Below are 62,190 nucleotides of genomic sequence, written 5' to 3'. Positions count from 1 at the left end.
AAAGAGAAGGCATCAACTTTTCTTTTCTCTGACAAACACTTCCAGGCTGAATGGTGTTTCCACGGTGACCACTGTTGGATGCCAAATTGGTTGCTGGGAGAGGAAGAGGCAGAGGAAGAAGAGAAGCAGGAGGAGGGGGAAGAAGGAGGTCGAGAACAGAGAATTTTTTTTCACAGCTTTCCATAGTGGTGAAGTGTGTGGGTGGGCTTTCTCTCTCTTCCTCTTATGGCACCAGTCATCGTGGGGGTGGCTGTATTATCCCATGCTGTACTTGCAGTAGGTTTTGCAGTGAACAATACACAGTGTGAGCAGTGGTGCTGGAAGTGGAGAGTCTCTTAAGGGCTTTGTATTTGGGTGCCTTTATTGACAACAAGCATCAAGGGAAAGTGTTTGACATGTCAGGCCTACAATGATCTCATTGCAAATGGGAATTTTGGTTCTGTTGACACTGTTCCAATTCTTCTTAATTAAAAATTATTCCAATGAAATGTCCCAGGCGCGAGTTCTGTCATGTTATCATGTCATAGCTTGTGGTTACTGTTGATGTTTTATTAATCATGCAGGAGTGAAACCTATGATCATGATCCAAGAGTGAAGGTCTGTCGATCTTTTCAGGGTGGGAATGAGGCATCTCACTTTTATGTAAGAAAGCGCCGTTGTTTTTACCACCTGTAGGCTTGGGAGTGGCCATGACACCAGGTTAACGTGTAAAAGGCAGAGCAGACACAGTGGCACAGATGGTGACATCATTCATCTAATTGGCACCAATGTGCTTTCTAAAATCACACGCTGACGCTCTATCAGTCACTGTCAACTTGGCTAAAAATGAGCTGGTCTAGGCTGCTGATGATGTCCTTTTTATCCTTTGAGTCCAAGGACCACGTCATACATCCATGATAGTGATTCATCTCTCATTACTCTTGAGATAACTGGAGGCATGAAAATATATAATTTATTCCAGTTTATTGGAGGCGGGCTACACACACGATAGTGCTCACACCATAAACCAAATAATGAATGCCATTATATATATATATATATATATATATATATATATATATAATGGCATTCAACCCTCCAGACCACTTGAATAAAACCATGACTAGACAGAAGCTACAGTAGGCGGAGAACTACCGTGTTATTTTTTCATTACACCGTGGTCTGACTTCAGTCGCCTTTCGTGTGAATGTCTCTTTGACACTTTTAGCCAGTCAAACCTCCTGTGTTTCACTATCTGCCATGTCCTCTGGTGGTTCTGTTTGCAGCCGTATTATTTCCACCTTTGTTGCAGAGGAAATGACATAAAGGACATTTCAATGCATCTGAAAGAATCATTGAAATGGTGCAGCCTTGCCACAGTGACTTCAAATGCAGCCTTCAAAGGATGAATAACCTGAGTTAAGACGCAGCTTCTGGGGCAACTTTGGTTGGTCCAGTGCAAACAAGCATAGTCAGAGTAATAATGGGTCATAATGAGATAGCTTGTTCAACTAAAGCCCACCACTTGGCACGAAACAGCTTTTTATAGAGCTCTTGACGGAAACAAACAAATCCTCCACTCAGAGTTAAATGAACAAAGGCCTTTTCATAGTGATACTTCACTTATGCTCTGTTCTAAGGGTTGATGCACACAGCCTCACTAACATACGTGGCTGTGACCCAGATGTGTTTCCAAAAACTGAAGTGATATAATAAACTTAGAAAGTTTAGAGCTTTTGTCATATTTGCCTTCAGTCTCTGACTGGACAGGTAAATTCATGGATCTGTGTGATTGAGGTAATACACGGTTTAAGAGCTCAACAGCTCCACAAACTGCAGCCTCCAGTGTTTGAGTGTGTTTGACTTTGTTATGTAAGAATGTCATTAAATTACAGTCCTCTTCAAACACGCACTAACAGCCAACACCTCCTACTCACTTCCATGATTGTATGACAATGTCTGTGTGTGTGTGTGTGTGTGTATGTGCACGTTTGAGTAATGTATAGAGGCGAGTTGGCACCGCGACAAGGCATCAATTTCTAACAAGCACTGATATGCACACACGCACACATGCATGTGTACAAACACACTTACTCACACACACACACTGCAGCAAGCAGGAGCTCTGTTCCTGCTGTGTCAGGGTTTCTGTTGTTGTCGTGGCAGCCAATCAGGGATTCTCTGGATGTGATTTAATTGGATCAGATGGCAGGTAATCAGGGATGGGACTTATAGAACAACATCATCGCCAAGGCATGTTTGTGTAAATCATGTGGTGACACATATGGACTCACAAAAAAAAAAAAACATACTGAACAACTATAGACATTATTATTACAAGGAAGAGTTACAATGATGAAGGATAAGAATGACAGATATAGCCAGATACCCAGTTTCAGCCTTAGTCATTTTGTCAAGGACTTTGTAAAGAACTGGTTAAATTGAATTGATTCAAGTTGAACTATTTAAAGTTAATCATGCATTTTACTTTTTTTTTTTGGTCTTTAGAACATGAGTAAAAGGTCTCAGTTCTTCTCTTGTGTAGGTGGATTTCAGTCTATTTAACTGAGTGAGGAAAGACAGGACTCTATCTCCAGTCTTAATGGTAAACTAAAAGGGTGCTACCTGGGGATAGAAAGGAAAGTGGCTAAGATCTGTGCATCTAAAGGATGAGCAGCTGATGAGCAGCTGATGAGCATTCTCATTAAGGAACAGACAGAGCACAGCGACATTAACCAGTTTAATTTAACTTAAATTAACTTCAACACAACTTATTATAAAATAAAACATTACCATATATTTATTTATATGGCTCAACACTGTCAACTTAGCTTCTACTTATCCAGAGAGACTGGACTCCTCCTCTAAACAGACTACTCATCAGTCTGGACAAGAAATCTAGTCTGAGTGTTTGTAGAGACAGGATGTCCTCAGGGTGAGCTTGATTAACCTCTCAGAAGCGGGTGTTGAATCCAGAGAGCTCCAGTTTGTTGATGCTCCTCTGGTTGGTGAAGGAGGCTCTGGTGATCCTACTGGATGGACTTCCTTCTTTACTCAGCCACACCTTCCTGTGGAGGACACACAAACACACACACAGAGAGACACACAGGAGTAGGAGAAGAAGAAGAAGAAAGCTTAGAAAGAGCTTTCTTCTAAGAAGAGGAAGAAGAAGAAGTTTCTGGTTTAACCATGTTTTCATTTTGTATATTTACTTTATTAATTGTCTTTATTTTTCTGTTGTGGAAATGGGCATGTTCAATTTCATGTAATTATTCCAATTATATTTTTGCTTGTTCAGAGTTGTTTTTTTATTCAACAAAATATATTTATTCTTTTCATTTTAGAAGCTTCCATATGTCCACTGGCAGCCACACTGACCCCCCCCCCAAAAAAAAAAAACAAAAAAAAAAAACATAACCAGGCAACTCAAAACAGCATCTAGACAAAGGGCATGATGGGAAAACATAAACATTATTTTAGCTATATTTAACCCAAGAATGTGAGTCTGGTTTACTGGTTGTTACTGCTGAGTGACTGTGTGTGGATGTGTGGAGACTACAGAGGATCACGGTCACATCCATGTTGCTGTACTGACTGAAGCTCAGCCAGAAAGACAGAGCAGCCACAAGAGAGAGAGAGAGAGAGAGAGAGAGATGAACTGTCATACTTTTTCTTTTTTGGTCAAAAACCTCTGCAACTAAAGTCAACTGATCTGATCTGCTCCATGACCTCCTGCTCTCCTGTCCACACGCACACACAAACACAGCTTAGTGTTAAATCTCCAGCAGTTGGATGTTTATTGGTCTGTAATCGCCATCCATTTCCACTGTACACACACACACACACACACACCATATATTACATTAACACATTTCCTTGGCCACAGCACCAGAGAAAATGTGTGGTTTTTCAAGTTATTGATCTTGCTTCAGTATCTGGGCCATTCACAGCTTCAATGCTCAGATCTTTATTTCATGTATTATGATTCCTCAGGTATAGATTGTTATAAATTCTTCTCCTGCTTTGTATAACCCCTCACCATTGAGGATGGAACAATGATCATGATTATCATAATTATATATGATTAAATTATGATATATTTTTATTATTATATATATATATATATATATATATATATATATAATATATATAATTACACTGTTGATAAAATAACCATTATTACAATGTTAACTTTTTTATTAGTTATTATTATTGTAATTATTATTAATAATGTTGCTTATTCGTGCTTAATCTTACCTGCACAACTGTCAACCCTTGACGTAACACATCAGTTTGTGAGCTGCGGTTTTCAAGCCTCCGTCTTCTAATTTGCAGGCCAGCTTGGTTTTTGGAAACCAGTGGAAGCCATATTCTGTCCTGAGCTACTGTTTCAGTCGACTCAAGATTCCTGGTTAAGATGCCTCATATTTGTGTATGTGCAGTTAAGGCCTGTTTACTGATGGGAAGCTTAGCTGTGGGATTTAAATTCACTGCTTCACTTCGAGCAGTTTCCCATGAAAGGTCAACTGTTTCTGTAATGTTTCTGGATCACTCTATTCCAATTCGTGTGACACCTGTTATAGCTCCTTTTCTCTCCAGAGACGATTCTTTCACTTCCTCCTTACTTTTTTCCGTTCTGTCTTTTCCATCCTCCAGTTTTTTTATTTAAAGCTGCTCCACTCTCTGGGATGTTTTTTTTTTTCTCTGAGAAAAAAGTAGAAATCATCCACAAATTCACCTCCCACCACCACCAGCTCTCTTCCCTTACAACCATTCAGTTCTTTCCCTTCCTCGCCTGTTATTGTAGCCTTCTCTTCTATCCCTTTCCTCGTCATCCTCTTTCCTCACCTCTCCTGACCCACAAGAACAGCTGCTTGCTGTTTCCCAGGCCCAACAGGAAGTGAGGTTGTGGTGAAAGTAGAGTTGAGAGGAAGGACATAAGAGTTTGAGTGCTAACACGGAAAAGATTTCTGATATAATAGGCGGAAATAGTAGAGATTGTGTGTATGTGTGTGTGTGCCAGGTCCACTTTTAAACTTTTATTTTCTGTCTTGACCCAAACATTAGTTATTAGATTTCTCCTCCTGCTGGAGCTGAAGCAAAGGAGTGCTGGTTTGGCTCCCTACCAGTGTGAGGTGAGAGGAGTGTGTCTTATTGGAAGGTTTAAGGGCATTTATGCACATTCCCCTTGCCTGATGATGCAACTCTGCACATCATTGCAAAACACTACAACATATACAGACAGACTCACTTAAAAAAATGCCTTGAACCAGCCCAGTTTCATTGCCATCAAAGAAGTCAAATACAACATTCTCTTTCATCAGCAGTTATTCACACCAACCACATGTTTGAATGTGATGGACTGTCATTGTAGATTTTAACACAAACCAACTGCTTCTCCGTGTCGCTGTTGTGTACAACTATGGGAGGTGTAGGTAAATATGCTCCTTTCAACAGTAAAAATAATAAATACATTCAGAATTATCCTGGTAAATAATGTTCTCCTTGTGAGGGTTCACTACAGGTTCCCTGGCTTCCTCCCATAGTCCAAAGACATGCAGGTTTAGGTTCACTGGTGAATGGTTGCAGCTCTGCTTCATTAAACCCCACCCAAAGCAAACATCACTGGGAATTATGATTGTACGGAGGACCAAAAGGGACAGAATGAAATATATAAATAAATCTTTAAATAATTACTTGAATGTATCTTGATTTCATTAAAATACTAGTTCATTTAATTTAAATATAAATATAATTATTTCACTAATATTGTATCTGTCAAACTCGCCCATCAAAGTCAGTGGGCGTGGCTAACGCAAATCTAGAGTTGGCGATATACATTTTAGACCTTGCAGACGTCCTCACCACTCACAGCTGAATACAGGTCTGTCTTTCTGCTCAAAAAAACAAGCAAACAAACAAAAATTTTGTGTCTGAAGCGGTGGAGTACTTTGTGGTCATTATCTTGGTCAGAAAGTGCAAAAATAACGGCACAACTTCAGTAAATTCCTTTGCTTTACACACTACATGCTCTGGGTCAGCAGGCCCCACTTCCACATACTCTGCAAGGTCTAAAATGTCTTTCACCAACTCCAGAGAAGGAAGGAGTGAAAGTGGAAGAGCAGAGTGAGAGGTTTTTTTTGTTTCCTATTCTTTGTGGGCTTATGTGCATGGTTAGTTATTTTCATATAGGTGTTTTGGTTTTTGCTGGTATCTGAGTTTGGTGGGGTTATTGCATGTCTGGTCTACTGAAGGACTACTGAAGCCACCATGGCGTCTGGTGACTTCTCCGGGCGGTCACAGATGCATGGGATCAAGGTTGGTGCCCGCTCCCTGTGCACAGTTGAGGAGGTAGCACTGGCAGCCGGAGAGGTAATCGGGCAAAGTTCGGTTAAATCTGCTGCTCGCATGATTAAAGCTGTGGTGTTATTTGTAGAAAAAGTCAAGCAGGCAAACCAGTTGGTGGAAAATGGGATAACGGTGAGTGGGCTGTTCGAACAGGTGCTGCCGCTGACACAGCCAGCAACTAAAATAATGCTGTCAAACGTGTCACCGTTCATCAGTGGTGATGGTGCTGACTGGCCATCACTGCAGTATGTTTCTGTCACGCACTCGTGTTCTTGTATTCCCCTACTTACGTCTTGTCTTGTCCCAGTCCTCTAGATGTTCTACTGGTCAACTCATGCAGTGTCCTCACCTCACAGCTGTCTCCACTCATGTCATCACCAGGTGTCCTCTGGTTCCCCAGGTGTCTCCTGTTGTGTGATTAGTCCACCATGTAGTTAGACAGTCCTGTGTTTGTCTCTCACTGTTGAGTTGTCTGTTAGCCTGAGCACGCTGTTTCAATCACTTTGAAATAAATACCTAAGTTTGGATTCTGCACCATGTCTCTGTCTCAGGTCTTTTTCTGCCTTCTTTTTCTGGGTCCGTCTAGTAAACCCTGGCAGAACAACTCAACCCCCTCCAATATGGACCCAGCAGAAGGCGCAGAATGCAGTAATGCTCCTGCTAAGCTTGTGCACCTTCCGGCTGTTCTGGCTACCCAAGAAGCCCAGGTAGGACAGAACACCCATGAACTTCAGGCTATTGGAGCAGTAGTGCAGTAGCTAACTCTCTAAGGAAGAGAGGGAGCACCGCTTCAGAATGGACTGCTATCTTTACTGCCACCAACCTGGTCACAGGGCATCTTTCTGCCAAGTAAAAGAGCAGGCTCATCAGTAGTAGGGGAACCACTGCTGAGCCAATCCCATATTGTTCCCCAACTCTGCCCTGGTGCATCGGCTGAACATTGCCACAGTCTCCACCAAGTCTGCGCCCTGGACGGGAGACCGCTTGGCACTGTTACCCACCTCACAGTTCCCCTGACCATGTGTGTCTCAGGTAATCACCATAAGACCCTCCAGTTCTGCTTGATGGCCTCTCCTGTCACAGCCCTTGTGATGGGCCTGCCCTGGCTGGAGAAACACAATCCAGTTATCAACTGGGTCTCTGGGGCTATCATGCACAGGAGTCATTGGTACCATCAGAACTGCCTGAGAGCGGCAGTTACTCCTCCTCCTGTCCACTTGGTCCCCAGCACCCCTGACAATACTCTGGATCTGTCCTCTGTCCCCCCAGTCTACCTGGAGTTGAAGGAGTTCTTCAGCAAACAGTGTGCCTCTGCCCTCCCACCGCATCGCGTTTATGACTGCATCATTGATTTGCTCCCTGGAACTATTCCTCCTTGTGGCCGTCTCTTCTCCCTCACTGCCTCTGAGCATCTAGTCATGGAGAGATACATATCGGAGTCTCTGGCAGCTGGCTTATCCAGCCTACATCATCACAGCCAAGAGACTCAACCCACATCAGGCCAGGTGGACTCTGTTCTTTACAAGATTCAATTTCATCCTGTCATACTGTCCTGGTTCAAAAAATATCATGCTCTGTCTCGTCCATTTTGTGTTGAGGAGAATGCGGCATCCCAGAAACCATATTACCTTTCTCCCAGGTGGTGGCCGCAGTCTCCTGGTCGGTGGAAAACATGGTTCGGGAGGCGCAGCGCACTCAGCTTGACCCTGGAACAGGACCACACGGACGGCTGTTCGTCCCCAATCCTACTTGCTCAGCGGTCCTCCAGTAGGGCCATTCGTCTTGCTTCACCCGCCATCCCAGGGTGAGACGAACTCTGTCTCTCCTACGCCAACGCTTCTGGTGGCCCTCCATTGTCAAAGACACCCACTCATTTGTCTCTGCCTGCCCGGTCTGTGCCCAGAACAAAACTTCCTGCCAGCCTCCTGGACTCCTTCAGCCGTTACCCGTCCCCTGTCGTCCCTAGTCCCACATTGCACTAATGTTTGTCACTGGTCTGCCCCCCTCTGACGGTCATACAGTCATCCTCATGGTTAGTTGAGGATGTTTTTTCTAAGATGGCTCACTTCATTCCCCTGCCGAATATGCCCTCGGCCAAGGAGACTGCTCAACTCATGGTTCAACATGTTTTCTTCATGGTCTGCCCCTTGACATGGTCTCTGATCGGGACCCACAATTCTCCTCTTAGTTCTGGAAGACATTCTGATCTCTCCTTGGGGCCACCACCAGCCTCTCGTCTGGGTTTCACCCTCAGACTAACGGCCAGTCGGAGAGGGTCAACCAGGATCTGGAGACCACTCTGAGCTGTCTAGCATGGTCCAACCCCTCCACCTGGAGTCAGCAATTGGAATGGGTGGAATACTCCCACAACATCCTCCCCTGCTCCACTACTGGTCTGTCACCCTGTGCACATATGGATATCAGTCCCTTTCTTTCCTGACCAGGAACCTGAAGCCAGTGTCCCATTGGCCCAGCAATTCGTGCGATGCTGTCGCAGGGCCTGGAGGAAGGCTTGCTCTGATCTGCTCCACACGGCCTCCAGGTATCAATGTTTAGCAAACCGCCATTGTGTTCCTGCACCCCACTACCACCCAGGTTAGAAGGTGTGGCTCTCCAACCGAGACCTCCCCCTGCAGGTGCAGTCCAAGAAGCTGGCCACTAATTTCATCTGCCCCTTTTCCATTGCCAAAGTCATCAGCCGCTGTGCGGTCTGACTCAAGCTTCTCCTGTCTCTCCGGGTTCACCCCACATTCCTTGAATCCCAAGTCAAACCTGTGATCTCATGTCTCCTGTTTTTTTTGTTTGTTTTTTTTGGAATAAATACCAGTTTGGATTCTGCACCATCCCTGTCTCAGATCTTTTTCTGCCTTCTGCACTCCTGGGTCCATCTAGTAAACCCTGGCATCAGCGATTAATTCCTAAGTTGTCCCGGAATTTCAAGATGATATCACCAATCAAAAGTGCAAATCACGGCTGTTGAGACATGTTTTAATTTAATTATAAGTTTATTGTGCGGGTGGATGGGTCTGACTTGACTTGTTGCGGTGCTTCGGCTGTGGTGAGGTGGGGCATTTGATCAAGGCCTGTCCAAAACGAGCTAGTCCAACTCTGCTGGGCTTGGGTGGAAGAGACGTGGCCACCACTGAATGGGTCGCACAAGCAGTATAGGAGGCGGGGGGTGGCACAGGATGGCTCAGGTTGCTTGGATGAAGCTGTAGCCAGGCCTCTGGTCGAGGAGGAACGGAGCCAGAATGGCAAGCAACCTGAGGAGAGTGGTGAAGGTCTGGGGAGGGTAATGGAGGCAGTGGGTGAGGTGGGGGAGACTAGGGAGGCAGGCGGGGCTGGTACGGTCGGTGAAACTGGTGAGAATAGTGAGGTGGGTGAAACTGATGACAATGGTGAAAGTGGTGAGAATGGTGAGGTGGGTAAGATTAGAGAGGCAGGTGAGTCTGGTGAGGGGACAGGGGCAGTGAATGAGACAGGTGAAGTTGAAGCAGCTGCTGAGGCTGGAGCCTGGGGGACTGTTCTGTCCAGTTGGAAATCTGTCCCTGCGAGATGTTGCAGTAAATGAAAGACAATTTCAAGAAGTGGAGGTGGGCTGCAAACCTGGGCAGCTGGAGGCTGAGACAGTAAGGACAGTGAGGACCGGGTGTGTGACTGCAGTGAAATGTCCTGTACACAGACTCCTGCCAGTCAAGAGAGGAATAGTGTGACAGCTGCATCAAACCGCCACACAGCTGAACGAAATCAGCGCATCATCAGTAAACCCGTTCCATTTGCACACATTCTACATTCACAACACGCACGCAGTCAATCACATAATGACAACACATAGTCTTTTGTTTCATACAAACATAATCCGATCTTTATTAATTCATTCATCATTGTTACTTTACATGTTTAGGTTTAATGATATCATGATATGATATGATGAAATGTTTAGTTATATGTTAATTGCTTCTGTTAAAAGTACTTTAATTAAGATCATGATTCTTTATTATTCTTTGTTAATTGATTTCAGATAATTACCTTTATTATTTTGTGGTCCTGGCCAGGGCTACATATACCCCCTCCTTTATTCAGTTACCTGTGTTAGTTTGCATGATTTGGGCCCAGTTTATAGTTTATATTATTATTTATATTTTTGTTATATTTTGTAAAGTAAAGTTTAATTCATATCTTTTGGATAATATATATTGTTTTTGCTTAAATTCTGTACTATGTTCCTGGCAGGTCCATGGTAGACAATGTCTACCTAATTCGTGATGTTTTGGAGGGCTCTAGCTCATTGGCATTGATACTGGCCTCACTTTGCTAGACCAGGAAAAGGCTTTCGACTCTGTGAACACAGCTTTCTCTGGAAAACCATGGAGAGGTTTGGGTTCAGTGCTGGTTTCACTGCCAAGATCCAGATGTTATACAGAGGCATTGAGAGTCTACTGAAGTTCAATGGCAGTCTGTGTGCCTCCTTTAGGCGCTCCTCTGTAAACACTGTACAGATGCTGTGTTAAAATAATAAACAAAAGAGGGCTGTGTAACAGGGCAGTGTTTGGGCTGGCAGGTTAGGAGGAGACGGGCTGGGGCCGCAGTGGAGAGCCTTATACAGGCCTCCTATATAAAAAAACAACTGGTGACCTGCAGTGGAGGATTCTGCATGGTGCCAATGCCTCCAACACCTTCATCGCTGTTCTTAATCCAACCGTGTCAAAAGAGTACCCATTCTGTTGTCTTCCTGAGACAGTGTTTAATTTTTTTAGAGATTGCGAAAGACTGAAAGTGTTATTCATGCTTTTAACAGATGTTTTTAGTCTGTTTAATGTGAAATTCTGCACTGCAACGTTCATTTTTGGGGCGGGGTACAGGAAGCAGAACCAGAAAAAGTGGTGGCTGCGAAACTGTGTTACCGGTGAAGCTAAGATGGCAATTTATGTGTCCAGAGAAAACAAGATGGAGGTGAAAGGGGGTCAGGAGGCAGCCTCAGTGTGGCACTGCAACATTAGATGCAGACTAAGGCTGGAGTTCAGTTTTGACAAAATGATGAACAGCCTGGGCAGCTTTGAAGACGTGGCGTCATGAAAATATCCTTTGCAAAATCATGAAAGATGAACTGCAGCTTGCACAGTTTTTAAAGAGTGACTGACCCACTGATCTACGTACTTACTTACTCATTCATCCATCCTAACCAATCAGTCATTTAGTAATGTTCATATATTTTATTTTCTATTCACTTATTGTATTTAATCATCTATAATAACCCAGTATCTGCCTCATAAGGCTCAACTGAAGGTGCCTCAAGGGTCCATAAAGGAACAGCAGGGTAGGATACTGTAAGACACACAGTTAAATGATCTGATCCATTTCTCTTGCCTTTTCTTTAATGATCCATCCAAAGCTTTTAACTTGGGTATTTTCTCTGTGATGGACCTGTGTGACCATCCTGATGACCCTTAAGATTGGCCCCATACACAAGAGATAATTGGTCTCGCCTGAGATGCAAAGGCCTCTCTCCCAGCTCCACTTGTAGATCTGCCAAGTGTAATTTTCATAGCTCCTTTTTTATTAAGATTATTAATCCTGTGTAAATGGATTTCAAGGCAGGCCTGTTAGCACCCCACTGCACACCTCGCAGACACTGCATTACATTCAATACTTTTTTAAATTTTTCGCAGTCCAGGTTAACCACTTGTCAAACCAAATACCAAGATACTGGTCTGTCCTTCCTCTTTTCCACATAGCCTCATCATCCGCAAATAACGCTATACCAATGGAGTTATCTATGTTCCTGAAAATGTCATTTATCATAGCAATAGACTTAGCAATACTACCTTGAGGGGTACCATTATCAACATTGTACTCATTGCTAAAAACTAAATTTATCTTAACTTTAATTTTGCTTTCTGGAAAAAAATTTTAAACACCGTTGTGATGTGCCCATATCTTTGACATTTGTAACATCTAATCGGAGGCGGGACATATTGCTCTTTGAAATCCAAGAGGACTGAAGTGCTATCCACTTTGTCACCATTTTGCTTGAAGTCTTTACACATTCACTACTGTTCCTTCCTAAATGATTTTTTTAAGGTCACCCAACTTTTCCCCCAGAGGTATTCCTGATATCGATCCCCAATCTCCAAACATCCTAACCTCACTAACTTCTTTCTTATAAGATGTTTGAAGCTTCAGCGCCTTTCCCTTTGCCCAACGTTATTACAGTTAATCAGCAGTCTACCATCCCGCAGTACCTTTGCTATATGTACCTCTCTTAACGTTTTCTTTAATCCATTTGTTAATACATACAAACCAACCTTGTTTATGCCATTCCCTTCCTTGAATTTAACTATCCCTCAGATCATCTTCCTGACATACTTTCCTTTGTGCAACTCTGCCTCTTATATTTAATTCATCTTCCTCCATAGACCTTTTCCCTCTCCCATCTCTATATTTTTGATAACTCCAAGTCTCAAGATTATTAAACCTTCAGTCATCCTCACCAACACCATCACTATCTTATTCAACTTGATCATCCAGAGTCAGTCACAAATCAGATTATGTCAAAACCATCAAATTTAATAGGAACAAAAGAGAGACACCTCAGAGATTCAAACTAATTGCTGTTTCCTCACTCCAGGAGCATCGTCTCCATCCACTGCTTTCACATGCTCAATCTTCCTGACCCCGTTACACACTCTTACACCGCTGACCTGAGGCACATCCTGTGTAGCTGCATTGTTCTTAAAGACTTCCAGGCCTCACTTCAAAGCCATAGATTAGATTCAATTTGCATTAGCCCCGCCCACTGACTTTGATGGGTGAGTTTGACAGATAAAATAAATTCACAAGGTACTGCAACACAGGACCATCCATCCATCCGTTCATCTGCTATTGCTTTGTCCGTTTCTGGATTGTGGGGGAGTGCCGGAGCCAATCCCAGCCAATTTTCCGGGCAGGGGAGTGGGGTACACCCTGGACAGGTCGCCAGTCCACCACAGAGACAAACAGAGACAAACAACCACTCACACTCACACCTACGGACAATTTAGAGTCACCACTTAACCCAAACATGATGTCTTTGGATGGTGGGAGTAAACCAGAGTACCTGGAGGAAACCTGCAGAGGCGCAGAGAGAACATGCAAACTTATACATATTTTTACATTAAATGAACTGGTATTTAAATTAAGTAATGACACATTTAAGTAATTATTTAAAGATTTATTTTATTTACTTTAGTAAATATACTATTATAATACACTATTTACGTATTACGAAATATATTTCATTCTGTCCTCTTGATCCTCCATATATTTGTGTTTGAATGTTACTATGTGTTTGTGTGTGTGTGGGAAATGAGAAAGCGGCAGTCCCTGGAGGCAGTGATGTCATCTATGGGAGACATCCACACCCAGGTGACATCACTCCCACTGGACAGAGAGGATATCAAAACAGACTGAGCTCCAGCTGCAGTTTCAGGATTGACGGTTCTTACTGGTGGAGGTTGGAATCAGATAATAAACAAAACAAGATGCAGTGTTAATGAACTGGTTCAATCAGATTCCTAATCAAAGATATTTTCTCTACTATTTGGATTGAATATAATAAGATAAATGATAAATCCAAAAGATCATTAGACGAATGAATAAATAAGAAAGAAGAAAACATATTTCTTGTGCTAATTGTGTCAATTCATTCATTCATTCATTCATCTTCTACCTCTTACCCCTTTCTGGGTCGCAGGGGCAGCTGGAACTAATCTCAGCTCACATTGGGTGAGGGGCGGGGTACATCTTGGACCAGTTGCCTTTCCATCAAAGGGCAATTGTGTTTATATATTGTATTATATATATATATATATATATATATATATATATATATGATATATATATATGACTTGCGAACGTCACTTCTATGCAAATGTTGTGATCAATAAAAAGGTGCGCACCCTTTTGGAGGAAAAGGGGAATTGGCGACACAGACGATGCGGTGGTGAACTGTCAGATTGAAGAGATGGAGAGCAGGAAAAACAATTATTTTGTTATTATTGCCCTACACACATTTAATTTCAACCCGTATCATGCATTTTTTTGCATTGGACTGAATTGTCTCAGAAACATCTTTGTAGACTCTAACAGAAAATTCGATATCAAAATCCCTTCTCTATATTTAATCACTGCCATCTCTCCGTCATATTGTCCACTCAGCAGGAGCAGAAGGAGGGCAGGACATAATGTTTTCCTGTGATACTGTGAACACATCATCAAATGCCAATGAAATCTTAAGTGTGGAAAACTAAGCCATTAACAATCGTAATACTTTTACTTTCCTGTTCTCATTTCGTCAGCTCTACGTAATGCTTTTCGGAACAAACCTGGCATAAAGAAAAGGGTAACGTTCACACACACAGTCTGAAGAATATCTTTCGTGGTGAGGGTTAGTATGAACTGATTAAAGCTGTAAATACAGCAGTGAGCCCTGTGCGTAATGCTGCACCATGAGTCTGCTGGCACTGCTGAAGGACTATGTCAAAGGGAGAAGGTCTTCAGGGACCATAACAACTTATTGGTCCATGATGATGACTGTCTAATGAGCCGTTTTAGATTCCCTGGAGCTGCTCTTGGATCTATGTGCTGAACTGGGTCCAGCATTAGAGAGGGCAACGCACTGGAACCACGCCACCCCGGTGCAGACGCAGGTCCTCTCTCTGTTTTCAAATGAGCAAAGCGCAGAGAAAGCTGTCTTCAATGAGGTCCATGCCCGTGGGCGGCCATCGGCCTCCTGGAGTGCCAGTGGCACGCTTTAGATGAGTCAGAGGGCAGGCTTCTTTACCATCCTGCCAAAGTGTGCCGCATTATAAGAGTGTGTGGTGTGTTACACAATGTGGCACAGAGGAATGGTACCCCCCCAGCATTATGACTTGGAGGCAGAGCCACTTTTAAGACAGGGTGTAAGACTCCATCAGGAAGTCATGTGGCGTTCATAAAGACAATTTAAGGTTACATTTTTGTACATTGCCTCTTAATATTTCTGCAATTTCAACCATTACATTTCTCCTCTGTCAGGTTGTCGATTGCTTGTATTGTCTCCCTTCGTAGCTGCAGCAACCTGTTGCCACTCACTTTGCTTCCTTTGGTTGGTGCTTCTGGTGCTGTGACCTCCAAACAGGATGGTTTTTTGGGCCTCCACCTCACCAACAAGCGTCTCCATTTCCACCCCAGAAAACGTTTTCTTTTTCCTTTTCTTCCTGCATCCGCCATCAGTTCCAACAAGACTTAACACTTGTATCTGAGTCTTATTTTATTTTCTATGCAGGCCGCATTCATGAGGAGCTTTGCATTGAACATTTATGGTTAAAATGGGTGTGTACAGGGCGTGACATGAAGCTGACAGAGCTGCACACACTTCTAGTCAATCTGTGATTTAAAATGTTTGCTTTAAGTGTGTACGCAGGGTTTTATAAATCTGAATATTTTCTGGTGCACGCAGACTTTGGCTTTTGGGCGTATGTGCACTTTTAGTAACGATCATCATCAGCGCTTTGTTTTAATAGCTGTACTGTAGCCACTGTAGACTTGAGTCAAAATGAGACAGATTAGAAGGACACATTATTCAGCCACATATGAAGGAGACTACCAAATCAAGTTGCCTGTGAAAAATTCAACCTCTGAAGGATGTGGAACCTGAACTGGGATACAGCTTCTAATGTTCCTTGGAGAAGCAGCTTCTCAGAGCAGCTGCTCAGATGTAGTATATTATTTATTCTGTTGCCCTGATTTCACCTGATTGGATAATAAGCAGTAATTGTGAGCACAGTGAAAACCTGAACAAACTTCAGATTATTGTGGGAAAACTAAACTCAAACAGCTGACTCTGGTGCTGTGAAGGTAAAGGTTGCCATCTAGTGGCAAAATTACAGTGACACCACAACACAGTTAAATGGTGCATCAGTCTGCAGTCAGTTAAACTGAGGTTCTGAACAACATAATTTATTTTTTTAAACCTTAAACACATTGTGTGTTACATATCTTTCTTGAAACAGATGTTAACAAATTAACCATCAGTGAGTGCACCTATGTGAGAGTTTTCCGAGCCAGGACACAGACAGGTCTGTAGAGATCTTGTTTATTTAATTCAAAAATTTGTAACTGTATTCAATGTGTTTGTTTGCAAAGTAAAAGTTTGTACTCACATCTCCTCCACCATGTCTGCAGGGCCTTGGACCTGTCCCACCACTGTACCACTGCGGGTGTTCTTCACCCAGCCAACTAGCCCAAGACGCAGACCCTCCTTCTCTGTATACTGTAGGGAGGGAGGGGTTTAATATTAAACCACTGGTATTAATAAAGTTTAAAGTCCACTAAGCATACAGTTAATGTCCTTAGTGTCAAACCCAGACAGCAAAATTAAATTCTGCCCCAGTACAGATCCTGGGCCAACATGGGCCAAGTCTAGCCCATATACTTCTACATCTGGGTATATTCCAATTGTTTTCCACCAGTGTTGACTGGCAGCTAGAAGATCTGAGTGTGCACCAGAATTGGAGATCTGGAAGTAGAATCTTAGAGCCACACCTGGGCTGTGAAACCAGCGTACGTATGAGAAACACAAGCATGTGGATCAAAGTGTTAGGCGTTATGTGGACATTAGAGCTGCTCCTGAAAGAGATTTTTAAAATCCCAAATTTTTTTGGTCTTATTCAGAGTAAACACAAGAAACACAAGACTTAGTGTCTAACTCCGTAACAACAAACTTTGGCCCTGCCCTATGTGCCCTGAAGATAAAATCTAACTAGGCCAGTGAGCAGTGAAAGCTAAGCTTTGGGGTCATCAGGTGGGAACCTCCTTTCACCAGTGTTTCATCTAGTTTGGCCCACAACACCTCCAGGAAGGTAGACAGTGATCACTGGTGTCCCAGAGTCACCCCGTAATGCCAGCCATCACTGCTCCCCACATCAAGACTATCTATCTATATCAACTATCTTAAACAGCACTAAATGCTTTAGATCTATATCTATAAATAATGTACTTACTGTTGTACATTCCTGTAAACAACCCACTATTGATTTATTGAGATTTTATGAACTAATGTTGATTAATATAAAAATGTCATGCAAATGTATCTGTGGATCCATATTTAAATTTGTAAATGAATTCATATTTGATTATATATATAATTACGAATTGAATTTTACACTGTTATTCCTATACTGCAGGTTGTCACAGCACATAAAGTGTAGGTGCAGCAGAGCCAGCTGCACTCCTGAACAGAGGCACAGGACCTACATACAGGAAACATATCACCTAATGACGTCACAACATGTGGAGGTGGGTCTAGAGAGCAAAAGCTGCAGCTCACTGCTGATGACCTCAAATGTTTTTTAGGAAGTTCAGCCTTGACTGAAGTGAACTGACTGATTGGCTGCCACTGTCATCCAAAGGCTCTGCAAGGTCACTCAGCTCATACAGTCTGATGCAGCTTCAGCTTACAAATAAACAAATTCCTCATCATCAGACCTCCAGTTTTCTGTAGCTCCTGCCAACAAAACCTCCACTACTGATGTGTCACCATCAGTGTGTTTGCGTTTACTCATTCTAACACTGACACAAGAGCACTGCCACGAGTTTATAAAAACCTCATCTGCTAGGACTCAGACCCACTGTTGCATAGAAAAGAAATCCAACACACACATCTCCTGTCTCCCGTGAGAAACGTAGAAATAAAAGTAAAGGCTTCTGTAGATGTTGACATGAAGAACATTTTGATACCAATGCTATGGAGTTTAACTAGAAAAAATAAATAAATCAGTCAGTGTAATAGTCTTGAGTGTCTATATTCACATGGTATGTTCAGTGAATATCATCCGCGTTTGCAGGGGAAGAGTACAAAGACAATTTAAGAACTATAGTATTTGTCAGTTCTTAAAGGTTCAGGCTGCGTGTTAATTCAGTGGAAATATGCTGAGAGTGAAATGAACTGTATTTTTCAACAGAAGTGAACAAAAAAGGACTCACCATTCTGAAACAAACCCCTGTCAAAATAACAGAAATACAATGATTAAAAATGTCACAAGGAACAACAGAGATCCATGAAAATATCTTGTTTTGAACTCTGAATTTTGAATTTTTGCTTTATGTATTTCAACTGACACAATAAACAGCTTTCTATTTTCACATGAATCAGGTGAAGCTGCAGAAAGTTAAAGTGCAGTGGGCTCCTGCCACAGCAGAGCTTGTTCCTAAATTAAGCAACAGCAGCAGATCAGTTTACAGCAGATAGGAACAGAGAGAGCAGAGAACAACATACAGACCCTGAACGTGTCCGAAGATTTCAAAGTCCACTGACACCAGTTTGTTTCCTGCTGATTCACCTTGAGACATCCTGAGAGAGAAACAAACACTGAGCCTTAAGAAGAGCAGGAGGAGGAGGGTGTAAAATGACTGAAACCGCCTCTGCCCTTTCCGTCTCTCTTGCCCACTGTGCACCAACATGGGGGCGTCTTCCTTTGGATTTAAAGGAAAATCTCACCATTTAAAGAAGACTTCCATTATGTGTTGATGGTCTCTGTAGTCCATATAAACTACATTTACATTAATTTAATTGTTGGCTTAATCGTTTAAGCCAACTTACATCGACCAGCATGCACAACAGGTTTCCAGCAAAATCAGTTCGATTGAGGGATGTTGCAAGGCCTGTGTGTGGCCAGTTTAGCTGCTTTTGGGTTAGCTCTCCAATTAGTTCTTGGTTCATGTTTGTGAGTTTATCAGTGTAATCATGTCCACAGGTGTACCATGTAAGAAGTGAGTTTAGCGTTGTGGATGTAAAAGTTGCAAAAAAAAAAAAGGGGGGGGGGGAGATAGTAATTTCACAAACTGTTGATCATTCATTGTGAAGAGTGAGGATGGACAAATCCTCAGATCTAGCATCCCTCTGTTAGACTCCTCCAGAGCCCACTGACAAGGTCAGTGTAACCCACAGCAAATGTCAGCCCATCACCACACCTTCTAAGGACTCTGACTTGACTCCAACACACAAAGAAATAAGAAACCCTGATAAACTGAATTTATGAATTACAAATGATGCAACATAAACGTTCAACATGTTAAAAAATGCCTAAAAAATTGTATACTGGTCAATAATGTTAATGTGTTCCAACAGACCTTTGAGTTGGCTTACATTTATTATAGTGTGTATGCACTTTAAGGTCATTTTGCATCACAGGTGTTTTGATTAGGCGTTGTTACGTATTCTGTCCACTAGGCAGCAATAACGGTAAATCATTAACTGCACTGAAACTGCCCTGCTGAGAGTTCTTAATGATTTAATTTTAGTTCCTGTCTCAGGAAGTCCTGCTGTCTGGATAATAATAATAATAATAAATTTTATTTGTATTGCACTAAACAATCTCAAAGTGCTACAGAGCAATAATTAAGAAGATTAACAATGTCAATAAATGGATAAAAGAACAGGCTGCAAAATGGAATTAACCCAAAGCTCTTTTAAAAAGATAGATTTTTAAGTTTTGTTCATAAACATCTGTAGCCTGAGGGGCCCTCAAGTGGTCAGGGAGGGCGTTCCACAGCAGACGAAAAGGCCTGATCACCCAGCTTGGTTGTGGGGGCTTGGAGGGTGTTTGTGGTTGCAGAACAGAGGCTGCGTGAGGAGTTCCTGTAGGTAGAGGGGGGCGTGTCCGGGAATGCATCTGAATGCAGACCACAACATGTCACTTAACTGTCAGAAGGCTGTTTTACTTACACAATGATCTATCTTCTACCTTCCAGGGAACCAAGGTCTAATGGATAACCTGGACATGCCTAACACCAGCAATTACTCCTTTGAAGGGTGAGAAAATGGCTCCATATACCACACTGTGTTGTTCTACATGTCCCGCTTTCACAAAACATCCTTTCCACATCTGGAAAACAAGATTTTCTATGAATTCAAGAATGACACATTTTCTATATTCAATATAAAGTACCATCAAGAAATGGTTTCAAAGTTTGGGGAATATAATTATATAATTATAATTATATAAGACAACCAATGAAGACTCCAGGAAATCATAACAGCAAATATTTATGAAACATTCATTCACCATAAAATCACAAAACATTTTTCTTACATTTCCTTTTTGTCCAGATTCACCAAACAAGGTATAACAAATTTATTCTCTTAATCTATGTGAGAGCTAAGATCTGATGGCTTTAACTACAGGTGTGGTGGGAGTGGTATCATATTTGTTGCGGTGAGAAAATGCTGTGCATTGATTGTTGACTGTTGTCGACAGTTTTTTGTTTCCATAAACTTGCTCTATCAATATACTTGAACTTGAACTTACCGGTCAAAAATTACCAAACAGTAATTAAGTGAACATAAAGTGAGACATAAAGTAAGAGAAGGCGAATGGATGTATGAATTAACACCAGTTACTTCTACCTGCCGGCCTGTTTTTTTGGGACGGATTAAAGCCTGTTGGACTCACTACTGTCTCTGTGTTCGTGTTTTTGGGTTCCTCTGTTCTGAGACCTGATACATACAGTATATCCACCAAACTGTTGCTCACTGCTGTGTCTACATCAGCTGTGATGTTATGGTACAACTAGGGATGCAAGAGAGGTACCCAAATGTAGACACCAAAACCAGCTGATACAATACAACAACACACAATGTAAATTGGAGCAGACAGGACCAACAAATCCAGTGTTGAGCAGTGATGGAAATCAAATATACAACTCAAAACTCACAGGTAGACAGAAACAGGCGCGCAAGGAACCGCAGCAGGCCTGACCAAACTTAGAGTGGGTGAGGGGAGAGAGATTGAAGACAAAAGAGGAGGAAGACATGAGACTATTTGTCTCTGGAGACAGAGAAGTAAGTCCTGTTGTAATACAAATGGGAGCACAGCCAGGGGAGAGTGTGTGACTAACAAGCTTGGTTAATAAAAGGCTTGTGTTTGGTCAGTTTGGTTAGATGTTGGCTGCTGGATCTGGACCTTCAGACCCGGATCTATGTCCTTGGATTTGAATCCTCAGATCAGTGAAGTATTCTTATAATGGAAAAACTGGTAAGACACATCAGTTAAATCAGAGACTTGTCCACTAGATGTCAGTCTCATGTCACTGAATCCAGCAGTCAGCTCAGCTAACACATACTCACTCACTAAACTATCCTACAGAGTTTGAGTATTTGATATTTGGACTGAGGACATTTTGCGGACATTTATTATATTGACAGCCGCAGTTTTCACACAGAGCTCATATACCACCTGCTTTAAAATTGTATGTACAACATATTGCATTTTCCACTTTGACAGTCACATGACAGCACATTCCCAGAGCAGCCTTCCGCCTCCACCAGGCTCCACCAACGCTGTCTGAATGAAATAAACAAGTGAATAATTGAGTCTGCTGGACCTACTAGTATGTTTAGCAGGGCCCTCCTGGCCCATATATTTGATATATTTGGAACAGATGTGTGATGATCAGCGTTTCCAGCTCCACAGTAAGGAAAATCAATCAATCACCATTAATCAATTTGCATAATTTATTGACCAGAGGCGTGTAATGGTAATAGACACTGTATGAGAGTCTAATGTCGTGGAAAATACAAAAAGTGAGTAAAAAACATGTTAAATGTGTTTAGAACTATAAATGAACTTTCTTCTGTTGATTCTTCTTTGTTGCCATTGAAACAGGCCATCGCTTCTCTGAATAACTTCATGACATTTATTAATGCTTTGTCGAGAGCAACATTACATCAGAAAAATACATTTTGTGCTGCATCATTTAATATTAGAATATAGGGCCTTCTGCCCCGAGGCACAGCCTCTGCAGCTATTCGAGCTGTAGAGGTAGTGCCTCAGAGCTTCAGCCCGTGGCACTAAATAATATTTATAATTCTATATAAAACCACCTGAGACCGACAACAAGTTTTGTATGAGACCCAGAGAAACAGCAGGTGAGACGGTGATGGTGATGATGATGATGATCATGATCATTGTAAGCATTTCTTTTGAGCTAATTGTGCTCTCTCCCCCCTCCTCCACCTCCTGGGTCTGCTGGTGAGCTCTGGATGCAAAGCCCACAGCTGTGGAGATTTGGTGATGAGCACACCAATCCATGTTTCCATAAAAGACTGCTCTGCCTGCCGGTCAAACACCCGTTCCGACAGCGACCAAGGCAGACGTGGCCAGACAGCTGCGGTCTTTAATGGAGAAAAAAAACCCACACAACTGAGATCAGACTGTGTGCACTATGGTGTAGTTTGGTTGGTGGGCCTCTCCTCAGCACATAAATACTGAGTGTGACGTCAGCACAGTGCCAGTAAGAAGATTGTTCCCACGGTAGGCTACACGATCCACAGCGTTACATTAAATCTGGCAAAATAACATAATTCAATGACACAGCTATCATAATACTACGTCTGACTAGATGCATTGCGCTCACTTTAATGTGCCAAATTGGTTACATTTTGTCAGTGTGAAAGTTAGCTTCCTTAGCTCTTCAGCTAAGCTAACATTTAGTAACTTTTCTATGAAAGCTGTGCAGCATTGCTGTGCCTACGTGATTGACCAGTGAATTTTCATGCTGCACACTGGAACATATTTTGGTTACATTATGTCACATGTTGCATTTATTATCACTCTTTACGGCCAGTAAGACAGGATTGTTCCCCCGAGCTGTGCCGCCTTACTGTGCCTAAGGGATTGACTGGTGCGTTTTCATGCTGCACACAGAGGCAATAAAGTCTAAAGCTGAAGAGAGTGTCGGTCCATAATTCACACAACACAACGCAGAAAGAGATTCCAGGAGATTTACAGTTACACTGTCATTTTGTGGATCCAAACTTAAGTCAGCAGAGAGACTTCTCCTGCATTTGGGATCAGATTGTTGTATTCCAGTCTCTGCTGCTTTGTCATTGTGTTTGTATATATTGTACCTGTTGTAGCCTGTTTTTATATACTACGGGCCGTTCACTGTATATTAACCTTTTTCTATTTATTTATTATAGATTTATTCTTCCACTTGGCCTAAAGTACAGCTGTTCATTCCTCTGACTGGCGAATGTAAATCATTAGGCTGAACTGGTTTGAATTGTTGAATTATTATTATTGTTGTTGTTGTTTGCAGTTACAGCTACAGCCTACAATCACTGTGCGACACTGTGTTTAAATGAGGAGAAATAAATGTCACTATTCCTGGTCTAGTTGTGCTGTCTTGCTCTACCTCACTGAGATGTTCTGCCCAAAGTATACAATTACTGGTTTTTAAGAAAGGGTCTTTGCTCTGTTATAATTATGATACGGATGATTAAGATGATAATGATGATGATAATGAGGTTGATTTATAATGATGATGATTAAGATGCCGAGCAAAGTTGAGTCATGGTTTGTTTGTTTCCTGCACCATCCTGACAGCTTTAACCTTGACTCCTTAGTGAGCATTTATAACTTGTCTTCAGGCAAAAGCCATTGAGCTGCAGTTGAGGTCGGAGAGCCAGAGGCGGTCTTCTCAGTTCACACAGACTTTCTCCTATGCACCTGCCTTCAGTGGTGGTCTCTTGACGGCAGCCCCAATGATTCTATACAGAGCTGCACTCAGCGGGGTGGACTTCTCCTTTTCCCTCTCCTGCTTTCCATAAACTTACACTAACTATCAGTAGATACCATTTTATGCTCCCTTTCCACCATCTACCCGCACTAGTTTTACTACTTTTACTTATTTTACTTTCGCCTGGCCAGTGCACAAGCATGATGCTCCCCATACCGCATAATGCTGTTACTATCACTGTCTTTTTGGGTCACTTTGTTGAGAATATTTGGGAAGTTTGACAACTTCTAGAGTCGCTTACTCCAACTTTTAACTTCCACCCGTTTGACACCAAATAATTTACTCACTTTAGTTTAAATTGTTGCCTCTGTGGTGTTAACAGGTAATTCACCAATACAGAGTGAACACAACCAAAGTAGAACTTGATTTTAGTTGTCATGGTTACCATAATGAATATGCTTACTGTACCAGTTGCTGTGTAGCTTTCTTCTGCTCTACTTCCAGGTATGTGACCTCGTATCGTTCCAAACATCACCTCCACGGCATTGGACCTCTTTTGAATTGTCAACTCACTATATTATATCAGAGGCCCTTTATGATGCATATACTATACATATCTATATCTCTCTCAATAATAATAATAATAATAATAATAATAATAATAATAATAATAATAATAATAACTATTATTACTGTTGTTATTATTATTATCATCTTCATTATTATTATAACCACGACACAATTGAACATCATCTGTTCTCACTTATTTTGCTTCATCTGCTTTTTAGTGTCCAGGACACAGAGGAAGAGGATGTCTCTACATGCACACTTGCTCTTGATGTTTTCACTCATTGTTTAATAAAAAAAAAACAAAACAAACTATTTTATTCATCCAAGTGTAATCAATTGTTGTTCTGTCAAATATTTGATATATATTTTCTGTATGGCTTAGTCTTAAAATTATAATGGTTGTGTGGTCAGCTCCTGCCTCATCAGAAGTGGGATGGACACTAAATGCTGAATGGACTGTTGCTACTCTGCTTTCTCCATCACTATCAGACCACGGGGAAGTTGATAGGAATTGCAAGCAAAATAAAGGAAATCCAATAATCCAGTTATCCAAAAAAGAACATTTGAATCATCAAAATATTTCCCATGCTAACATGAACGTGATGCTTTCCCTCCAAGTGATACTTATACAGAGCTTTCAGTTGTCACCCTACCACTCCAAATGTAAAACTGACTTTTACAAATATAGAATAATGTAATAACAGCCAAACAAGTACTTGGGTATGTGATTTTATTTATATTTGCTATGCAATCATTGTCGGTTTAGGCAAAGTATGGTGAGCTGGGTTGAAATGATTCTTTTCTGTAGACGATTTTTGTTGCCATAGTTACAGTAATAGTATGGTTAACATTTTTAAACAGTTGTCGCCTCCAGAAACACAAACTTCCACTTTCATGTGAGAATCGAGCTCAGTGTGGGAATAATGGAATTGAAATAAGGAGGATTACTTTTTTCAGTAGTGGGTAAGCTAATGATTTGTTAGCTTTACTGTTACAGTTACATGAGGCGGTTCGCTGTGAATGAACTTCTTAAAAAATCCTGTAATGAGCAGTGCTGTCAGACGACGAGAAGCTGCAAAATTTTTCCTGTTTTGTCAGTTATTATTAGCAACAGTAATTGCGTAGGGGATTGGCTAAGGCAGTCAAATTTCATGGTGAGCCATTCAGTGATATTATTATTATTCAGTGGATTTGTGGGTTTTTTTTGGAATTTTTTTTTTCATCAATAAAAAAATGTAAAGCCATAGTTATGCTCTGTGGTAACTGGTTACTTTTTTTAACGATGTGACTCAATTACTAACTCAGTTACTTTTTGAGAGAAGTAACTAAGTAACCACTAATTTTTTTTAAAGTAGCATACCCAACACCGGTCATATTCTTGTGTTTTGTTGACCCATCATCCACCCCAACATCTTCCTCGTGGAATTTGTCGCTCTATAATGTAAACTACATCACTGTACTTTCCCCTCTGCTCCTTTCATCATTACCACAGGCTGTTCTCGAGCAACAAAAGCTAACTATGAGGTCATAACAACCTGCTGACAGGGAAGGATTTGCTTCTTACAGGACTTAGAGGTCTCTGATCAACTGTCTGTAAAAATGTAAAGAGCTCAATTCAACAGCTGGTCTGTGGTTTTGCCATATCTACAGATGCTGTTCATAAATCCATGGAATTTCAATAATTGTCAGACTCTGATGTTTACTTCAGAAATTACTACTGTTGTGAGCAGCAGAGGAAATGTTTTGTTCAGTACAACAGTTCAGACATTTAGCCTGAAGGACACCAATCCCAACAGGAACAAGGAGGTCAGTACGCACTGGAACATCAAGTCCATGTTTCAATACACACACAGAGGTGTGAGAGCCTATGTGTGCCAAAGAGGAAACGGAAAAAAAAAACAAAAAACGCTGAAAATGAAACTGGATGAAGAAACACGTTTCTTTCTTCAGGACACCTGAAGTAACCTGAAGATACATTTTTTTTGGTGTGGAAGCTGATGGATAAATACACCAGCGTCCATGAAACTGACATGATTAATAATATCAGTAACTAGAATGGCTGGTAGAGGGACAGCCCACACCGCTCATTACCTTTATCAGCTTCACCGTTATATTTGTGCACATGCTTCCCTAACTCACTACAGAGACAGTGGAGGTTTTTCTCGCTTGAGTTCTCCCTGGTCTGGTCTCTGGCTCTCTCTCTGCCAGGGGCCAGTGTTATTCTTTCAAATAGGACTCTGACACGAAGTAATAGTGATTGTTCCTGTGGAAATATTTACTGTACACATATATACTGATGCGTGAACCAGCAGGCACACACACTCTAGATTATTAATTAGGTGGGGTGTGCTCTGCTCTCTCCCAATGTGAACTGGGATCATCTCCAGCTGCCCCCATAACCTGGAAACGGGAAAGAATGAATGAGTGCAAAGGTACTCAGGATTGAACCACATTGAACCACTATCCCTTTTGCTGTGTTCTCTGCCACTGAATGTGTTTTCTTGCTGGTGGTGGTGATTGTTTTGTAATTTCGACCGTTGAGCATGGGTTAGGGTTATCACCCAGGGCAGACTGGGTGATACAGACGAGACAGACTAAAGCTAGCTGGTAAGCATGCTAACATCAGTTGAAGATCCATAAATCCATCCTACCACTTTTCCATTTCGTTCCGGGGTGCACCCTGGACCGGTCGCCAGTCCATCACAGGGCCAACACACAAAGACAAACAGAGACGAATAACCACTCATGTTCGCACTCAGACCTACTGACAATGTAGAGTCACCAGTTAACCCAAACATGATGTCTTTGGACGGTGGGAGGAAACCCACACAGACACAGAGAGAACATGCAAACTCCACACAGAAAGGACCCAAGCTGGGAAGCCAACCCATGACCTTCTAATTGTGGGGCAACAGCACTAACCACTATGCCGCCGTGCTGCCCATCAGTTGAAGAATAGGTACAAAATTCGACACAAGATTGACAGCAACTAAAGGAATACTTTAGCAATGTGGCAATAGAAAAATTCACATGTAGCACCTTTAAGTAGCTGTATGCCTGTAAAACACTAGCTGACAGCAAAACAAATTGCAATAATGAATCATTTTCTGGAGCCTTCTGCCTCATGTCATGAACTTCCTCTGTAGAGTTGAGGGGTTTTTGAGTTGTCAGAGAGATGGTACAAGTTGTCAGATAATCTCAGCTTCCGCAGCAGAAAAAGATCTTTAAATCAGACTGTTTTTATGTTGCGCTCACAGCACAGTTAATGTTCAGGTTCATTAACAGGTTCAGGTTTTCCAAGCTTCTCCAGCGCTGGTACTGATATCCAAAAGAAAATAGAATCAGAGCAGGCTATCAGACATGGTTTTCTGACTGACTGATTAGTCCAATAAAATTATACCAGATTTCAGGTAAGCTTGGGGGTTCAAGCAGTAACTGTATGTTGTGACATCACAAAGTTCCAGAAGTGCTGAGAGACGGTTTTAATACTCATAATTTCAGGCAATGAGCCTGTCACTTTCGACTGAGACCTTTCATACTTTAACTGTATTAATGTGGAACCTTGACCTGACCTGTGAAGACCCCATGGAGGTTTACCTCTACTCAACATTGACCTTTGTGATGGAAATGTCATCACTGTGGAGTGTGCCATGAGAAAGTGGATCAGGGAATCGTGTGAGACAAAGACAAGGAGCATGACAACAGAAAGTTACAGATCAGAGGTCACTAAGTTCCTCAAGTGTTTTTTACATAAAAAGCATCAACTATCCTTCTTATATCCAGCAAAAGCAGTAAAAATTTGTAGCCTCTGAATCCTTTTGGAGGGTTCAGAGACGTTCCTGGAAGAAGCTGTATGAGGATATACAGTCATCTTCCAGAGTCTGCATCAGGTTGGTCAATTAATTTTACCATCACTTTCACTTAAAGACACTGATCACAGATCACTGATGATTCCTGTCCATCACCTGTGAAAGGAGTCATCATGAAAAAGTGTGAACAAGTACATTGTGTTTATGTTCTTTTATTTTTTATTTTCAAGTATGTGAATTTGTGTGTCATACAACTTTATATGTGTGTGTGTCTCAAAATGAATGTGTGACTCAGTGCACGTGTCCACATGACTTATTTGTATGTTTGTCTGTTCACACTTGTCCCTGTGTGCTCCACTGTGTGTGTGTGTGTGTGTGTGTATGTGTGTTTACACTTGGATGAGCCTTCTGTTCGGCGTGCAGTCGCTCCCAGTGAGCTGGGTTTTTAGGTCGCAGTGTTCTTTCTGCCACAGCCACACAGCCCCACACATACACACACACAGACGGAGTGAGGACAGAGTGAGAGAGACAAAGAGAGGGAGAGGGAGAGAGCACAACACAGCACACAGAGGGGAACATGTTGGGTGCTATTAGACGCCAAGCTGCCCAGTTTGGGTATGTGGGGGTGGTGGTGGTGGTGTGTGTGTGTGTGTGTGTGTTTAGGGGGTCCCAGAGGTCTTGTCATGCATACATGCACAGAACCAAACTGAGAGGTTGTGCGTGTGTGTTTGAGTGTCTGTGTGTTTGTGTGTATGTGATGCTGGAGGGTTTAAAGCTTCCACTGCTGTGTAACATGTCGACTCTTTTTAGTAATGTCATCCAACAAACACAGATAAGATGCAGGGCTCTATCATTATAAACACACACATACACACACTGGGGTAACAGACAGACACACACAGTAAGTGAAACAATAAGTGAGGGTTGTGTGATTGGATGTGACTGGACAGCAGCAGCACACAGCCTCAGATGCTTTAAGGCTAAAGGACGTATATTAGATACATTACAGTCACTGGGTTCATATTCATCCCTGTCATGTACTTCATATTACAGTCTATGCATTCCCATGGATGTTCTTCGTAGGCATTACAGTCCTCATATGTAATCATGTAACCTGCTCTGTGGTGGCCAGGTTGGAGGTCCTGAGCTCTGTGTGTTTGAGTTTGTCCCTGTAAAGAGTCTCATATGTCTGAGCAGGAGCTAAGGTAGAGAAGGAACACTTCACTAGTTCTGCTGTTTTCTCCACACAGGATGAAGAGAAGGAGCAGGATAGCAGCAGGAACCTTGATTCTACTTTTTCTTTGTGTTTTTATCGGAGGAACCGAAGTTTCAATAAAATTGGACGAGTGGAAAAAAAGTGGAAAAAAAAACTGCATCATATTCAGATTTTTTGAGATACACACATTTCTGACTGCTTGATCAAAAAAAGTTGGCTAATATTTTCTTCAGTTTCTCGTTGCTCTCATGTTAAAATCTAATTAAATCAGATCAGATTTATTTAATACAGCCCCAAATCATAACAAAGTTACATCAAGGTACTTTACATATAGAGCAGATCTAGACCAAACTCTTTATAAATTGATTTAAAGAGACCCAACAGATCCTCACATGAACTAGCAGAAGAAGAAGAGCGGGAGAGGGAGAGAGACACTCAGTCTTTCCCCCAGGAGCCTCGGCCTACAGCCGCAAAGCTAAAGAGTAGAGGACTTTAACTTTTTAACTATAAGCTCTGTCATACAGGAAAGTTTTAAGCCTGATCTTGAAAATGACTAAAGAGTCCGCCCCCCGGACCGATGCTGGAAGTTGGTTACATAGAAGAGGAGCCTGATAACTGAATGATCTGCCTCCAGATTTACTCTTGGAGACTCTAGGAACCACAAGTAAACCTCCATCTAGAGAGCAGACTGGCCTACTAGGACAGTAAGGAACTATGAGCTCTCTGAGATATGATGGAGCTTGGCCATTATGAGCTTTATATGTTAAAAGAAGGATTTTGAATTCTACTCTATATTTTACTGGGAGCCAATGAAGAGCAGCTAACAGGAGAGATAGAGATATCATCCTGAGAAAGGATGTTTCTGATTTTCCTAATGTTTCTCAGGTGGAAGAAAGCTGCCCTACTGACTTGTTTTATGTGAGGGACAAAGGACATGTCCTGGTCAAAGGTTACTCCAAGGTTTCTTACAGTGGAGCTGGAAGCCAAATTTTCAAATGCAATCTCTCACCTGTAACTTTGTACTCTATCTGGACTATAAATATACACATGTATATCTTATTTCAGAGACTTAGAGGTTCAGATTGACAGCACTCTCGTTACTGCACAGTCAATATTAAAGATTTGCTTCTAAACCACCCCTGCTTAAAAAAAACTGTGGAGGTCCAAGTCAAGATGGGGTTTTTTTTTATTCACATAGAAAATTTTGAAGCTAGCATGTGCTATGTTTTCATCATGTGATTTAATTATATGTCATCTAGAAAAAATGCATTTAAAACCAATATCAAGGGCAGACTTCCGGTGCAGACATGCGAGCGGGAAGCTTAGGCCAAATTAACAGTTCTTTTCCTCAGGCTGACTCGCGCATCACTGATATTTTACGTGAGAAAGAATATTGCGACGTAATAATCAGCTCAAAATAAAAAAAAAATCAACCGAAAGCAACAACTTGAGCAGCAAACATCCCAGCTAAGATACCTAGCAGTGGAGCCGGCAATGGGGGCCACTCTGACCCAGTCAAGGAGATCGAGCTTGAGGCTCTATTCAACAAACAAGCTGGCATGGCCCTCCTGATACAACAGTCAACTGAATCCCTGAAGTCAATTCATTAGGACACCAGGTGATGTCATTTAACAACAATCTCACGATAACTGAAGTTTTAGTGGGTGAAACGTTCGAGAAACTGTGGTTTAGTCCTTCCAGTCCCAAGCCATGGTACTCCTCAAACAAGTGGATGACCTTGAGAATTGGTCTAGGCGCTCTAACTTGAGGATTATCAACATACCCGAAGGGAGCAAAAAGGACCAAGACCCGACAAAGTTTGTTTCTGAACTACTAATGGCAGTTTTCAGCAGCCCTCCGGAAATTGAGAGAGCTCACTGCTCCCTCGGCCCCAGACCAGGTGGTGCTAGTGTGGGAAAACCGAGGACCTTTATGTCAGGACGGTAGGGGTGAGGTCTCAGATGCAGGAGATAGAGAGCAGGGTGAAGGTGGAAAATAAAAGTTTTTAACAAGAAAAACCAAAAACATCACTGAAGCTGTTGGTGTGGAACAAGGTGAAGCAGACAACAACAGCAAACAACAAACTAACAAGGAGTAGACAGAGAACAAGACTTAAATACACAGTGACTAGACAAGACACAGGTGAACCACATTAGGGCAGGGAAGGCAATCAACATGAGAGAAAGAGAACAAGAACAAGCCTTTCAAAATAAAACAAGACGTGAACACAAACTCAATACCTGACACTTTATCGCTAAATTCCTCTGTTCTCAAGAGAACGAGAAAGTCCTCAGATGGGCTGGACAACACGAGATGGATTATCGTGGCTCCTAGCATTTGTAAGCACAAATGAAACAAAATCCCTTTGCAGAGGAAGGGTGCCCTTTGAGCCCGCCATTGTTCAATTTCACGATGTAATTTCATCGTTTATTTGGAAAGGCAAGACTCCCAGGATAAGGAGAGTTTTTGCAAAGGCATAGGGCCATAGGTAGGTTGTCACTCCCTAACTTAAGACTTTATTATTGAGCAGCTAACATACACAAAGTGACTCTCTGGATCAGTGATCCTCAGAATTTTCTTTCACGAGAGCCACATTGGCAGAGCAAAGTCAAGGGGAGAGCCACACGGTTTTTACTCGGAACACCTGATGTTTGACTACTCATCCCCTTTTACGGCGTCTTCATGTTGATTTTCGTTTGCTGCTTCCTATTCGTTACAATGCTGTGCGCCTGTCCACCCGGTTTTTGCCCTTTTTAAAATTAGGAATCGAGCAATTTTGTGCCTGTATCTCACGCTGGCTAGCAGAGCTACAGTAACATCACTAAGTATGCTGTAAACAATGCCGTAAGCGTGCTGCGTTGCCAGGTTTGACAGTGAAAAAAGTGCAATGCAGATGTTTGCAGTGCAGTGTTCATTGAATATTTATGTAGCACATTTAAAACAAATTTATTGGCTGGGTTACCATATTGTTATAGGCTACCACATGAGCCACCAATTAAAGCTTAACGAGAGGCATGTGGCTCGCGAGCCGTGCAATGAGTATCTCTGCTCTGGAGCCAACAAACTGGTGTAAAATGGAAGCTAAATCCTGTTCTACCTCACTCTTAGCTCTGTTTACATTAAAATTGCCCTCCCAGTTTACATTTAACTCAATTGTTGTGTCCACCCTTAAAGTTTGGTTTCAATTTAGATGTACTTTTCAAACTCCAAAGATTGTCTAATCACAGCCCCATCCATAATAATCATCTCTTCCTTCCTCCCAGCACAGTTAATGCTTTTTTTCTCTATGGCAGAGTTCAGGCCTCATCAGGCAAAGGGACCTCTATACTAATAATGTCTTCGCTAGCTTCAGTGAACTACATGAAAAATGTAACCTTCCAAAATCTCACCTATTCAAATACTTCCAATATTCCACCTAACTCAGTAATTAGCTCCATTTTGGACATTGAATCAGAAAGGACGTATCTCCAAAATTTACACCTTAATCTCCAATCTTGAATAATTTGGCAGAGTTATAGATGACAGAAACTGGGACTCTGCATTAACTCAAGTAAATAACCGTAAACCTTGCTCCAGGCTTAATTTGGTGCAATTTAAGGTTGTCCACTGTATTTATTTTACCAATTCCAAACTCTCCAAAATTCAATTCATTATTGCAGATACATGCAATAGATGTCGCATGAAACATGACACACATGTTTTTGGTCCTGCCCCTGTCTGCAAGGTTACTGGACAGCTATTTTTAAACATCTTGCAGAAGCACTAAATATTAAATTGAATGAAATTGAAATTTTAGGAAGAAATTTAAGGATACTGTCATCTTTGCATTCTTAGCACATAAGGAGAATTTGTTGCAATGGAAGTCACCGTTTGCCCCCAAAGCTTCCCTGTGGCTTAAGGACATCATGCTGTACTTAGACCTGGAGTAAATGAAATATCATCTCAGGGGGACACCTGGAAAATTAGATTCAGTTTGGGGCTGTATGATTAGTTACATAGCTAAGTTAAAGACACTACAGGACAAATGAAATGCTCACCTCTGACAATCAACTTCTCACCATATTTCATTTCCCTCTCTGCCTCATTTCAACCCACCGACAATGCTGATCTAAAATAAGATTATGTAGAACTGAAGGGAGGCGGGTAAAAATTATCTTTAAATCCCTCCATTATTCCATTTGTCCAAGATAAAAAATTTGCTCCCTGTAAACCACTATGATGCAGTCATGGTCCACATTAATTTGGAGGGGCAGATAAATGAGGCAGTATAGAATGGTTGATTTGGCTCAGTTTGCGTAAATGTGAGTGTTAGTATGATGAGTTTGTGTGAGTGTGTGTGTGTGTGTATTTGAGGATGAGTTGCCAACACTAGTTACCAAATTGACCTTAATCAAAGGACACAGCAGCAGTGGGTCTCCATAATAAACACAGACCTGGAGGGTGGGAGAACCGACACGCACATGCATAATAGACACAAACTCACACAACACACACAAAGCTGAGTGTAAGCTGGGGGCAGTGTTTGAGAGGAGAAGCAAAAGAACATTTGTCCGGTCAGTTGGTGTCTGACTCCTCAGGATGCCTGTGTGTGTGTAAGTATGACTGTGCATGACTGATGGCCATCATTTGAATACAAACAAATATTCAACCAGGTCAGATCCAGTTATTCTCTGTAGGTGCTCAGGTTGACAGGAATAGAAACTTCTCAGTAAATATATTTAAACCTGAAAGAAAAAACATGGGTGTCTCCGTGCAGCTCTGGTTGATATGTAATGCTCTGCTGATAAACGTCACGTTAGCTGTGGTTTCCATCAGCTTGTTCCTTTCTAATTTCCTATCCTGTGCTGTCTGTTCAGAGGCCAGAGCAGGTTCCATCATGTTGTTGTTCCACTTCCTCAAATTTCGTTTTGACACTGTCTGAGGTCTTTGTTCTAGAGAATCTAGAACAGAGGAACCCAAAAGCATGAATGCAGAGACAGTAGTGAACAACAGGCTTTAATCAGTCTCAAAACACAGGCAGGGGTCAGTAAGCCACCAATACTTTGCCTTTCATACTGCCAACATGCTCAACCCTTTTATGAACATGAGTCGAAAGGCAATAGTTGACAATAAAGTCGGAAGGTAACCCCTTTATGCCAATGGTGCAAATTGACCTCAAATTCAGAATGCAGCTGTGAGTGTATTTATGCCCCCAATGCTCTTTTGTGTGTATTCCATACATACATATCTAGGAACATTTTTAAAGCACTGGTTTCTCATAGGACTGGTCAGAGTCGGGACAACTAGGAATAGAGGTTTTAGTGACAGTGCTGCATCAGGTGAAGCTTTGCCTCAAGTTAGTGACTCTTGACTGCTCTTCCTCTTCCTCTTCACACCATGAGCCTTAATTATGGTGGCAGCTTAGAAGGTTGAAGCTATCTCAATTTCCGATGATGGATCAGCCTCCATACTTCTCCTTCTAGATCTCAGTGCTGCATTCGACACCATAGATCATAATATTTTACTACAGAGACTGGAACATGAAATTGGAATTAAAGGAACTGCACTAAGGTGGTTCAAATCCTACTTATCAGATAGACATCAGTTTGTTCATGTTAACAACAGCTCCTCCTCATGTACTGTAGTCAATTATGGAGTCCCACAGGGTTCGTTACTTGGACCAATCCTCTTTACTCTTTATCTGCTTCCTTTAGGCAACATTATGAGGAAACACAGCATCAACTTCCACTGTTATGCAGATGACACTCAGCTGTATTTATCAATGAAGCCAAATGAAGTCACTCAGATAGTCTGTAGACTGCAGACATGTCTTGAAGACATAAAAGTCTGGATGATCCAAAATTTTTTACTCCTAAATTCAGACAAAACTGAAGTTATTGTACTCGGCCCTAAGCACCTCAGAGAAATGTTATCTAATCATCTAATCAGTCTGGACGGCATCACTTTGGCTTCCAGTTCCACTGTAAGAAACCTTGGAGTAACCTTTGACCAGGACATGTCCTTTGTCCCTCACATAAAACAAGTCAGTAGGGCAGCTTTCTTCCACCTGAGAAACATTAGGAAAATCAGAAACATCCTTTCTCAGGATGATGCAGAAAAACTAGTCCGTGCATTCAGCATTATTCTGGGAGCGGACTCTTTAGCAATTTTCAAGGCTTAAAACTTTCCTGTATGACAGAGCTTATAGTTAAAAAGTTAAAGTCCTCTACTCTTTAGCTATGCTACTATAGGCCTAGACTGCTGGGGGAAGGACTGAGCACCTCTGTCTCTCTCTCCCTCTCCCCTTTTTCCCTTGCATGTGCTGACATACCAACAACCATGCTTCTCCTAAATCCCTGTCTCTCCCAGTTCTAAGCATGTGTACTGTATTTACTTACTACTTTCTCTCCCAACTCCTCTCCTCTCTCCCTGTCCTCATCCTGCAGGTGGTGAATCATCACTATCACATGTTCCTGCTGCCTGCTGCTCTCATATCTTCATGAATTCCATACTACAGCATCATTTCTATGAACATGCAGCATCATGTTCCTGCCTACACCTGTATTGATTATCCCCTCCTCCTGCTCTCATTCTCTCCCTACTCTACCCAACTTTGCCTCCACCCGTGTCTGTCTCTCTCTCGCTCTCTCTCTCCCACTCTCAACCCAATTGGTCGAGGCAGATGCCCCCCCGGCCTGGTTCTACCTCTGAAAGGAAGTTTTTCTTTGCCACTGTTGCCAAGTGCTTGCTCATCGGGGGATCTGTTGGGTCTCTTTAAATACATTTTTAAAGAGTTTGGTCTAGACATGCTCTATATGTAAAGTGCCTTGATGTAACTTTGTTATGATTTGGCACTATACAAATAAATCTGATTTCATTTGTTTTGATTCAAAATTGTTATTTTGGTTGTTTTCATCCAGATTACTACTAATCTGTTTTTAAACCATCGCATATTTGGAAACTTAAGTGTTAAAGTCGTAAACCTGCATTCTATGAAATGACCATGAGGGAGAGAAACCACTGGATGTAAAGAGAAGTCTGATTCTGTTGAAGTCTAAGTGAAAATGAACCTACTTTTCACTTCATTTATTAGCTCAGTAAATGCTTTCCAAATGAGTTTATGGTCCCATTCTAGGGTTTTAAGTTTTCAATGCAACATGAAATTCACTTTTTAAATGATGGCCCCATGAAAGAATGTGTATTTCTGTTTTGGTGTACAGATATATTTTTGGAGCTGAACTTGAACAGTTTTTCCCCTGGAGTTCCCCCTGGTCAATGCTGAGCCAGCAGCAAGTGGAGTACCAACTCTGTACAAGCTGGTTTGCCTGGCAACTCATTTACCATGCATGTATTTTTTCTCCTACAGAAATAAACCAAGATTCTGCCACTTTTCCAAAACTCACTCTTGCTGTAGAATCTCTTCTTCATTGCTCCTCCTTTTCCTTCACAGCCACTATCATACAGAAAATAAAAACGGTTCATTCACCAGCCTATTCCATCTTTTTCCCAGTACCCAGAGCACATTATGTCACTATTCACATCTCTGACCTCACTGTGACCCAGGCCTTACAACCTGAATTAAACCATGTGGCTAAATGCTGAGCCACGAGGTTATGGTTATTAAACGGCTGTGAGCTGCAGCATGTCAGGAGCTCCAGCTGCTAATGAATAAGTCAGATACTGTACCCGCCACGCACAATAACATGTCCCAGCAGTGGCGTTACAAACGCTCACACTGTGATGCATAATTTACCTGACCCATAATCCATATTTCAGAGGAGGCAACAGTCTTTGAGATGACTGTTTCTTTTTAAGAAATTCTTTTTTTTGCCTTGTTACTAAAGAAATAGTAGTGTGTGAAAAAGTCACATAGGGCTGTCAAACCCTTACCCTTTAACGGGTTCATCCAGATGAATTCATTTGTATGATTAATTTGGATGAAAATTTGAATGCAATTAACTCGTCTCAAAATCCTGAAAAATAACCCCTGTCTCTGGCGAGAAGTTGGTGGAGTTGCCGTAAGTTGGTGGCCGGCAGGACAGAGCAAAGCCAAGCATTAGTATACGGGACTGTCCCTTGGAGAGGTGGTCAGTTGTGATGGGTGGTCACCAGCGGACCACTCATTCAGGAGTCATCTAACACTGTTGGTTTGCAAATATCTCTCCCCTCGGTGTCACATTGTACATAGGAGCAGTCAGTTCTCCTCTTAGATAAGAAGTAAACAAGTCTTTCTCAGCTGGGTAAAACATTAATTAATGTGGAGATTTCTTCGTCTATAAAAAATAAATAAATAAAAAGAAAGAAAGAAAAAGAGTGGTTTCCTAAAATCAGTAAAAAGAGTAAAATATGTTCATTATTGACTATCTTTTCTTTCCTTCAATGAAAGTGAAACATGCCAAATACATTGATTTACACATGAGACGGACACAACAAGGGTTAAGTCTCTTTTTCTCACCAGAGCTCGATCTATTCGGTTTTCTAGCCAGCTCCTGCGTCCTACAGCCGAGCCGAGCAGGCGTGTAGAAACTTTTCTATCGGTAAGATGGAAAAATAGCTTCTGAGCAGATGAAATCCCACCCAAACTGATGTTGCTCACTGAGGACAGAGGGAAAACGGAGTGTTTACTGAGCTGAGGTGTCAAATGAGAGCTGAGCACCCCACTCAACAGCGGTAAGCTAAATGTGGCTACTTAGTCACGTGATGTACAGAGCTGCTAGCTACAGGACGGTTGTTTTGCTGATTAGACTGTCAGCCAAAAGCTGTAGATGGTTAAAGCAGCAGAGAATATGTTAAGGTGACCATATTTTGATTTCTAAAAAAGAGGACACTCAGCCAGATAGCCTGCTTAAATCATATTCGAATATTCCTTATAATTTTAATATATTTAAAGTTTATATGTATGGACAGAATATTTTGTTATATTACAAAATAATATCTCTCAAAGACAGAAATTCAGATAGGTGTCTCAGAGGTTACTGAACATTCTTTATTATGCCTCATTTGTAAATATAAATATATATATAAATGTAAAATCTCTGGAATAAAATAATGATAGAAATAATGTCTCTTCTGTGCACCTTTATTAGACACATTCAGCCTCCCATATGTCTGCTTCCGGTGGGGCACACATACACACAGAAGGAACACCGGACATTATCATCAATGAATAAATGGGAGATAATTTAAGTTGTTAGTTTATTTTCCTATGCTCGGTTGATTTTAGTGCATTTCCAGGTGAGCCGTGCAGTAATGTGCAGTAACATCACTTTGGTCCATAAGTTCTGACAATGGCTGGTACAGCTGACCTCAGGACCATACTGACGACTCCCTCACTCAGTATCAAACATTTTTACTGTATCATTTTTGAGAGACAGAGAGCCACTCTGCAATGAGTCTGTTACGCACACATGCTTCTCATTTCATTGCTGTGGTGTTTGTTAGTGTTGTCGTCAGTGTACACTTCTGATCTTTGTCACAGGGTTTAAATATGGGTTTTTAAATGGGTTTTTCACTGAAAAAGACTCAAAAACTAAATTTTTACTGTACAACAACACTTTGGCCCATAAGTTCTGACAATGGTTGGTACAGTTGACCTCAGGACCATGACTACTGCCTCACTCACTATCAAACATTTTTACTGTATCGTTTTGGAGAAGTTGCCTTTTTAAAAAGGTTTTGCATTGGAAAATCTTCATGCTCCATTTTTACTGTACTATAACAATACTTTGGCCCCTAAGTTCTGACAGTGGTACTGTAAAACATAGGCTAATAAACACCCCTCCATGTCCCAGCTAAACATTTGGAATATAAATCACATCACTCACACAAGTAAAATGTGGATGTGTGTGCAGAAAGTGAGCAGTCAACAGTGTTTTGAGGGACATTGTTCAGGCTCTTTGGGTACTGCAGGTGCCCTCTAAGATGATCCCCTCTCTTGTGGGGTTTAGTCGTGGCAGTGCTGACGTCCTCATAGAAAAGGATTCCAAGGGAAATGTCCAGCGAGTCTCCGTCATTAAGAGCCTGTAGTGAGAGAAACAAGACAATAAGAGAATATACAGGTTAACAGCAAGTTGTCTACAATCAGCTGTATGGTTTTCAACAAACATTTTTATTCACAGTGGTTTTATTCTAGATAATGTTGTATCAACAAGTTGTGAGAGGCATTTTGTGTGTTCGTGTATAGGTGTCTGTTGTAGCTCACCTTGACTTTCACTGGCTGCTTCATCACAAACATCATTGTGCTGACAATTATTTCAGACTTGAAATTCTTCCAAGTGTGCGCTCTATGTCTTTTACTTTTGTGTGCATTGAAAGTGGAGTATACACTGCTCTGAAATTTACAGTCTTTATAAGGACAATCAACTTTGTGATTTACTTTTAAGTGAGTACTCAGATGAACAGTCGTCAGTTTCAGTACAGGGTTAAAAAAATTTGCATGACAAACAGTAAAATCTAATTTGAGGGACTGCAGTTTGTGATTGATCCACACTTCTGCGGTGAAAACAGGATAAATGGCTATGGAGTGCACTGAGAGACCTGAACGTACACAAACATTCCTGATGCAAGCAAGGTAAGGGCTCATAAGTCCCATGTTTCAGCCTACAGTGTTTCACAGATGGCAGGGCAGTACTTGCATTTACAAGGCATTTTAATTTTAGTTCCAGTTTCTAATTTTGAGCATAGAAAACTCACCTCATTCAGGCAGGAAATGTCAAATCAAAAATCAAATCAGATTTATTTGTATAGCGCCAAATCATAACAAAGTTACATCAAGGCACTTTACATATAGAGCAGGTCTAGACCAAACTCTTTCTAAATGTATTTAAAGAGACCCAACAGATCCCCCGATGAGCAAGCACTTGGCAACAGTGGCAAGGAAAAACTTCCTTTAAGAGGCAGAAACCTCGAGCAGAACCAGGCTCAGGGGGGGCGGCCATTTGCCTCGACCGGTTGGGTTGAGAGTGGGAGAGAGAGAGAGAGAGAGAGAGAGAGAGAGAGAGAGAGAGAGGACACAGGACACATGTCCTGTTCAAACTTGGAAAAAACTAAAGAAAGCAGGCAGAATTCGTGTTGTCACAGGAGCATGCAGAGTGCAGACTTGTTTTGAGCTTTGGGCCAACCACAACAGGGCAGCACTGCCACCTGAGGTAAAACCTGATAGTTAAAGTTTGTTAAACTTACAAAAATTAGTACACTCAATGACTGTCTCAAACTGTCTTCATATACCCATACCATTTAAGTAATGCAATAAAACTCATTTTAAAAACTGGTATTAACTTAAACTTTGCATAGAAAAAACTTTTGGGAAAAACCAGTATACCGGTTTTTCTCCTGGAAGCACAAAAATTTATTTGCCTGCCCATCTTTCATGAAACAGTCTTCCACCAGCAAAATGTTTCTCTTCCTGGACATTTTGGGATCATTTGTATTTCTCAATTCCATCCATCTTCTACCGCTTTTTCCGTTTCCATGTTGCGGGGCTGCTTTAGCCAATCCCAGCTCACATTGGGCGAGGGGCAGGGTTCACCCTGGACAGGTCGCCAATCCATCACAGAGCCAACACACAGAGACAGACAGAGACCAACAACCACTCACACTCAGGCATTTTAGAGTGCAAGCAATTTACCCAGACATGCATGTCTTTGGATGGTGGGAGGAAACCCACACAGACATGGGGAGAACATGCAAACTCTGCAAAGAAAGGACCCAGGCCTGGAGCTGAACCCCTTCTTATTGTGGGGCAACAGTGCTAACCACTGTGCTGCTGCTGTGCTGGCCCTATTTCTCAATTCCAATTGTTGAAAATCAGATTGATCAGGATACACTGCAATCTGGTGACGGGATGCCGTCACTTTGTGGGTAACATAATTGGCATGCATTGTCAGAAAGGTAGTTTATGGTCAATGCACGCTTTTGACTTCTTTATTTTCGGACAATCAGACCTTTTAAGCTCTCGCAGGCCACATCTGGCCTGTGTGCCTTGAGTTTGACATATATGATCTACATTAGTGTCTCTCACACACTACTATACTCACTCATGAACACTGTTAAACACACATGAGAGAAGCAGGGGTAAGACATGTATACATGTGAGAGCGAGATTTTTTCTCATAGTGGAAGATCTTACTTTGATTAATCACACACAAACACACACACATACACGCTAACTTGTATAAATTGTAAACAAGTCTCAGTCATGCTGTTACTGACAAAAACATCACCTTAGAACAGGGGTCCCCAAACTTTTTTCGGTGGGGGCCACATCAACTTTCCTTTCTGTGGTGGGGGGCCAGGGTCAATCTACAGAAGGAAACGATACGGGCCAAAGTGACAGCCAGCATTACTGATGAGATTATAATGATCATTTGTTGCAGCTGCCCTTTGCTTGGCCTTGGCACCACCTGTTGGTTTGCAAAAAGGTAATAGCAAGTCTTCACGCGTTTATTGAAGTGCCACAGATACTCCTTTTATAAAAGATAAAAACACAAGCTGATGCCAGGTAACAATTAGGTGATGTGACTTTGTCACAGATACAAAGAGTTAACAATTGGTAGGTATTTTGTCTTTACAGGTAGTGAACTAATGGTAGAATACAGAATAATAGTAAAAAGGTGAAGTAATCTTATCTACAGTAGATGAGCTGACTTTGTATGTACAGAATTAAGTAAATGTGAGTTAACAACAGGCAAATATTTCATATTTACAGGTTTGTTTGTTCTTAAGGCCACACTGAAATAATATTAATACAGAATAATTGTCAGAAACAGGTATATAAATGTAATCTGACTTTGTATTTACATGACTCTTAGATAAGGTTTTTGTACAGTGATGATGAAGATCCTGGCTCCAGAGTGGGAGTGGTCAAACACAATCTCTCCTCTTCACTTCAGGGTGGTCCTGGAAACATGCAGGCACTTCAGGAATGGCAGATAAAAAAACATAAGCAGCAGACATACTGATATTTTTTCATATTCATCATTATTCATCTCATTTGGGAGGGAAGCATAGTACTCTACGAGACAGTTGGGGTTGAATGTGCCTTTCACCACATCGCAGGTCTGCAACTCAGCCAGTTCAAATTGAAGATAAGGCAGGCAGTCATTAATGTTGGCAGCAAAAGGGTTCTGGAATGTGCAAATTACTTTAACGTGGGCATGAAGCTCATGGAACCGCACACTGAACCCCGCTCTCAGCCTTTCCAGTGCGTCCTTGCACTTCTTAGTTGGAAAGTTGGTTTCTCAGCTGAGAAGTTTTGAGTAGCAGGGAGATGGGTGAAGTCCTGTTTTTGCACTTGTCGAACAAGCAGCACCAGTTTAACCTCGAATGCTTTGACGTGGGAATACATGTCACAGATTAATTTTCCCTTGCCTTGGAGCTGTAAGTTGAGGCTGTTTACAATTTTTGTCTGTTTAGAAGGCGAGGTCCCATTTCCATTCTGCATCGATCAACTCTGGGACAGTTTTTCCCTTTTTCAGGAGAAAGGTGTTAATTTTGGGTAACAGCTTGTAAAAGCGCTTCCATCTCTGCCCCAGCTTAGCCATCAGACTTCGGTGTGGTAAAGCACGTCTCCATGGGCAGCCTCCAGCTTGGAACTGCCTGTGTTTTAATCCATTTGCTCTAATGAAGTTTATGCAAGATACAACCACCCTCATGACAGATTCCCACTTCAGAACTTTACAGCACAGTGGACTTGTAGTGGGAGCGTGAGACCTTGTTCCTCCATTTGCCCCACCAGACCAATCATACTCTGTCTGTTGTGATGCTAGCCAGCCTAGACCAGTCTAAATCCAATTCTTCCATTGTTTGACATACTTTACAAAAAGTATCCTCTCCTGTCATAGCATCTATGAGACTTTGTAGAGCCACCAGCTCCTCGAACACTTAACTCCCTGAGTAAAAATCAGCAGTTGTGCAGTGTCCTGCACATCATTGCTCTCATCCACTGCCAATGCAAAACACTCAAAATCTTTAGCTTTCTCTTTCAGCTAGATATGTACATCCCCCATTTCTTCAATTCACCTGGTGATTGTAGATCAAATCAAATCAGATTTATTTGTATAGCGCCAAATCATAAAGTTATATCAAGGTACTTTACATATAGAGCAGGTCGAGACCAAACTCTTTATAAAATGATTTAAAGAGACCCAACAGATCCCCCGATGAGCAAGCTCTTGACAACAGTGGCAAAGAAAAACTTCCTTTAAGAGGCAGAAACCTCGAGCAGAACCAGGCTCAGGGGGGGCAGCGAAAGAGAGAGAGAGAGAGAGAGAGGCATTGGGGGGTGTGTAGTGTAGGGTGAGAATGAGAGCAGGAGAGGGGGATATTCAAAACAGGTGAAGGCAGGAACCCTAACCCTGCATGGAGTTCATGGAGATGATGCTGTAGTACGGAATTCATGAGGATAAGGGAGCAACAGGCGTTGCAGGAACATGGGATGGCGATGAGTCACCACCTGCAGGATGAGGACAGGGAGAGAGAGGAGAGGAACTGGGAGAGACAGAGACTTTGGAGAAACATGGTTAGTAAATGCAGTACACATGCTTAGAGCTGAGAGAGACAGGGATTTAGGAGAAGCATGGTTGTTGTCAGCGCATGCAGGGGGGAGGGAGAGAGACGCTCAGTCCTTCCCCAAGCAGTCTAGGCCTATAGCAGCAAAGCTAAAGAGTAGAGGACTTTTTAACTATAAGCTCTGTCATACAGAAAGGTTTTAAGCCTGATTTTGAAAAGTGCTAAAGAGCCCGCCCCCCGGACCGATGCTGGAAGTTGGTTCCATAGAAGAGGAGCCTGATAACTGAACGATCTGCCTCCAGATTTACTCTTGGAGACTCCATGAGCCACAAGTAAACCTCCATCTAGAGAGCGGAGTGGCCTGCTAGGACAGTAAGGAACTATGAGCTCTCTGAGATATGATGGAGCTTGGCCATTAAGAGCTTTATATGTTAAAAGAAGGATTTTGAATTTTACTCTGTATTTTACTGGCAGCCAATGAAGAGCAGCTAACAGGAGAGATGTGATCTCTTTTCCTAGTTCCTGTTCATATTCGTGCAGCAGCGTTCTGAATTAACTGAAGGCCTTTCAGAGATTTGTTTGGACATCCAGATAGTAATGAGTTACAGTAGTCCAGCCTAGAAGTTACAAATGCATGGACTAGTTTTTCTGCATCATCCTGAGAGAGGATGTTTCTGATTTTCCTAATGTTTCTCAGGTGGAAGAAAGCTGCCCTACTGACTTGATTTATGTGAGGGACAAAGGACATGTCCTGGTCAAAGGTTACTCCAAGGTTTCTTACAGTGGAGGTGGAAGCCAAAGTGATGCCGTCCAGACTGACGAGATGATTACATTAGTATTTTTCTGAGGTGCTTAGGACCGAGTACAATAACTTCTGTTTTGTCAGAGTTGAGAAGTAAAAAAATTTTATGTCTTCAAGACATGCCTGCAGTCTGACTATCTGAGTGACTTCATTTGGCTTCATTGATAAATACAGCTGCGTGTCGTCTGCATAACAGTGGAAACAGTGATGCTGTGTTTCCTGATAATGTTGCCTAAAGGAAGCAGATAAAGCGTAAAGAGGATTGGTGAGGTACATAACCCAAAGATAAGGTCAAATTAATCAGATATAAGATGAACGGCTTAATTTCATAGAAAATCTCTTTACAGAGGCTAGTTAGTACTGGGTCTAATAGACAGGTTGACAGTCTGGATGATGAAACTATAGAAGGTAGCTCTGAGAGATTCAGAGGTGAGAATGACTCCAGATGTAAAAGAGGCGTTGCAGTTGATTCAGGAGTTGCTGTATTCAGTAGGAGATTATTGTCTAATGTAAGTAAGAGCTGATGGATTTCTTCTCTGATTATGAGAATTTTATCTGAAAAATGTTAATAAAATCATCACTGCTTAGAGCTGAGGATCACTGGTTCAACTGAGCTATGGCTCTCTGTCAGCCTGGCTACAGTGCTGAAGAGAAACCTGGGGTTGTTCTTGTTTTCTTCTATCAGTGCTGAGTAATATGAACTTCTAGCACTGCAAAGAGCTTCTTTATATGTTTTTTCTTTCCAGGCTCTGTGAGACTCTTCTGACTTACTGGAACGCCAATTTCTTTCTAATTTCCTTGATGTCTGCTTTCAGGCACGAATTTGGTAATTATACCAGGGCGCCAGTTTCCTCTGTTTGATTACTTTCTTTTTGAGAGATCAAGATTTGAACGCAGTGTGGCCATAGTGCTAGTCACAAGGTCATCAACCTGCGTATGGGAGAAATCCTCATTTGAATTTAGATATGGCATTGTTGGGAATGATGACCAAATGTTCTTTTTAAATTTAGCCACAGCAGCTTCAGATAAACATCTTCTATAGCTGAATTTATTCCTCAATGCTGTGGAGCCCATTAAAGTAAACTCAAATGTAATAAGGTAATGGTCAGACAGGAGAGAGTTTTGGGGAAGAATTGTTAGCTTGTCAATTTTCATGCCATATGTTAGAACAAGATCAAGGATATGATTGTAGCAGTGAGTGGGTTCATTCACATACTGGGAAAAGATAATTGAGTCTAGTAGGGAAAGAAACCCAGAACTAAGGCTGTCGCTTTCTACATCAAAACTCAGGCAAGGGGAAAGCAGGCACAGGAAACACAGGTTCTCTTATCTGAATTATCAACACATTAAACTACAATCAGCGCGACTCATGGCACATGTCACTGCACTGGTGGGTAGTACTACAGGAGGATTTTTGTGAGACTCAAAAACTTCTATCTGAGAAGTCAGGCTGTCCACCATTACAGGTGTAACAGGCCATACTCAATCGTCAGCCAGGTCATTCCCTAAGATGACCTGTACTCCCCCCATAGGCATAGAAGGGTGTACTCCCATGGTCACATCACCTTGCACCAGATCTGAAAACAGTCTCAGTTTATGTTGAGGAACTGAAAAGAAAAGTCAAACCCATTCCCCAGACAGGACCCAGTGTCAGTCTCTGGGGAGAAAGGCAACACAGAGTTCACAATAAGAGTCCAGTGCCCCTGGAAAACAAAACCATCTGACACAAATGCAGTATAAACAGGATCAATCTCATTAGCTGAAAAATTTGTCTGTTCTAGCTCCAGAGCCCTAAACTCGAACGCCAACTCTGAGGAAGACAGTTTTGTATGCACCTGCACTCAACCCTAAACTTCATGCAGAGTTGTGGCAGGATGAATTAAGCATGATTCCCAGCAACTGGGTTAACTTTCAGCATGCTGAAAATCACCTGGACAGTCCTGGAAGTGCCCCCGAGCAATGCTCTCAACACTTGCTGCACAAAAATAATAAACTAAAACAAAAAAGGGTCAACAGAGACAGCCTGTGCCACACGTTGCTTTTGCCTATCAGGAATAAGAGTTCCAAATAATTTACCAGCCCTCAAACCCTACTGGCAGTTCAGGAAAACATGTTCTAACATTTGCAAGCCAAAATCTATGGAGCAACATCCTTACTGGAATACCAAGGTCAAACAACCAAGACCCTAGAAATACCAGAGCAACCCAAAATCACTCCCTTAACAAACTACACATTTACTGATTTCCCAGCACGAATATCCCAGACGAGCCCCCATTTGTTACGAACCGGCTCAAGGCTGGTAACGAAAGGGAGTCTATACACAGATATAGCAGTCAAAAGTTAATTTATTTAACTCAAACAAATCAGCAAAAGTAAATAACTGATTGCATGTGTAAGTAAGAAGGGTATCAGTCATGTTCGGAGCGTGTGGATGGGTGAAACATGGTGTAAGGTGTGTCGTAAGGTGCAACAAACCAAACAAGGGGAAAAAAGCATGACAAGGCTACAGCAGGCCTAGCTGGGAGAGAGTGTGTGACCAAAAGGGCGTCCTTAAATAACCTCTGGAGGCCCAACCCAGAAAGGCGGGTACCAGCCCATACTCCCTCCCAGCTCTGCCTACCAGCAAACTCCCAGTAACTGAAAGAGATAGAGACCAGTGAGACAATTATGGTTGTTATATAAATTTTTAACATTGTCTTTTGTGGGAGCCGACAACTCTACACAGCTCTACATTCCCACTGGACTCTACCTGGTCTTTTTACTAAACTTAAGCTCCTTTGTTCATTGCCTAAACCCATCTAATGGTGGGAACATAGAGCCTTTAGTGAAGAACTCACTCGACTTCTGGATTTTTTTTTTAGCAACAAGAAAAATAAATACTCAAGTAAAGCACAGATACCTGAAAAATCTACTTAAGTACAATAACGAAGTATTTGTACTTCGTTACTTGTCACCTCTGGTTTTGAAACAGTGAAGATGTTGTTTCTTCCGAAGCCTCTTCCAAACTTCGTTTTCAATAAAAAAGAAGGCAGTGGCGACAGTGAATGTTTAAAGTTTAAAGTACTATGAAACACAATTAAAATCTCATTGTTATTCTGGAATATGGATTCAAATTCATGTTTCTACTACTACACTTTGAGTGTATGGTAATTTAACAGCTGTAAAAGTAGCTGTAAAAGTTATTTTTCATGCGTTTTAAGACTCTGTTCCACACTATCTATCCATGCTGTTGAGTGAATGAGCTCGAGTGTTACCTGTGCAGGAGTTGTGGTCGTGCTGTCATTGGAAGGAGGAGGCCCAGGAGTGTCCTCCTCACTCATGCCTTCGTCAGGTGACACCGTAGATTCTCCTGTGGCGGCCGACACATTTTTCTTGAGAGAGATTAAACTGTTAGTCCTCACAACACTGAACAAGACATATATTGGACTTTCAGGAAGCGTAGGTCACTGACCAGGTGAAGTATGTTCTCATTTGTAGAGATAAAGTTAGGCATATGAAAATTATTCGTATCTGAGGTTTTTCATAAATGTGATGAATATGAAACCATTACCTTTTTATATCGGCGATATCCATTCTTGAGCCTTGTCCTGTTTGTCTTGGAATTAGCAATCCTGATTTCTTTGCAGACTTCAACCCAAAACGTTTTCTGATCACATACCTCTGGGTGTTCAACAACTTTCGTTGAGGCATGAAGTTTATCTATAACAGCAACAATGTCCTCAAAGCTTTTTTCAAGTTTTCTGGACTGGAAACAAGAAGACAAAATACAATTTCATAGAGACCATGTAAGAACATATCTGCAAAATTTTTAGACCTTTATAGGCTCTTGTCTTGATTGATGCCTCCGGCCCATGTCTTGCTCAGTAAAATGTATGTCTTATATTTATGACACCTTGCAATCTCAATCCAGTCCAGTGAACGCCACTTTAATAACAACAAAAAGGGACCTAAAAGACTTCACATACAGTTAGAGCCCAAACCACCCATTATTATTCTGGGAATATCAGATGATGTTAAAAAGCTTAACAACTCCCAACAATATTTCCTTTCCTATAGTCTCATTGTTGCAAAGAAGCTTCTTTTCATGCACTGGGAAAAGAAAGAAGCCCCCACCACAAAGATGTGGCTTTGTGATCCACTTATACAAAGTAGTGATTAGACAGAAGGGTAAGGCTGGGTAGGCTGGGTGGGAGGGATATTTATTTAGGTTTTGCTTTTGTTTTCATTTATTTTTCTTCATCTGTATTTGTAACCCCCGTTGTTGAGCCTGCACCTCATAAGTGGTCCTCTTTTAATCCGGGAACCCAAACTAATATCTCAGCTTTGGTGACTAGAATGAAGAATGAAGTAATCTCTTTTTAAAAGTGTTTGATGCCATTGGCCCCTGGGTTACCAAGCTGCTAAATACCTCATTGTCTTCAGGTGTTTTTCTCAGCTCTTTTAAACATGCCTTTGTGGAACCACTTCTCAAGAAATTTAATCTGGATCCCACTGATCCAAAAAGTTTCAGGCCCATATCAAAGCTTCCATTCCTTTCCAAAGTCTTAGAGAAGGTAGTCTCTGAACAATTTACTTCCTTTTTAGAGAAGTGTAACATTTTTGACTTTTCATTCTGGTTTCCGCAAGCATCACTCTACGGAAACAGCTCTGCTCAAAGTGTCAAGTGACATTATGCGGTCTGCAGACTCTGGGAAATGCAATGTTTGTCATTCGACACTGTCGATCTGGAAGTCTTGTTAACAAGACTGCGCAATTTAGTTGGAATGTCAGGACCTGTTCTAGCATGGTTCGCCTGTTTGTCAGGTAGGCGTTTTAGTGTTTCAGCTAACCAGATCATGCCTGATTCTGCGGATTTGCTATGTGGGGTACCTCAGGGCTCTGTTTTGGGCCCAATTTTGTTTCTGCTGTATGTTCTTCGTTTAAGAAAGATAATCCAGGAGTTACCATTTACGTACCATTTATTTGCTGATGATATCCAGCTGTACTGCTCCTTTAAGGCCGCTGAGAGCCGGAAATTCAACTCCTTAACGAGCTGCCTTGTGCAAATAAAACAATGGCTCAGTTCAAACTCTTTGCAGTTAAACTCAGATAAAACTGAGGTGCTGGTGATTGGCCCTGATGATGCCATTCCAGGTATCAACCAGCATTTAGGTGATCTGAGCATTTCATCCAAATCAAGCCTCAGAAATCTTGGCGTTATCTTTGACAAAGAAATGTCATTAGAACACCACTCTAAGCAGCTGACGAGGAACTGTTTCTAACAGTTGTTTCTAAAGATGATCTTGAGTTGATCATTCATGCATTTGTGTCTTCCCGTTTAGACTACTGTGACAGTTTATTTTCTTGTCTAAACAAAAAGGAACTGTCTCGTCTACAGCAGGTACAAAATCCTGCAGCAAGCCTGTTGACTTGCACTAACAGAAGGGCTCATATTACAACAACCCTAAAATCACTTCATTGGCTCCCAGTCCCTTTCCGTTTCAACTTTAAAATCCTGGTGCTGACATTCAGAGCTTTGTCAGGCTCCTTCCTACATTATAGACTTATTATGTCCCTACACTCCCTCTCGGAGGCTGAGGTCGTTGGACCAAAACTTGCTTACGGTCCCTTGTACACGTTTTAAGACAAGAGGAGATCGCTCCCTCCAGGCCATTGCACCAAGGCTCTGGAATGATCTCCCATCGTCTCTACGTTCACTTGACTCCACTGATGTTTTTAAGAGCAAACTTAAAACCTTCCTGTTTCTCCAAGCGTTTTAACATCGGTTGTGAGAGGGTTGTTTTATGACCACCATGTCGATTTTTTTGTAAATGTTTTATTCTAAGAGGTTTTATTGTATCTTTTAGATTTTATTGTATTTCTACATTATTGTATCGTATTTATTCTTTTGTAAAGCACCTTGTGAGGTTCCCTCTGTGAAAGGCACTATAGAAATAAACTTTTTTTACTTACAACTTACTTACTATTATTTATACATGTTTATCTGTTCTTTCGTCTGCCATTGTTATATGTTCTAAAAAACAAAAAGAGGGCATTGTATCCTAACTGCACACATTTCTGTATGGATACATTATACACTTGGATGTGTGTGTAATTATGTAACAATTTTACAGTGTGCTTTAATTAAAAAATATTTGAGCAGACAATATACAATTTCATCACTTCATACAATGAGCTAGAACATTTTTAGATGCAGTATAGGGCTACTGGAGTTTCCAACTTAAGCGTGTTCTTAAGGACTTCAAAGTCGACTGGTCCCGATAAACAAAGTGTCTTGCCTCAGCTGCCAGTCAGGGGTGGGAGCCTCCGACATGCTGCATGGACCAAAGTGATATTACTGTGCACTAAAAATTGTATTTTATTTATTAAAATGAATGAGTGAGCTTGATTGATTGCCTTTGTATGACCAACATCTTATTTTGAAAACCGGAGGTTATCTCGCTCGGTGTTGAACTAGCGCTGACTTTCTGAGCGAACTCAGAGCATTTACCGTAAGTTCACACGGGCGCACTGAAAATGTTGGTGAGGCTGGCTTGACTCTGCAAAGACGAATGTTGGGGGGATTAAGCACATCTATTTTAAAACTCCTATTCAGAGACTGAATTCTTGTGTTTACCTGTAATTTAAATGGAATATTTTCACTTCTGGGATAAGCCTTAAAGGAGTAATACATTCATAATTTCCTTGTGATTATATCACTGTGTTCTATACAGTGATTTTATTTCTGATTGATGCAATGAATGTTTACCATGAAAGTGAATTATACGGTGACTATGGTTCCTAAATATTTGACTGAATTGATGATAATAGGTTACTGCAATGTGATACTACTTTAGTTTAATGTGTGTGGGTTATCCTTTAATTGGTCGCAATCTGGACACCACATCTGCGCTTTAGTTTAAATAAACACATGCAAAGTATTTGTATACTGCCTTCTTTCATGATTTTTTTTGCCCCCACAAAACAAGTGATTAATAATGAATGAATATTAATCGTGATTAATCTAAATGAATCCACAGCCATGAGAATAGCTTTAAGATTCATCTGATCAAAAGCTGAATCATTTGACATCCCTAAATTCAGGGTGAATACATTGTTGGTCCTGAATAGTTCATTTAAACGCAGTCAGAGCTGGAGACCAACAACAGTGAAAAAGAAATAACTGTTTGTTTGAGCAACTGTTTACTGTGTTGACATCTTTGAGCTGTGTTATGTGGTGCCCTGAGGAGGACAGGTGTGTGGAGAGGATGTCAGTCAGTAGCTGCAGCTGTGATGTATCGTCTCCAAGTCCAAGCCTGCAACAACACAGCGCTTTCAGGACTGATTAAAAAATTAGCTATGGCAGTTATGACTACCTCACATGCTGGTAAGCATCACAATGCTGATACATGTGAAAAATGTCATCATACAGACACAGTGGATCTATGTTCCATCTGTTTATTTTCTGCTGGGAAGGTTTTATATTCTGTTATGATGTTCCGACATGATTGTTCTGATGGTTCTCTGTTCTGCTGCGATGATTCTTTGCTTTGTTTATATGGTTCTATCTTCTGGGGCCTGCATCACAAAGCAGGATTAACATGCCTGGGACCTCTTTTTGTTTTCTGGCTTCACTTACTGAGACATCTGCAGTCCGGATAATCAGTGTCGCGAAGCTGCTTATGAACTCGTGTTTTCCCATCCAGATCATTGCTGGATGTGTTCATCATCATCATTGTGTTCACATAAAGGGCAAGATTTGCTGTATCCAACCAATCGGACTCTGGAGAAGATGCAACAAGCAGTGTATTTCACGATGGAGGAGGAGAATGTTATATTACCAAAAATATCAGGTACACAAATCCATTTCTCAAGTGAGGATCAACACACTTGCAGCATCAAGAAGTAGCAAACTTTGGGATTATAATATTAAATCTCCACCACATCGGCGAGATTTACTGTATGTGCCCGATAAATTAATGTTTTCTGATTATTATTTTTTGAATCACTTGTTTGACTGTTTGAACTTCATTATTTCAATTCCAACCCTGGTGGAGCAAAAAGACTTGGGAGAAAATGAAAAACAAATATTAGAACTTAGTTCTAGTGGCCAGTAGGTCTACTGTATATATCCATGCTGTGGCCTATAACATGCATAAAACTGTACTTTTTTTACGCTGTATTTTCGTTTTAGAATGATCACATTGGTAATGATTTAATATTGTTTGCAGCCCACAGGGAAAATGTGACATGAAAAAGACGGGGGGGGGGGGGGGGGGGGGGATCCTACTCCGGATTACACAGGATTACACAAAGCACCACATTTGCACATGGTATGTTTCAGTGAGTCAGTGTTAAAACATCGAGCTGCACAAACACAATTAACCATTTACTGTGATGGTAAGATGGATTTTTTGCACAGTAGACAGTGACCCTGCTACCCCCACTCACAAATATGCTGTCCTCCAGAGAGGTAACAGTAAATTCAACATGTCATATACATTTACATGCAATCTGCTGCTGAGAGTACATTATGGGGGAAAAAATGTAAATCATTTTATTTCAGGATAGACATTATTTTTAAAGTGAACCAACAGCTAGTACCTATGCTAATGCTTGTGCTATTATGTGTTTATTTTGTTTCAGGTGGGTGGTGAGACTGTGAGAGAACAGAAAAAAATTGGACCTTGATATAGTGTATAAAAAAAATTCAAGATAAAAAAAATTTAACTTGAGGTGGAAAAACTAGATCATGAGAAAAAGGTAATACAGTCATTTCTTTTCTTAGGCGTTGTAAACAATTAAGATAAAATGGGTTTTGTTTTTTACAGGAAGTGAGGAAAAGAAATTGAAAAAATGAAAGAAAAAAAGAAGAAAAAAACAAGTTTTTGTGCTTGATAAAAACAAAAGTTCATTCATTACCTCTCTTATCCCCTCCCTGAGGAGTAATCAAGGGTGATGGGGTGTCCCACATCAGGGGCTGGGGGTTTTACAGGAGGGGTCCTCTCCTTCCGGATGGTCGCTATATCGTGTAGAACAACGCATGCAGAAATTATATTGTATGCCACTCTCAGCCCACGGAGACAGGAAAAATGGGCCCTGATGACCCTGGTTTGGAGAGGGCCACATTGATCCCGGTTTGTGGCCCTGCACCAGGGTCAGGATAGTGGTTCATCAAATACAGATAGCATACATATCCCCTGTCACCCAGGAGCCCTCCGCTGAACTGCCCTAAAGGTAAAAAGAAATCACCTTGGTGAGTGTCATATAACACCGTTTCAGAACATAACGAACATAAGATTCAGTGTGCAGCTGCCAGGTGATGCCAGGTGAAATGATTTCTACTTAATTTTCCTGTCATTCTTCTTCTGTGGGATTATAAAGCAAGAAGGTTACAAATAAATGAATAAATGAAAAAAACAAACTCCAGTTGCAAAGAACCACAGTGCCATTCATCCAGTCTGTGAGCTGTTGTTTCTAACACATGGTTATACAACATGAACATCTGTATCTTTCATGCAGACCTTCGTCCAGGAAATCAAACAGGTTAACTCCGTCACAGAATTTCCTCTCTCTCTTCGGTCAGTGGGCAGTCTAAATTACCTGCTCTTCCCCAGAACTTAACCTGCTCCAGGTCAAGTTTGGCATTCCGGGTGAGTTACCATGGCAACGAATCTTGATAGAAGGTAAACCTGCTTTGAGATACTGAAAACCTTTGGTGAACCCAGAAGTTACCTTACTAAACTGAAATCCAGCTTCGTGATACAGACCCCTGGTGTGACGACTCTTTCCCATTTTGTGATTGGTCTACGTTCTGCTATCATGTTTCCTTTGTGATGGTTCTGTGTTCTGTTGTGACATTTTTTTGCTGTGTTGAGATGGTTCCATGCTTTGTTGTGACGGTTCTTTGCTCTGTTGCACTGGTTTCATATTTTATTGCCATGCTTCTTTCCTTTGTTCGGGTGGTTCTATGTTCTGCTATCATGTTTCCTTTGTGATGGTTCTATCTTCCGTTGTTATGGTTCTATGTTCTGTTGTGAAAGTTCTTTGCTGTGTTGAGATGGTTTCATATTGTGATGCTTCTTTGTTGGGCTGTGATGGTTCCCTGTTCTGTTGCTATGGTTCTGTGTTCTGTTGTGACAGTTCCTCTCTCTATTCAGTCTGCAGTGTTTTCCAGCAGAGCGGCTCCGGCTCTCCCTCCTCCCCTCTGTCTCCACTCAGCTGAACTCTGTTTGAACCGTCACTTGAACCCTGGATGAACTTCACTAAACTGACCCATTAATCTGCTTTGGGTCTATAATGTGCAGTACAGTGGTCCACGTGGGACACCTCAGGCTGGTCCAGAGTCAGCAGAGGAAGAAACACCTGCTAATCACTGAGCACGTGTCTGTCAGGCTACAATTTTTTTAAGAAGTGAGCTGAGCTGGATGGTTTGAGAACATTTACCCTCAGGTGAACAACGCTGATACTCAATAATTCACTTCAAATCTGACAAAGTCATTTGTCAAGTTCTTGTGTTTTCCATGCAGACTAACCAAAGTGTTGGTGCGCTTACATAAATCTCATAAAGTGGTTCATGTAAGCACACCAACACTTTTGTTAGACGCGCCACTGCAAAAAGTACGATATAAGACAGTTTTCCACATGCAATTCTAGCAACTCTGCCTCTAATCTATACGTAGACCACGGTTGTGTGAATTGCCCCTTAGGCAGACTGATGATGACTGGTTAGCCAAAATGTTTCTGTTTCTTTTGTTTTTTGTCACCTTTGGTTGCACCTTTTTTATGGAAAATTAAAGTCTATTTTTTCATCCGTTAACCTCCTATGTGGACATTCCCTTTTTTTTTAGTGCAGGATTTTTCCTGTTAAGTCCTTGATCTTCTGCTTGGCCTGCATGCCTGATTTGAATTTTTCTTTGGACTTTTGTAAGAGTGCAAACACCCTTTTTCTCATAATTGTAAATATTAGTCAGAGAATATCAGTTGTGCTTTTAGTGATAATCAAAAAAAAATCAAAGTTGCAGTTCCAGGAACATACAGGGTATGTAAGTATCTTTACAATTAAAAAAAATATTACAAAGGCAATTGATGAGACATCTTAGTCAGATTTGTTGTGTGGTTATCAAAGTTTGTGTATTTCAGGTACTGTGTTGATTTTGTGGTAAATGCCCTAGAGGGGATGGCCCGATTCCTTCGCCCCTCGGTCACTAGATATCACTCCCCTGGACTTCTTTCTTCTATGGTATGTTAAAGATATTGTGTATTGAACAACGACCGGGGAAATCACTGGCCTAAAGCAAAAGATCACTGATGCCATTGGGACCATTGATGAGGCGACGCTCCAGCAAACATGGCAAGATATCAAGCTGTCACTGTCTAAGTGCAACTAATGGTGCCCATGTGGTGTAGGTGTGAAGGTGTATAACTACTCATTTTGAAACCATTTCCACATATTTGTCTGCTCATTTGCTTTAAAATATGACAGCTGGTTTATATGTTGTGCTTTCTGGGTGAACAGAGTGTGCTCTACTGTCTGCTTGGATCATGTGAGAGACGTGTGTCATCCAGTTGGAAATAAGACACAAAGTAAGACAGTAGGAAGCATTTTCATTTGTCTCCTAGCGTAATATGATAAATTTCTGGCCTGATTGCCCACATCGTCCTCTGTGATGTTTAAAAACAGCCTCAGTGTACTGTTGCCTCATGTGACTCAGCCATGCTGAACTTTGGACAATGTGATTTTTTGGTTCTGTTGCAACACAGTGATGTTGGTACCAGTCACAACCCACCAACCCACCAAAATGACACAAGACTGGCTGGCACCTGTACACCACACACACACATTACACAATGTCTTCACTACACGCATGCAGCAACATGTAAATATTAAGCACATGGAGTTGAGGCATAGACAAGGAAACCCTCACACACACACACAACAGCCTCACTCTCGCTTCCACACACACACACCCCAGGTACATGACTGTTCTCCCAATGTAGGTCAGTGCGAGGATCGCAAATGCAACAGGAGAGGGGGGAGAGAGGGAGAGGGTGGGGGCAAAAACATCCCAGAATGAATCAACCAAGTGTTTTGATTTGTAACGGACGATTCATTGTCTCTCTGCCTCGTGGCAAAATGGATGTCACTGTGCCAACCAGGCCTGGCTTCCTCCTCCTTCACTGTGTTGTTTGTAAGTGTGGGAAAAGCCTTGTGGGGGGGCTGCACGTATAAAAATATTCAGGGTGTCTGTGTAACTGTGTGTGCATATGGGAGGAAATGTATGTATGTATGCATAAAGTATGTGTTCAGTGTGTGTTTCTGCTCCAACACTCAGTGCTATTAATAGCTGTAAACTCCAGATGACCTCAAAGCTGCCGACAACTCATCCTGATTTAGTCTGGCATCTCTCGGTGTAACGGCTCAGGCTGTAATAATATCACCAACATGGAGGGCCAGGACCATTCTCCTCCCTGCATTCAACTCTTTAGAAGCAGTAATTGCAGTGCAGTAAAACTGCCCTGCTAACGTGATTTGACAAGAAGTAAGTTCCCGTCCAGTGTCCTCACATCTCTGATGTGATTCCTCTTCTCAAAGCAGTTTGTTTTAAACTTCAAACTGTTTTGGGCTGGATCATGTCCGGCCGATACGCCCTTTATGAAACTGTTCACCGATGCTGCTGTCAAAACAGACCAGAATAGGTCCCTGAAAATGAAAAAAATCAGCGTCAGTGATCCTGGAAATCCAGTTGGTGATGACCAACTTTCAAAGCTGTGATGACAGAGGTCAATCAAAGACCCGCAGCAGAGGTTAAGACAAGGCGGTCCAGTCAGAGAGGCAGCTCAAGCTTGATAAATAGCATTGGTTCTTGCTCATACTGGCTGGCAGTCTGTCATATTTCATCATAATTGCCCACACGCTATCGATGAATTTCATTTCCTGGATCACAGGATAATGCGACCGCGTTGGAAAACAACAGACCTGGAAAACCAAGAAACTGCTGCATTTTACCTCAATTAAATGTTTCCTCTTTTTCTCCGTCATAATTCCTTTGTATCGGAAAGACATCTTATTCACGTCTTTCGATTCATTGTGACCTACGCGTTATGATGATGCCAGCCGCTAGTAATAAGTGTTAATAATAATTTGCTAATTTACTAAGCTAAGACAAAAAGAGAAGTTCTTTTTAGAACGTCATTGTCTGAACATGAAGGAATTCACTACAAACAAGAGATGCTAATTGCTCATTCAGTGTTGGGCTGAAATTTCTGTCTTGAATTTTTTGCTCCTGTCATACACCTGAAGACTGCAGTTGTGAGCATTAGACCAGTTAAGTCCAGACCAGCTCCATCCTCAGCTACAACTGCTGTGGCCATCCCTTGACAGAAAAACATAATCATTTTGTTAATGAACTTTGAAAGTTTGCGAAAAACATAACAAGAATAAAAATATGGTAGCACTTTCCCACTTACTGATTTTTCAACTGTCAAATAGTATGCAAAGACACATTTTTTAACATAAGTTTTTCAGGAGGGTGTGCAAATAGTTTATGATGACTCCAATATGGTTCAGGATTTGATGTTGCATATGTACTAACTAAACAGGTGAACAAGAATACCTGTCTTGAAGCTAGGCCTCAGGTTATGCACACATACTGAGCATGATGTGAGTGCAGCCTCCTCCAGCTGTGAACACTTGAACTGCTGGCTGGTCTCAGAGGGAATTTAACTTGTAATCCAGCCACTGATACACAGGTGGTTGGATGTGGCATTATTATTTTATGCAGCTGTACCATTATTTTATATGGACATAAATGATTTACAACATTACACTTCACACACACATTGCTTTGCTGATCTTCAGAATCATCTTCAGAAACCCAAAAGAAAATTATTTTGACAAATGACCAATAATATTTGTTCTTCATATAAAGAAAAAATGTGATTGCCATTTGATTATTTTTTGTTTTAGTACAGTTCCCATCATTACCATTATTGCAATGCCACTGTCACAAATGCAACGAATAAAAACGTACAAATTTTCTTTAATTGTTTGTTTTTTGTGTCTGCTTTGTTCTATGTTGGCTCAAGTCTTAAGAAATCTTAGAGATAGATTACTGAGAAATTGTCGTTTTTAAGGTCCTGTTCTTTGATATTTATACACTGAAAGCATCAGTATTAAAAGCTGAGCCTCAAAACCAGCTGTCAGGACTTCTGGGACTTTGTGATGTCACAAAATCAATACTCCCCAACTTTCTCATCAGAGAAGCTATTACGTTAGCTAAGGTCACCAAAGTGCTTGTTCCACTGGCAAAAAAACCCCAATGACATCTTTGTTGACAATCAACATTCAGACCCAGGTCAAATAGTTTGTCAATACATTACACACCGTTTGATAATGTAGTCAAGTTCATGTTGTCCCTTAGTGTTGATTTTAAATGTTGTAATAAATATTGCTCTGATAGATCAGCCCTGTACAAACAACCAGTCGATATTACTACTTGCTTTTGTATAGTTTGTTGTAGCTAGCAGAGGTTTGTGTGTTTGAAGATCAAAGTTAGGTGGAAAGCTGCGGGCTAATGTGCATTGTCCTCCTTTAGAGCCACCGATACTAAATGAGGATAAGGTGCAGAGTTACTTCCTGAAAGGGTTTCTGTCAGAAGCTGTGATCACCAGTAGGTATGTGACTCATGCAGTGCTTCTGCAGCATTTTGCCACACAAACAGTCCTGATGCCCCAAATACTCACTAGAGCACCAAATGTGGATTAATCCACCGATTAAAATAGTCCCCCAAAATTGCACTATTACTTCCTCTTCAGTCCTGAGGTTTGAAGAAGCAGGGGGTTCAGATCAGGATTCTGTCCTTAGTCCTCAGTAAGGAGGTCACTATAGCTGAACAAAGCGTCTGCCAAGTTCATGTTTAATGAGACCAGACACACGATAATCTAACTCTTAAAAAGCTGCTCATAAAAACTCGTGCTGTTTTGGCAACACCACCATAATCTGTGCAGCTGGTGGTGAGCAGCGGAAAAACTGACACCACATCTGAAACTATCTGATCTGTCCCATTGTAGAGCTGTAGCAGGGAGGTCTCAACACCGACCAGGAGCATAGTTCAGCTGGGCTGTCCAGTGAAGGAGGAACTAAAGGAGATTCCAAGCCACTGAAGGTTACTGGAGTTGAGTTTGTTTGGTTTGATTAATATATGGGATGTGTTGTTGGCCCACTTCTGGCTGATCCCTGGTGTGGGAGGTGTGGAGGAAGAGTGAACCAACCACATAACTGTCAAACAGTATTTAGCTATGACTTCATTCATCTTCAACCGTTATCCATTTCCGGGTCCCTGGGGTGCTGGAGCCAATCCCAGCTCACACTGGACCCTGGACAGGTCACCAGTCCATCACAGGGCCAACACACACTCACACTACAAACAATTTAGAGTCACCAATTAACCCGAACACGACGTCTTTGGACAGTGGGAGGAAACCAGAGTACACAGACTCCATGCAGACCGAACCCGCAACCTTCTTATTGTGGGGCAACAGCACTAACCACTATACCACCGTGCTGGCAGCTGTGAGTTCAATATCAAATACTGTGTGAAAGTGCACATAGCCTGTAAATTGAAGTCAATGCTGAAGAGCTTTAACCTGCCTTATATCTAAAGACCAAGAGGAGGCAACGCCAAGCCTCAGATTGTATTCAGGGAGATGAGAAAATGGCTTTTCTTCTTGCTTGGTTTATTAAGCTAATGACCATATAAAACCAGAGTTGATGTCATTTCATGTATTCTGCCGTCTAAGGTGTTTTGACACTTTAATCTGACTGGACCGTGAGAAGTACATTTTGTAATCACTTCCACAGGAAAGGTCTGTCCCAGAGCACATAGTTATCTGGGGAGAATATATCAAACCAAGACACTGTCAAAAAAACACAGCCGTGTACACTGCAGTAACAGTAACTGACAGAGTTTTACACTTAATTAATAAAGAGAAGAGCTACTGTAGCTCAAACTGCTGAAGAAGTTCATGCTAGTTCTGATAGAAAGTTGTCAGAAAACACAGCATCGATTTTTTTTTTCTTCAAGAACTTTATTTAACAAAATTGCAGACCTTCAAAATGAAAGCGATAAACATATCACGCTATCAGATATAATGCTGGAGGGATAAGAGTTCACAAGAAAATTTTAAAATTGTCACAGATATGAATGGTTTGGATCGCCTTTTGATTTAGGGAAAACTGTATGAAATCAATGTACTACTCAGCCTCACTGTGAAAAGCAATAAAAAATTTCTAGGTGTTAAGTTACATTTGTGAATGTGAAATTTTGCCAAAAGCATGATGAGATGAGTAGTAAATATTTCATTGGGCTTTGCCATATTTCTGTTAAAGTCACAGAGTCCTAACATCACAAACCTTCCAAAACAGCTGAAATTCTTTTTAAATAGTCTTAGCAATAATGTGACAAATATTGATCCAGAAGCTTTTGACAATGGGCCAGTGCCAAAATAAATGAGTAACTGTTTCAATATTTACAGAACAGAAAGTGTATTTCACATCAATGTCTCTTTTGAATATTTTGACAATATGATCCTTAGATGGATAAAATCTATGAATTGTTTTAAACGAGATTTCTCTAGCTTTGTTGGTCAACAGGCAGAGGTTGGGTAAGAGCCAAACCTTTTTCCAGTCAATATGTTCCATGTGTTTGTTCCAGTATGAGACTGAAATGTAATGGCATCCCTTTTAAATGGGGATCTAATCAGTTTATTGTTCTTACCATGGTTACAGGACAAACAGATTTTACCAACTGGAGTGACAGTCAGAGATAAAAGAGATAATTGTTGGCTTTCCACTCTTGGTTGAGATCCAAAAAGCGTGCAAAAGCAAAAGACTTTTACAACATCTCCAGGTGACACAGGGATATTATATTCTGCTGGAAACTCATTATAGGAGTAGAGAAAACCATCCCTGTTAAATAACTGAGCAACATACACAATGTCATTATTAAACCAGTATTCAATAAATAGGGATTTGTGCTTAAACACTATGTCCTTGTTGTTCCATATGTAATATTTATGGGGTGAGAAGTTATGTTTAAAAAAAGAGGCCACGAAAGAAAGGCCTGGCGGGGAAAGCATGACATAATTGTAGTTATGGGTTAAGAAAAAGTTTCACCCACCCAGTTTCGATAGAATATGGGATATGACATTGGGATATGACATTCCAAATAGAGCTGGGGTTTTTAAAGAAGTGTTTCAGTCAGTCTATCTTAAATGTGTTATTTAAAGTACAGAAATCTAGAAAATGTAGTCCACCATTTTCATAGTCCATCGTTCAAACTGATTTCTTCACATGATGAGTTCTGTTTCTCCACAAGAAAACTGAAAAGTAGCTTGTCAATCTCAATAATAAGTTTGTTGTCCACACACACACGGCATCAGTGTGTTGTGTAGCTGCAGAC

The 62,190-nt window shown here is 41.4% G+C and overlaps 1 protein-coding gene across 1 annotated transcript; it reads right to left on the bottom strand.

The window, feature by feature from the left end:
• Positions 1-2,799: 2,799 nt before the first annotated feature.
• Positions 2,800-18,800, bottom strand: acyp2 (acylphosphatase 2, muscle type). The gene is made up of 4 exons (XM_029521575.1): positions 18,627-18,800; positions 18,331-18,347; positions 16,509-16,618; positions 2,800-3,047 (listed from the first exon to the last, which is right to left on the bottom strand). Exons 1-4 carry the CDS (start codon positions 18,694-18,696, stop codon positions 2,933-2,935), a joined length of 312 nt encoding a protein of 103 aa, XP_029377435.1. The 5' UTR covers positions 18,697-18,800; the 3' UTR covers positions 2,800-2,932.
• Positions 18,801-62,190: the final 43,390 nt, after the last annotated feature.

Source organism: Echeneis naucrates, chromosome 15 (assembly GCF_900963305.1).
Source record: "Echeneis naucrates chromosome 15, fEcheNa1.1, whole genome shotgun sequence".
NCBI classification, from domain to species: domain Eukaryota; kingdom Metazoa; phylum Chordata; class Actinopteri; order Carangiformes; family Echeneidae; genus Echeneis; species Echeneis naucrates.
Note: the sequence above shows the minus strand (reverse complement) of the source record. Positions and strands in the feature narration are given on the sequence as shown.

Coding starts and splice junctions, on each gene's coding strand:
- acyp2 (XM_029521575.1), bottom strand. CDS start 18,696: ATGTCTCAAGGTGAATCAGCAGGAAACAAACTGGTGTCAGTGGACTTT. Junction 3,048..16,508: donor GCAGACATGGTGGAGGAGAT/GTGAGTACAAAC, acceptor TGTCCTCCACAG/GAAGGTGTGGCTGAGTAAAG.